Source organism: Nicotiana attenuata, unplaced genomic scaffold (genome assembly GCF_001879085.1).
Source record: "Nicotiana attenuata strain UT unplaced genomic scaffold, NIATTr2, whole genome shotgun sequence".
NCBI classification, from domain to species: Eukaryota; Viridiplantae; Streptophyta; class Magnoliopsida; order Solanales; family Solanaceae; genus Nicotiana; species Nicotiana attenuata.
This window is the reverse complement of record NW_017670704.1, coordinates 270,515-342,603: the sequence shown is the minus strand read 5'-3', so window position 1 is coordinate 342,603 and position 72,089 is coordinate 270,515. Positions and strand designations below refer to the sequence as shown.

Sequence of the window (72,089 nt, the reverse complement as noted above, 5' to 3'; positions counted from 1 at the left end):
CGGTTGTGCTCATGCTATACTTTTGCACTTCTTATGCAGATCCCGATGTTTGTCCTAGTGGCGCGTAGTGGAGAATGCTCGGATTTGACTGCTACAGGAGAGTTGAGGTAGAGGTGCTCGACATTTGTAGTCCCTGAAGTCCCCTTCTATCATGTTTTGCTATTTATCTAGTTTCAGACAGTTGTACTTTAATTCTGGCAATATTTATGGTGTTGTAGTTGCTCATGTGCTTGTGACTCCAGATTTCTTGTAATAGTTTAGTACTGCATTATTTATATAAATTTCATTCATTTATGAGTTTGGCAACTGTTAATTATCATTACTATGTTACAAAATATTAAAAACTAGTTAAGTAATTAGCTAACATTGGCTTGCCTAGCAAGCGGATGTTAGGCACCATCACGGTTCCACGGTTGGAATTTCGGGTCGTGACAAACTGTGTTGATATTGATTGTGGGGTGATATTTGCGTCGAGGCCCCATATTGGACGGTGTGGCATTAATTGTTGAGTGTTGATATTAATTGTGAGGGGATGCTGCGTCAGGCCCCCTATTGGGTTGAGTGATATTGATCATTGACTTTTGATTTGATCAGTACTTGGGCTAGGATCCGCCCCTTCAGAGTCAGGTATAATCCTGTGAGTGCAGGCACTTGATATGTTCTTAGTAAGGGGCTTATGCCAGGCACACCTACTATGACGACCCGATAGGTTGTTTTGATTACGAACACTTATTTTTGTATTTCGAGACCTCTCATAGATTCATTTGATGTTATATGACTTACGTGCATGGTCTGTGTCATTTTTCGTAAAGCTTTTATCTGAAACTTTTAAGAAAACGTGATTGTTGACTTAAAATGAGGCTAGAGTTGACCACAGTCAACGTTTTTCGTAAACGACCTCAGATTGGTATTATGACAATTCCAGTAGGTTTATACGACATTTTTGGACTTGTACACGTGTTTGATTGGGGTCCAGGGTGACTCTAGCGCGTTTCAGCACATTATGTGAAAAAGTTGGAAAAATGAGTTTAAAAGTTTAAATTTTGAGTTTTGATGTTCGGTTCTTGATACTTGGTGTTATTCTGATGATTTGAGTTAGTGAACGAGTTCGTGGAATATTATTGTACTTGTGTACATATTTCGATTGGAGCCCGAGGGGCTCGCGTGAGTTTCGGATGCGTTATGGGAAGTTTCTGACTACTGAAACAACAACTAGTATGTTCAGGTTGTAGGTCTCACATTTGCGAAGACCCGATCGCAATTGTGAGTCTCACATTTGCAATGTCAGGCTCGCAAATGTGGATTTAGGGCAAGGACCGAAGACTTAGCAAATGCGAAGAAATGGTCGCATTTGCGAACAGGCCGGTGGTGGCATTTGCGATCCAAGAGTCACATTTGCGAATACCTTATTCATGGATTAATCCCGCCATGCAATTATCTTGATCCCTATAGAGAGGGAGATGGTGCGGAGATTTATAGTGTCACGACCCAAAATCAACCGTCGTGATGGCACCTATCATGGAACTAGGTCAGCCTTAACTCAACAACCCAACACAAGAACAATAAGTTTGAAAACCTTAGCGGAAGCATTTAACATTTTAAGAAAAACTGTTTGAAACATAAAAAAATCCCAAAGTGATACAATGCAGCCCCAAAACCAGGGTGTCACTGAGTACATGAGTGTCTAAATCAGAAAATACAGTCTACTACAGTGTCTAAAGATATAAACTGAAGGTACGACAACGATAAAGAAGGAGAGTTAAGGCCCGCGAACGCCATGCAGCTACCTTGATAATCTCCAAACTCTGGAACCTCGATCGGCAACCACCGCTACGACCGATATCGCCTTGATCTGCACACGGGGTGTAGGGGGTAACGTGAGTACATCAACTCAGTAAGTAACAAGTCCAAACTTTGGACTAAAAGGTAGTGACGAACACAACCTCAACAAGTATAACAGAAATAATTGTGCAAAAACGTAGGCATGCTTTCAAGTCAAATATACAGCTCAAAACAGTAAAGGCAATACAGATCTGAACAGTGTAAGATATACAACTCAGCTATCTCTACATGCCAATGCACAAAATATATGAAATGCACCATGTATTCTCACTCTCAAGTGCTTAACCACTCGGTACTGTATATGGCCATCCGGCCTAGGGAAATCCATCCCGGAACATATACAACACTGACAATAACTCACCCAGTACCGAGGAAAAGGGGCAATCCAACCTTGTGGAGAAATCCATCTCCGCGTATCAAGTACTTCGGAAAAATCCATGTCCAGGGAAATCCATCCCTCAATACTATCATCCGCGCTCAGTGGGGGTGTGTTACAGACTCCGGAGGGGCTCCTGCAGCCCAAGCGCTATCATAATCATCAATATAACCGCTACGGCATGCAACCCGATCCCATAACTGTCACTCACAACCAGGCTCTCGGCCTCACTCAGTCATCAACCTCTCCAGTCTTACCACGAGCTCACAATGTCATGAAAACTACCCGGAACAATGATATGATGAATCAATAAATAGGTGAGACTGAGATATGATATAAAAAAGCATGATCATGACTGAGTATGTAATATTAAATGAAAACTAGTGAGATAACAGCGAGAAACGACCGCTGCAGTTCCAAACAATACCGGCACAAAGCCTAAACATGATATCTAGCATGAATTACAATTCAACTACTTTATCACATGATGAAAACATCGATATCAACAGGATAGAGTCACTAAACGATGCCATGGAATCACCCAGGTCACAAATCTCACGGTGCATGCCCACACGCCCGTCACTTGGCATGTGCTCCACCTCAATACCAATCACATAACACATAATTTAGGGTTTCGAACCCCCACAACCAAGTTTAGAAGAATTACTTTCCTCAAACCAAGAAAAATCCTACTCCGCGACGCCTTTGTCTCTCAAATCGGTCTTCAAACGTCCTGAATCTAGCCTCAAGCAATACAATACGATCAATATAGGCTAAAGAAATCAATTCCATAAGAAAAATACCAAATTATAGCTAAAATCCAAAATCGGCTAAAACCCGACCCCCGGGCCCACGTCTTAAAATCTGACAAAAATCACAAAACCCGAAAGCCCATTCACTCATGAGTCTAACCATATCTAATTTACTCAAATTCGAAAAGAAAATCCCATTTAAAACCTCAAAATTCCATCTCAAGAACACCTCCACTTTTTCCCCTTAATTTCACCAATCAGAATTTGGATGATAAAATCAAAGATATAATCATAGCATTTAACCAAAACCAAGTGAGAAACACTTTTTCCAATCAACTCCGCGAAAATCCTTTCAAGAATCGCCCAAATCCGTGATCTCTAGCTGAAAGTATGAAAAATGAGCTCAAACCCTCGATTTTGAATTTAACACTATCTGCCCAGATTTCCTTCTTCGCGAACGCGACCGTCCTCTCGCGTTCGCGTTGACCAACTTGACTGCCCCTTCACTTTACTCTTCATGAACACGACCCATGCCTCGCGAACGCGATGCTTTACTAACTCAAACCTTCGCGAACGCGACCACCACCTCGCGAACGCGTAGCACAAGGACCTGGGGTCCCCAACTACCTCACTCCTTTTTGCGAACGAGACCCTGATCCAGCGTTCGTGATGCGCACGCAGACCATACCTTCGCGTTCGTGTCATCTCCTTCACGAATGCGAAGAACAAAATCTCACCACTCAGAAAACACTATTCATGAACGCGAGCACCCTCTCGCGAACGAAAAAGAGGAAACCAAAAAAATGCAGCAGCAGATATCAGCAATCTCACCAAGGCCAAAAATTATCCATTAACTACCCGAAACTCAGCCGAGGCCCTCGGGACCTCAACCAAACATACCAACATGTCCCATTCTATCATAGAAACTTAGTCGAATCTTCGAATCTCTCAAAACAACATCAAAACACCAAATTACCCCAGATTCAAGCCAAAGAACTTAACTTCCGAATTCCACAACGATGCCGAAACCTACCAAACCACGTCCGAATAACCTCAAATTTTGCACACAAGTCAGAAATGACACCACTAATCCAATAAAACTTTTGGAAATCCAATCCTACCCCGATATCAAAATTTCCACTACCGGCCAAAATCGCCGAAATTCTAATTTTCGCCAATTCAAGCCTAATTCTACCACGAACCTCTAAGTCACATTTCGGACGCAATCCTAAGTCCAAAATCACCTGACTGATCTAACACCATCAAAATTCAAATCCGAGGTTGTTTACACATAAGTCAACATCAGGTCAAATTTTCCAACTTAAGCTTTTAAATAAGAGACTATGTGTCTCAATTCACTCTGAAACCACTCCGGACCCAAACCAACTAACCCGGTATATCATAATATAGTTGAAGAACACAAAAGTAGCAGGAAATGGGGAACGGGGCTATAAATCTCGAAACAACCAGCCAAGTCGTTACATATAGATAGCCTTACTTACGGTATTAGGCTATAGATGTCTAGAGAGACCAAGGATTATGTTTCTTTTACTTGGGTTGTGGAGATTGCTAGGTAGATCGAGATGATTTGTGGCCAGGGTAGAGAGGCGACATCTAAGAAGAGGCCTCTTCAGTTTGGTGGTTTCAACGGTGCCTCATCTGGAGGTAGGGTTCGCTTGGTAGAGGCCATCCTATCAGGCCGGTTCAGTCAGCGCTTCAGGTATTATGGGGCCTCAAGCAGCCACAGTGCCTATGGACTTCATCTTGAGCAACTAGCATACAGTGCACCTTCAGATCTGGCTAGTGCACCTCCGATTTAGAATCATGCAATGGTTTTTTGATAAACTGCCTCTTTGAACACTAAGACTAATGGTAGGCTATAATCTCGTATTTTAGTCGCTTATTTCACTCTAATGTACTGCACTTTAATTGAGTTTAAGTGTTAATTTCTATTATTTTGTACTAATTGTGTGTTTTATGCCTTGTAGGAGTGATTCCGGGTGATGTAGATGTTATGGAATGAATTCAAGTGATTTGGAGCTTTGAAGTCTGAGTAAAAGCCCAAAGGATCAAGCTGTGATCGTGTTCGGGGGGTGAGGACAAGTTCTGGATACCAAAAATCAAGTAAAAATCCATACTCTAAGAATTTTCCACACCAGCCTGGCGCATCTCCCCGTGCGGCGCTTGTGCATTTTTTACAAAGCCACGATCAAATTTTGCGCAGGAAAAGGTTTTTTCATCTAGGTCCGGCCCTACTTGGTATAAATACGCGTAAAAATATTATTTTTGGGACTTTGGACACATCTAAGACCTAAGGAAGCTAAGGAGGAGGTAGAGAAGCAAAAGTACGAGGATTTCATCATTCAATCCTCACTCAAGACAAGAGTTTGGATCATTTTATGTCTTCCTTTAACTCAAACATATTGGTGATGAATAGCACCATATCCATGGAGTAGTTCTCTTTAGGGTTTGATGGATTTGGTGTATTGATATTTGTTTGTGGCTTATAACTCTAGTTTTATGCATTGAATCGTTCTAGATGTTTTAACTGTTGCATCTATATTCACTTGTCCATGTAATCGAGAGAGGCGTAACTTGTGATATCTTTGCATTATTTTTTGTTGGTTGAATTCATTAATTCTTCTTAGTAATCAAAAGAGGCTAGTTAAATTGTTGATTAAACCTAGTTAGGAGGACAATCAAGAGAGGTTCTCCTAAAGAGCAATCCACTACGAATTCTTGCATATCTTCACCGAGCTTAACTTAGTTCATCTTGTGAGGTTGAGACTTAATCGAGAGAGGAGTTTCTTCTAAATAGTGAACTAATAATTGAGTGAATTCAAGAGACTCACTTGAACATTAGAAGTGAATTATCTAGAGTTAGATCCCAAATAATTATCTTGCACCTATCCATCAAAACCCTATTTTCTCCCATTGATAACCTTCTTTGCTTACTCATTGTTGCAATTGTCATTAGTCAATAGTTTATACTCTTAGATAATTTTAGTTTTAAATCACATAATTCTCAACTGTTAATCATCTTGGATAGCAATCAATCTATAAACTATGAAAATACTGACTCCAATCCCCGTGGATACGATATTATATTATACTATATTCGACTAGCGAGCATATTTAAGTGTGTGTTTTGCACTCGTCAAAGAGGTTCCTTTCAATGAAATAAAATTTTGTTCTTACTAAAGTATTACGCAAACTTATCTTTATTTTAATTTATGATCGCCTTTTCTTTCCAGTGATCAAATTAATAAAAAGCCTTGTTCTAAGATTATGACATGTAATGAAACCCTTGAACAAAGCATTAGCAACGAGCTGGATTACGAGGAATATGATGAAAGTGTGATGCCCGAGAAACTACCATAGGAAATCGAACAGTTAGAAAATCATAAAAAGCCCAATCTCGAGGAGACAGAGGTGATCAATCTGGGAAATGAAGAAGTGAAGGAAACTCGAATCATCATCCAATTTAATGTAGAACATAAGCCAGAATTGGTGGAATTACTTCAAAAATACATTGACGTGTTCGCTTGGTCATATGAAGACATGCTCGAATTGAGTACTGACATTGTCTCACATCGACTACCCACCGATCCTGCCAGACCACCAGTCAAGCAAAAATCATGAAAGTTCAAGCCTGATTTGAATATGAGAATCAAAGAAAAAGTCACCAAGAAAATATAGGCGAATTTGATGAGGGTCACAAATTACCCCACCCGGTTGGAAATATAGTACCAGTGCTAAGAAGGACAGGAAAATCAGGATATGTGTGGATTATCGAGAACTCAACAAAGCAAGTCCCAAAGTTGATTTTCCTCTGCAAAATACCAACATTCTCATTGATAACTGTGCAAAACACGATTTACAGTCGTTTGTGGATTGTTTCACCGGATATCTGTAATGCCCCGGAAAATTTTGCTAAGTAATTTAGGATTTCATGGTGCCAGGTAGGCTAATTATAATATTTTACGTGCTATTAATATGATGGACATCAATTGGATTTGATAAGTAAGTGTATAAGTCTTACAATAAGTAATTTGGGGTCCAAGGAAAGGCCTAAGTCTAAGTGAAATTGGAAAATTTCATAATAGGCTAAAATTTCAAATGAGTTCGCACAAGTCCACACTTTGGACGAGCATATATATATATATATATATATATATATATATATATATACCTATCAAATGAAAGGTCTTCGAGTCTAGTTTCTAACGCTTCAAACCGATCGTCATTTGGACATTCCTACACAAAGTTATGATCAAATTACCAAAAGCTGGAAAAATGTGATCCTGTGGGGAATTTTATGCGATCGCATATCAATTATGCTGTCCGCATACTTAATATGCGACCACAAAACAGGTCGCGGAATGGACCAGAACTGCCCAGTTTTGGGCACCGAGTTATGCGATGGGTTTGCGGCCCGCATACCCATTTTGCGACGCATTATGCGATCGAATACCCTGTTTCAGAGGCTTCATTTCCCTATTTTCATAACACGGCCCCATTTTAATAAATAGGATTTGGGGTTCATTTTGGGGTAATTTTATGAGCATTCTAGAGAGAGGTGAGAGCATTTTAGAGAGAGAAGGAGGAACCCAACATTCAAATCATCCAATCTTGCATCAATCTTCAAGAATCAAATAACCCAATCACAAGTTCTTCGTCAAAGAGGTAAGCTTCCATACCCCATAATTTCAATTTCGGGATTTTGATTAAAAATAGGTCATGAGAATTATGATTCTTGGGTGTAATAGTATTATGGATACATGCATGTACAAATTAGGTTTGTGGGAAGATTTTTGAACACAAATAAGTAAAGATTGGGTTGGGAAATGAAGGAAATCTTGTAGATGAGCTTTGAAATCAAGATGCACAACTAGTGTTTGATAAAATGATCAAATGAGCTGAAACCATGAATATCTCCCTAATTTGTGTTCATTTTGTTATGTCTCAAAGTAGATTGGGATTGCTAGAATTTCCGGAACACTATAGTAACTTAAGGAAAGCTTAAACAAGGTATGTTGGCTAAACTTTCTCTCTTAGAATCGAATTCCATAAATGTTTTCATAAGTTCAAGTATGGTTGGCTCAAAGTTCATAAATCTTATATTCCGGGTTATTACCCATAAACATGACTATTCCGAAATGAGCCTTATGAATAAAGATATATATATTCTAAGTATGAGTTGCGTATTAAAATGTTACAGCTTTGAGTCGTGTTTCAAATAAAGGCTAGTATGCCAAATTGTGTGAGAAAACTCGATATGGTTGATACTCCTAATTTCTCTTATGTGTACCAAATGTATTTGATTGATTGTGTCTAGTTGTTGGTAATCTATAAAGATGTTTGAAATGAATTGAATGAATTTGTGTTGCAAGAATATAGGTGCACGATGTGTCTCAATGCTTTCAATATGCTATTTTGTCAAATGAGAATGTGTAAGAATGTGAAACATGTGCTAAAATGCCTAGACTTCAAGTCGAGTTTGATTTGAGATGGTTATGCCGAAATGTGTGAAATCCTCTTTATGCTTACGACCTATAATTGCTCTCATATGTGCCTATTATCTTAAATTGAAATGTTTAATGTTGAAAGTGAAAATGATGTTGTGAGGCCCCATGAAAGATTCTTACTCTAAACCCGAAAGCTCGTAGTGTCAAATTAGGAATACGTGCTCGCCGCGGTTCGGACCCTTTGGACTAATCTATGCATTAAAAAGTCAAGGAATAATATTTTCCAGAAAAGTGCGATTCTGCGGTCGAGAATGCTGTTGCATAACAGCTATGCGGACCGCATAGTCGCCGCAGAGTGAAACAGTGTGTTGGTCAAATTTGAGGTCAACTATGCGATCGCATAATCGATATGCGGACCACATAGTCATCGCATAATCCCCTTGGAATTTTGTAAGGGGCAGTTCTGTGGTGCATTATGCGATCGCAGAACGGGTATGCGGACCGCATTTCTGTCGCATACCCAAACAGTGTCTTCAGGTTTAGGGGAGCATTTTGCGGTCCATTCTGCGGACCGCATGTCAGCTTTTGCGATCGCAGATTTGAGTCGGGCTCCTATTTTCTAATTTTTAAAACCCGAACCCACCCCATTAAAAACACCCCATTAGACCATTTTCCTGTTATTTCACGACATATAGAGTGAGAGGCGGAGTTCTAGAGTGAGAGAGAGTAATCTTCATCAAGTCCTCTCTCAATCATTCCCCCAAATCCTTGAAGATTGTCAATTGAAGCTCCTAGGTCTTCATCCTAAGAGGTAAGAACTGTACCATCATCAATAATTTCAAAATTTCTGTTAAAATAGGTAATTAGCAAGTGGGTACATGGGTATAAGGGCTAGTAATCTTGCATGCACAAGAGATATTGGGGTATGGGGAGGATGAGAACTAAAGAGACAACAATTGGGGTACAATATTGAAGAAATTTCTTTCAAAAAGGGCCTAAGATCATAATGCATCTTTTATGTTTGATAATATGCTCAAACGAGCTAGAATCTTAATCTCGTCTCTAATTCTTGGTTCAATTGTAATTCTTATACAGTAGATTGAAGTGCTAAGAGTCCCGGAATTTTATAAGAATTAGGGAAAAGATTTATTGAGGTATGTATGGCTACAAACCCCTCCTCTTAAAAATTGAGCTTCCATGGTGCCCATGTAAGTGTTGTAAGTTCGAAACATGATTGATGTAGTGCTTGTTATGTTAAGTGGATTGATGTTGTGAAAATGTATGTGGTAAGTAGTTCTTTGTGTGTTTAATGTGTTATTCTTGTAAACGGAAGATGTGTGGAGAACATGATTTATGTGATAAATGCCTAACTATCATGCCAAGGTTACTTTGGGACTAATATACCAAACTTGACGAATTCCCCTCTATGCTTATGACTTAAATTGCTTTTGTATATGTCTATGACTTTAAGTGGCAAGTTAAATGTTGAAAATGGGAACAATGTGATACGTGAGTTATGGAATGTGGAAATTGTGGCCCCAAGTGCCGGTAAACTAATACATGTGTAACCAAAGATTGGTGTGAGATGAATAATGGAAAATGGTAACGTCTCGGGGAGACGGCTTAGCAGATCGGGCCGTGATCGGACGCCATGATAAATATACACATGGTGGTAATGTATTGATGATTGAAACTGAAAAGTGTGAATAAAATAATGGTAACGTCTCGGGGAGACGGCTTAGCCGATCGGTCCGTGATCGGACTCCGCTCACGAAAGCGGTGGTAATATGGATAATGATGCATCAGTGCGGGATGCTCCAATCTAAAATTTCAAGAACTATGTGAAAATCATGTGAAACTCCTTATATTGTTGGCATGGTGCTTACTTGAAACTTTGTTGTCTTTACGATTTCCCCTTTACTCTTGTATGGTTGTTCTTTCTAACAGGATGGTGTTTAGTTATACATACTAGTAATATCCCATGGTACTAACGTCCCTTTTGCCGGGGGCGCTACATTTTTTAAATGAATGTAGGTGGCTCCATAGCGGATAGTGCCGATCGTGTGTAGCGGAGCATTCTCTTCTAGAAATCTTGGTGAGCCCCTTCCTCCTTCAAGGGGTTATGTTGTGCACCTTTTGTTATAGATATCCATTTTGAGGTATAGCCGGGGCCTTGTTGCCGACGTTGTTATCATTGTCTTTTGTATCCTTAGAGGCTTCGTAGACGTTTATGTAGGTTATGTACGGGTGTTGGATAGGTCAATGAACCATGTTGTAATCTTGTACTCTTGCTTTCTTCTAAACTATAAATATATGGAATCTTGGAAGCCTAATTACGGTTAAGGTTGTGTTATAAAATAAGCTATCCAAGTTAAATGTGCAACCCCTCTTATTGTCTAACTAAACGGAAATCGGATTCATTAATCGCAATGAGTTGGGTAGAAAGTGTTTGTTAAGGCTTGCTTAGTTGGGTTCACTCGATTGAGCGCCGGTCGCGCCTCCCGAGGTTGGGGCGTGACCGATGTGAAATGTGGGGGAAAGAGCTTGAGTTATGAAATGTGGCCTAGTGCCAAGTATGATGTGATAATTATGGCCCCAAGTGCCGATGAACTGGTATATGTGAAATAAATTTGAAATGAGATGATTGATGAAATATGAAAATGTCTTGGTGAGACAGCCTAGCCGATCGGGCCGTGATCGGACGCCATGCCGCACACATGGTGGTACTGTGCTGATATTGAAAACCGGAAAGTGAGAATGAAATTGTGATTGAGATACATGTCTCAAATGAGACAACCTAGCCGATCGGGTCGTGATCGGACTCCGTGACAGAAATTGTGATTGAAATTGGGAGTTGGTTATGATGTGCATATTGTGAACAATGGTATTGTGAATAGTAGTATTATGAATTGTGGTGAATCGGTACTAAAGATCTTCTATCCAATAATAACATTGCCTTCATATTGCGAGTGTCATTTTGACCATATGAACTTTCGTATATTGAAAAATTGATATGTTTTAGCTTGGCCTTTGGATATCATTGATTATTACTTGTTGTTTACATGGTTGTCTTTTCTTATATTGGCATTCTATTTTGAAAGAGGACTTTTAGCTATTCATACTAGTACTATTCGACAGTACTAATGTCCCTTTTTGCCGGGGGCGCTGCATCTTTAATGGATGCAGGTGGTTCCACAGTAGGCGCCAGTGATCAGTGATAGCGGTACGCTCCTTTTAGCTAACTTGGTGATCCCCACTTCATTTCGCGGTCCAGTGTCATTTGGCTATCGTGTACTTTGTATTTTGAGGTATAGCCGGAGCCTTGTTGGCGGCATTTCCATATTATTCTTCAGTTGAATTTAGAGGCTCCGTAGACAGGTTGTGGGTGGTGTTTGGTATTGAAAATTAAATTAAAAATATTGGTATTTGACAAATATGTTTTTCTTCATATCCATAAAAACTGTAACATTTTGGATATTATGGTTGAAACTGCTAATGGAAACAAAATGGAAGTTGTTAATGAAATAATTACAAAGTATGATTGATGGAGTTCATCTCCTCTTTTATGCATCAATTAGTTTGGGTAGAATGAAACCTGTCAGGCTTGCTCAGTCGGGTTCACTCGGTTGAGCGCCGGTCGCGCTCCTCGGTTTTGGGGCGTGACAATATCACAAGATATTGATGCACGAAAAAAATGTAGAGAAGACATCATATGGGGAGTTTATTGTTATAGGGTCACGCAATTTGGTCTTAAAAATGCCGGTGGCACCTACATGAGGGCTATGACTACTTTTCTCATGACATGATCCAAAAGGAAATTAAAGTATATGTGGATGATACCATTAGCAAGTCATGCAAGAGTGTGAATCATTTAAACGACTTGTTGAAGTTCTTTGAATGGTTGTGAAGGTACAATTTGAAGTTGAACCCTGCAAAGTGCGAATTTGGAGTTTTCACTAAGAAATTATTGGGTTTCATCCTCAGTAGGAAAAGGATAGAGTTGGATCCCTCAAAGATCAAGGTTATTCAAGACCCGCCACCTCCTAAAAGCAAGGATGTAATGAGCTTCCTTAGGAGACTGAACTACATCAGTCGATTCATAGTCCAATCAACAGTGATCTGCGAACAAATTTTCAAGTTACTAAAGAATGACGCCACCACGAAATGGACGGAGGAATGCCAAAAGGCTTTTGATAGAATTGAGGAGTAACCCTCTAGTCTGCTAGTGTTGGTTCCTCTCGAACTAGGAAAGCCTTCGTCGCTATATCTATCCATATTGGATAACACATTTGGATGTGTGTTGGGGCAGCATGATGAGACAAGAAAGAAGGAACATGCCATTTGCTATCTTAGCAAGAAACTCACGTCGTACGAAGCTAGATACACGTTGTTGGAATTAACGTGATGTGTTTTAACTTAGATCGCCCGGTATTGAGGCACTATCTGTCATCACACACCACATACCTAGTATCCAGACTCGACCCGCTCAGGTACATCTTCTAGAAGCCAATGCCAACTGGAAAGCTAGCAAAGTGGCATATCCTTCTCAATGAATTCGACATTGTGTACATGACACAGAAGGCCATTAAGGGACAAGCTCTGGCTGATCACCTTGCAAAAAACCTAGTAGACAAAAAATACAAGCCACTTACTACATATTTTCTAGACGAAAAGGTACTATTCGCATGAGAAGATATTTTGGAGCTTTATCTAGAATGGAGGAATTTCTCTGATGGAGCAACGAATTTCAAGGGAGTAGGGATCGAGGGCAGTCTTAGTCTCCGAATTCGGATAGCATTATCAAATTTCGACCAAGATAAGGTTCCCATGTACAAATAATATGGCGGAATACGAAGCATGAATCTTTGGGATTATGATGGCGGTCGATATGAACGTCAAAGAACTTTTGGTCATAGGAGATTTTGATTCTCTGATCCACCAAATCCAAGGTGAATGGAGTACAAAGAATGTCAAGATTCTACCATACTTGCATTGTGTTAGAGTTGTGTGTAAGAAGTTTACCAAGATCGAGCTTAGGCATGTTCCCAGAATCTAGAGTGAATTCACCGATGCTCTTGCAACATTGTAATCCATGACTTAACACGTAGACAAGAATTACATTGACCCTATTGAGGTACATATCTGGGACCAACATGCATATTGCTTTCACGTAGATGAAGAACCAGATGGTAAGCCTTAGTATCATGGCATCAAAAGGTTTCTTAGGATAAGAGAATTCCTAGAGGATTCTACTAACTGCTAGAAATGGGCACTAAGAAGGCTAACAACCCACTTTTTCCTTAACGGGGAAGTCCTATGTAGGAGGACCCCGGACTTGGGTCTGTTAAGTTATGTAGATGCTGTAGAAATGTCAAGATTGATGAAGGAATACATGCAGGGATGTGCGGGCCTTACATGAACGGTTTCACCTTAGCCAAGAAGATTCTGAGGGCAGGATACTTTTGGATGACCATAGAAGGGGATAGCATTCTTTATGTGCAGAAATGTCATCAGTGTCAGATTCACAGGAATTTCATTAGGGTTCCACCAAATGAGCTAAATTTGATGGGTTCTCCTTGGCCGTTCGCCGCTTGGGGTATGAATGTGATCAGACCCCTAGAATTGGCTGCATCGAACGGGCATCATTTCATCCTAGTGGCAATTGATTATTCAACCAAATGGGTCAAAGCTTCTACATATAAAGTTGTTACATAGAAGGTGGTGACAGATTGTGTCCGTAACAACATAGTCTGCCGATTCAGGATCCCAGAGTCAAATATAATAGACAATGCAACAAATCTCAACAGTAATCTTATGAGAGAAATTTACGCGAAGTTCAGACACAATTCCACAGCATACAGGTCGTAGATGAATGGAGCAGTTGAAGCGACCAACAAAAACATCAAGAGGATCTTGTGAAAGATAGTAGTCAACCACAGGAAATGGCATGAGAAAATATCATTTGCATGACTTGGCAATTGCACTACAATGAGGACATCTACCTGGGCAACACCGTACATGTTGGTATATGGTATTGAAGTCGTAATACCCGCATAGGTCGATATACTTTCTTAAATGATTATCCAGGAAGCCAAGCTAGACAATGCATAATGGATACGTATTAGGCAGGAGCAACTAATTATAATTGATGAGAAGAGGATTGACGCAGTTTGTCATGGTCAGCTTTACTAAAACAGGATGACCAAGGTGTTCAACAAGAAAGTGAAATCTTGGCAGTTCACACTAGGGCAGCTGGTCTTAAAGAAGATATTTCCCCATCAAGAGGAAGCTAAAGGAAAGTTCGTGCCAAATTGGCAGGATCCATATGTGATCCATCGGGTAATGTCAGGAGGAGTATTAATCTTAGCAGAAATAGATGGTAGAGTGAGCATAAAGCCCATCAATTCAGACGCAATCAAGGGATACTATGTTTGAAGACAATAGGTTAGGTTTTGTGTAGTAGAACTACGATTGACCCGACTTCCCACGGTGGGATACGCAAGCAACCCACGTAGGGTTCGGTCCCCCATTTGTAATAGAAAAATCCAAATATCATTTCCATGTATTTGGAACTACGCCATGACTTGATTTCCTCTGGAAGGAATACATAGGAAATCCACATCGGATTCAGTCAGTAATTGTAATCGAACTACATTTTGGCCTGATTCCATTTGGATACATAGGCAATCTGAGTCAGACTCGTCATATCATTTCAAAATTTCATTTCTTCACTTGCACCTATTGTAATCAAACTACGTTTTGACCCGATTCCGTTTGGATACGTAGGCAGCCTGAGTCAGGGTTTATCACTTTAATATTTCATTTATTCATATCCTCGGTCTATGTTTAGACCTGATTCCTTGTGGATACGTAGGGAACTTGAAAAGGTTTGGTCAACACCCTAGGAAAGCCTTTGTAATGTATTGTTTAGGTTAGGAAATGACTGCATCAGCAAAAGGACTTCAACATCAGGGGAACATTCAAAAAGGCATCGTCAACAAGTCATAGTTATCCAGGAAACACTCGAATGAAGGAGTTCAAGGGTTCCTAAACACGTCATAGTCCGAAACAATGACGTTTATCAATAATTATTCAAAAAAAACTATTTTTCTAAAAAGTGCTTGTCCTACTTTTTCACCCGCCAAGCCTCATGACATAATTCACCACAGTCAGAGGGAACATGAAGGAATGAAAGAGCAAGACGACTTTGTCCTACATTTTCCTTGATGAATGCATGCTTAAACTCGGACTGGGGCCTTCTGTTTTGCTTTATCGGTCGGAACTTTGGGTCCAAGTTCAATTGAAGGGTAGTAATCTCCAGTGGGATCCCTGTCATGTCAAGGCAAGCAGAACAATCCATATTTTTTATAAGGAATTTAATGAGATTTTCCTAGATCTCGGGGGTTAACCCCGTGCCCAGGTATATCATTCGATCGGGCAGATGTTCGATCAATATGATTTGTTCCAGCTATTCGACCGTTGACTTTATTACATCAGAATCATCGGGGATTATGAAAGTTCGAGGTATCATATAATCATCATCCTCGAAAATTTCCTGCTCCTCCGATCGGGCCGAGGCCGGCGACTGTGATTGCTATTTAACTTCTTGCTTTCCCTTTGACTCCTACCCCTTTGTTAACGAAAGCACTGATACCGGTACCACTTCGTCGATTGTAAACATTTCTTTGGCGGTGGGTTGTTCACTGTACACCGTTTTGATTCCTTCAGATGTTGGAAACTTCAGGACTTGATGAAGCGTCGAGGGTACTGCCCTCATATTATAGATCCAGGGCCTCACGAGCAACGCGTTGTACCTCATGTCGCCTTCGATCACATGGAACTTTGTTTCTTGGGTGGTCCCGGCCACATTTACTGGCAAAATTATTTCCCTTTTGGTTTTTTCACTTACCATGTTGAAGCCGTTAAGTACCCGAGCTACGGGCACGACTTGATCTTGGAGGCCGAGTTGCTCTACGACCCTTGATCGAATAATATTTGTCGAGCTACCTAGATCAATCAACACACATTTAACTTGAATTTTATTCATAAGTATAGATATAACCATTGTGTCGTTGTGAGTTTGTTCGATCCCTTTTTCATCCTCGTCGTTGAAAGACAAAGTTTCTTCTGGTAGGTAGTCTTGAGTTCGCTTCTCCCTCATGATTGTCATCTTGGTGAGTTTAAATACCGGTCCTTGAGGAATATCGACGCCACAAATGGTCATGTGAATCATATGCTGCGGCTCTTCCTGCTCGTTCTGTCTGTTTGAATCTCTGTTTTTGAAGTGGTTCTTGGCTCGATCACTTAGGAATTCTCGAAGGTGACCCTCGTTGAATAAACAAGCTACCTTCTCCCTCAGCTATCTGAAATATTCGATTTTGTGACCATGGGTACCATGGTATTTGCATATTTGATTAGGGTTCCTTTGAGTTGGGTCGGTTTGTAGGGGCCTGGGCCATCTAGTATCCTTGATCCGTCCAATAGCTGATACAATACCCGATGCACCGATGCTGAAGTTGTATTCTGATAGTCGCGGTGCTTTCGTGGGCTCTACATGTTTATCGTAGCCATTTTTACTCATGAGCCCTCGGGAGCTCTGTCCTCGATCATTTATTCAATTATTTCGAACGGGGTTACGTCCTGGACCACTGTTTCTACGATCTGTGTTGTATGGTTGGTACCAATTTCTGTTCGATCGGGGTTCTCTGTCGATGTCTCTGTGAATTATGTCGATGGGCCTATTTGGGTAAACGGAACCGGAAGGGGTTCCCAATTAATCATCCTCGACCCTGTCCTTTTGTCTCACTTTGAAGAGGTCCAACTTCCTTATCGCAACCTTTATTGCTCTGGCCTGTGCTTTTATGAACGAATCTGCAAGCATGGCGAAGGAATCTATGGAATTGGGCGGCAAATTGTGGTACCATATCATCGCCCCTTTCGATAAAGTCTCTCCAAACTTTTTCAATAGAACAGATTCAATCTCATAGTCTTTTATGTCATCCCCCTTTATTGCGCATGTATAAGAAGTAGCATGCTCATTAGGGTTAGTGGTCCCATTGTATTTGGGAATTTCTGGCATGCGGAAGTTTTTCGGGATGGGCTTCCGAGCCGTACTTGAAGGGAAAGGCTTCTGCACGAACTTCTTCGAATCCAAACCCTTTAGAATCGGTGGTGCCCCCGATATTTGGTCAACTCGGGAGTTGTATGTTTCTACCTTTTTATCATATGCCTCGATTTTCTTTTCTCCTGATTCTATCCGTCTAGTGAGCTCCTCGAGCATCTTCATAATGGCGGTGTCAGTTCCTGATTCATTGGCGTTCGGTTTCTCAGGTACTGCTTCGGCTCTGTGAACAACTTCTTGTGATGTTTCGAGCTCAATTCTGCTTGGTGCTCGATTCTGATTTTGGAGTTGTGCTATCGCAGCTTGTTGAGTTTGCAACATCTCGAATATCATTCAAAGGCTAATTCTGCCTTCTTTACCGCTATGTGCGTTCTGATCGGCTGCTCGAGCATCTCTGCGGACGCTATTTTCAGGGTCGACGCCCAAATTTCCATTAATGGCAATATGGGAGCTGACATCGACTGGAACTATGGCCGGTGGTCCATCGGGGGTTGACTGGAGGTACTCCATTTTACGGGATGGCTATGTTTTCGTTCTCGCCATGAAGACCAAGGCCGTTTTCTGTGTGAGTGGATGCTACTTGAGAGTTTGACATGCTGATTCCTGAAATCAAAGACACTTACGAGAACAAGCGTAAAGCAGTGTGTGTTATGAGAATTAATACCAGGCAATCACTATTATCCTTAGCGCCACGGTGGGCGCCAAACTGTTTACCCTAAAAATTGGATAACAATTAAATTTATAATGTGGTTTTAAGGATACGTGAATTTAACCTAATACCAATTGATGAATATGAAAATTAATAATCGAAATTGACGATAAGATAAAGCAAACCAGTGTTTGAATGGAATTCAGCCATCATGCTTGAATACCCTCGAACTAATTCGTACAAGAACAATTAAAAATATAACAAGCTGATGAACAAGAATATGAGCTAAAGAGAAAGTGTTATACTGCTTTGATATGTGTGAATCCAAGTGCCTTACAAATGATTGGAACTCCTCTTTATATTGTAGAGGAAATCCTAATTATGGTATAACTCTAATTACATAAGGAAATCCCATGATTAGCTAATTAACCGTCCTTGATTTGATCCGTTCCTAGATTTCCGCCATGGTCTTCGACCAGTCACGATAACTCGCCATTCTGTTATTACTCTACCCTCGATCTTGCTCGATGTCTATCTCATTTGGTCTCAATCACCACCGGTGTCGATCTTGACGGATACCTCGAATCTCGAACTCGGTACCTTGTCCTCGTGCCTCGATTCGATCTGTTACGGGATCGATCTTCGATCCTTCACACTGGTCTCGATAAATCAGTAAAATCGGGTGGGCCCGATTTTAACCGTGTAAATATATATCTCTGGGGAAAACATAAAGCATAAAGAAAGAAATACTATTAATTTGAAGGTGATTCTAGGGAAAAGGATAGGGAAAGAAAATTGAAAGGATTTATGGAATTGCCTGGAAAGGCAGGTGCAAGAAGAAAGAGGAGCAGAACATAGGTTTCTCCAGTTTGGGTATAAGAATCTTGATTCTATCTGTCACAGAGGAATTGATCGGGATTTGTTTATGTACGATCCTCCAACAACGTTGCCAGATTTTTTATACTGTAGTAAACAAAACCAACATCGTATCTTATTTCATTTAATGATCATCACATCAGATCAGAAAAAGTAAAATCCCTTTCACAGAAAATCACCAGATTAATTAAGAAGTTGAATTTCATAAATAAGCATATGCATGGGTGCTCCATGCAAAAGCTATACTAATTCTACTAGCTAGGGTATATATGCCATATACTCACATTTTTATATGCAAAACCAGTTAATTTTAAACACCGTTAGATGTTACAGTTTTTACTGTTAAATCTGACGGTTTGTTGTGGCGGATAGATGGTGGCGCGCCGGCGAACGGTAAGGAGATATACTGACTTATTAGTTATTATCCAGTTTCAATTTCTTTTTATTTGCCTTTTGGGCTGTTTGTCCCTTTAAATCCTACTTTAGCTATGTGACCTTATATGTTGAAAAACGAAGAAAAATCTATGTGACCTTATTACATGGAATGTGGAAGCGAATTGCCCGATATACACACCAATTTTAAGAATTAAAAGACAACTTAGTAAGCACTCACACCTCAATCTATCGCAATAACCGACGGTAAGAAAGCAGTACACAAATTTGATAAAATATACTATGGAGCATCAAAAAAATTTCACATTCGATGCTAACTAATACTAAATACATACTACTCTGTTTCAGTTCTTTTTTTTATATGAAGTTTTATCCCTTAATTTTGACTGATTAACATCGATGATAAGCTCCCTTTTCGATCACCTCAATTATGTAACTAAAACTCATTTTAAAGTTGAACTAACTATATTTAGCGTATGCACTTAATGTCGTTAATTTTTTTTTAAAAATATATTCTAATTAGAGGGAAAGAAAGACTTCTAAATTCGTGGTATTAAACATGCATGTTTCGTTATACTCCCTCCGATACAAAAAGAATAAACTTATTTCCTTTTTAGTTTGTTTAAACTACCTGAGTTTTTATTGAGATGATTTATGTCACATAAATATTTATGAATTATTTTAGATCAGAAATTTAAAAAGTAATTCATTCTTTCTTATATTTCGTGTCCAATAAAAAATATTTTTTTTTATGAAGGGAGTATCGTTTAATAATTATGAGTAAAATAAAAATTGAAATTGAATTATCTCGAACTACTACTAAAATATGCTATTTCCTTAAGAAGATTAGAGAAATATGTGGAATAGCATAAAATGCAATAGACGGAGGAGTGTACTGTTTTTTTTATTAAATGGTTGGATGGGCAGTGAAAAGACTAGTAGACAAGACCTGCAAGTGGTCTCAGACATTCCCTAAATATACGATACAAATAGTACTTCAAACAGTAAATATATGGCCGGCCAGAACATAAACAAACAAATAAAAACAAAAGCTGATCTGCCTGTAAACCTTCACTCCCTTAACGTACACCGCCACCCTCCGCCTCCACTACGTGATACCTTTACATTACTACGGAGAACTACTGCTAATATTACTTCTTCCTACACATGCTCTGACAGTATCTACTCTTGTCGTTTAAAATCTATGCGTTACATATACTCATAGTGTCCAAACTACGAATTTCTCTGACGGTATTCAAATTTAAAAGAAATAAAAAAAATTCATAATTAAGGGGGTTCAATACGTGTTATGCAACTCTAAAACGTAATATTTTATCTGTATACATAGTATAATTTTTTGATGAATAGTGGTCAATTGATCACCCTTATGACCATATGGCTTCGCCACTGTATACTCCCTCCTTCCTTTTCAATTTATATGAACATATTTGACTTGGCGCAAAATATAAAATAAATAAATAAATAAATAAATTTAAACTTGTGGTATAAAATATTTTGTTTGAATATAAATTATTGCATAAATATAAATTATATTTTAAATATGGAAATTAGATCATTATTTTTTACACAAACTAAAAAAGAAATGGATTCATACAGATTAAAACGGAGGGAGTATCTTATAAGAGAAGATATTTGGCTAATAACTCAATCCGTGTGAACTTTGGCTAATAACTCAATCCGTGTGAACATGCGCACATTGTTGTTCCTAATTAATTCAGAATATAATTATGAATTAATTATATTCTGCAGGTCTCAATAATTTTTGTCTAAATTTTATATTTATAAAATAATTCATTAAATATGTATTGAAATTAAATTTAAAATTTAATTGTTGATACCTAATATCGGTGTCTTAAAATGCAAAACCCATAAAATTTAAAACTTGATGCGTCTCTGATTATAATATGCAGATTGTCAAGAGCAAATAGAGCATACAGTGAATGAGTTAACTAAAACTAATATATTATTTAAACAATTTAGATATATATGTTAAAATTACTAAAATCTCAACTAACATAAAAGTATGAATTCACAATTTAAACCAAAAATTAACAAATTTCTGAAGGTGAAATTATCTAATATTCGAACTAAAGAAATATCTAACAGCATCTGATGTGAGATAAAAAAAAACATTTTCAAATAAATTGATGTTTATACTTTATACTAATATAAAAACATTCTAGAAAACAAATTGGCGTATCCAGCTTTGTGAACTTCGTCCTCCACCGTCATTTACTCTCTTCCGAGTAGAAATTATTTTTGATCATTTCTTGTAGCAAGAACTAGTTTTAATCACGTGCATGCAGCAAAAAGAGACCTAACTTAATAAATACTCGATGCACTTTTATTTATATCTGCTATATAATATTTAAATAGGTGACCTCATCCAAGACTATGTGTATCAAAAAGCCATGGGAAGATATCGTCATCTCTTTCTTTAATTTCTGCTACTACAAATTAGCTAGTTCGTCATCAAAGAATCCCCATCGTATCTATTCGATGTGTATAGTTGTCTTCTCTATTGTAGGCCATATTTATTGGTAATAAACTTTTATTTAATGCCCTCATTATTCTTTATACTTGACGGACAGAGAGGGTAGGAGCACGCCGGGGGGGGGGGGGGGNTATTACATAAATATGAAGGTTTATATAATATCAAGGGCATAATAGACTTTTCAAGTAAAAATGTGACTTTTATGATAACTAGAGCAAAGTAAAATGATTTTTGTGTAACAAAAGAAAGAAAAGTGACTTTTGTATAATGAACACAAAGTTGAATGGTTTTTACGTAACAAAAAAAAGAAATGCGACTTTTGGGTAACAAACGCAAAAGTGCAATGATCATAGATAAAATTAACTCAATTTAGATGCCTTGTGGATTACTATTCCCTTGTGTTATATAATTCATTTTTTGTTTTGAAATTTATGATTTAAAATAAGTTATAAGTATGTATTTGTGTGATTATAAATCATCTCATTGAACGTAAGATAAAAAACTTAAAAGTTAAATTATTATTTTAAATTTATAAAGATATTAGTATTATTTTTGGACATACTAAAAATATATATTAGGAAGTGTTATATTTATTATGGCATGCAAGAGAGTGAGCCCCACAATCATTTGGGGTTGTTTATGGAATTAAATATGATATATATTAGAGTTTTTTTATTTTAATACTTTCTTCACCACGTAGAGGATAGGAGAAAAGGTAGTGGAAAAGAAAAAGTGAGAACGAACCAACTTACCCGAAAAATTCTCACCGACAACTAAACTGTAACTTTCCAACAGTAATCCTCCTTAACTTATTATATTTTGATGGCTACTTCTAATTATCATTTAAGTGAAAAAATACATTTAAATTGTTAGTGTTTGGAAGTAAAACTCTTTAACAAAAAAGATAGATTAGGATTGCTCACATCATATTTACTACACCAGTTTATGCTCGAACTTTATATATGAATAACACGATTTATTTTAACCTAGTATCATTTTATCTCAGTATGGCCACAGTGAATTTTGGCGAAAATGAGAAGCGTAGTGAGGAGCAAGCTAGCCTAGTGAGGTTTCGTGGGGAGCTTTAAAATTTATAAAGCAATAATGCTCTTAATTGAAACCAATAATTCAATACATTGTTTTCATAAGCAACTTGCATCTGACGAGCAAGCTAGCATAGTGTTGTTTAGCGGGGATATTCTAAGAAAACTAGTACACGTACCCGCGCGATGCGCGGATTGTAAAAAAAAAATATTAGCATGATAATATTGCGCTTAATTATTTGCTCATTTGAATTGTATTGAAAGTATGGTATGACAGTAGTAGCTTTCTTGAAATGTGAGATAAATTATGAAATATTCCAAGAGTTAAAAGTGATAAAGACATTCATAGGTGTACTCAAATAAAAATATGTTAGTTAGTATGAAAATAAAAATATGCGTGATAAAATATGCACTACAAATGCAAGAATGAAAAATGAACAGAAAGTAAACAGTAATGTTAGTACTAATGTGTATGCTTCATTCTCATTATGGATTATTCAGCTAACTGAAAACTTAAATCTTTCCTGCATTATTACACAACTGTTGAACTATTCCAATTGTATCCAAAGATGGAGCTAACACTCTCAAGATTGTATATGACTGTTGTTTCTTACATATCTACTTCAATGGATGTAGAACTGAACGAAGTGACCTCAATGGATGACTATGAGCAAAGTACCTGGAGAATGTGTATCACTATAAATACCAGGAACCCCATATATGCATAAATATACTACTACTAAAGCCTATGCATCCAACAAATGCAATATGAAACTTTTAGGCAGCTATCGACCAAAAAAAACATTAGACTGGTAAAACAGTAAGGTTGCAACAATTCAAAAACTAACTTGTAGCCAAGAGTATCCTCCGAGCAGCCATTTATTTTTAGATGCAAGCAAGGAATTTATCTACGGTGCTCACACATTTGGCATGCAGAAGCATGCTTCTTATTGACAAATGTACATATTTCACATTCCCAACTGCCAGAAGCATCTTCACTGCACATTAGGCATGCCGTGGCAGAGCTAGCATTCAGAAATGTGCACGAATCGCATGCCCAACCTTCCAAATCATCAATCAAGTTTTGTGTTAATGATGCCCCTGCAGTAGAAGTTGTCTCTCCTAAATCGTCGTCATCCAAATTTATGATTAAGGCTGTCCCAGCATTTGATGTCCTGCATTTTTCCCGCCACCTATCCTACTGCTGCTCCCAGCCATATGTTGACTAATGGCTACATAGTGACTATGCAAATCCAGACAAATCTATTGTCATCAACCTCTTAGCTAAACCATACATCAGATGATTTAAGGTGGAAAGTGGAAATCAAATATTCTTAGTTCAGGGGAAGTTGGTTGAGAGTTGGAAATGTGATGTCCTGCACCAAGAGATTTCGAGCATGAGAACAGAGTATTGAAAAATGACTTTTGATTTATAACCATAAGCTGCGTTAGTTTCACTTTCTTTGGTCCTCGGTCATTCGCTAAGTCAGAAATTCTCGGTGTTCAAACTTGAAACAACAACAATAACAACCCAGTAACACCATTACTAAATAGGCAATGAAATAAGCCTTGTTGTATGAAAATACAACTTCATTTGGAACAAAAGAAAAATAACAAAACATCAGACTACCCTAACTAAAGACAGAGAAGAGGCCAAAGGGCTATTTCATAAATCAATCCTTTTCTAATCCCAAATTGTGCAAACAGTAATATTTACTCAAAAGCTAAAGCAATTACAGAAATCAGAAAAAGATATTATAAATACCTGATAATTCCATCATTTCTAGATTTATCTCAAACCAAATTACGGAAAACTTCTTTATACACCACATTTCTAGCTTCATTCGTTATTTGGCCATCATCATCATAAACTAAAATCTTTAACCCTTTTCTACTCGTCACGCGTGAAAGAGCAACATACAGTTGTCCATGAGTAAATACTGGCTTCTTCAAACCTATGAGTGGCAGAACTATCAAGGCGATCACATTTCTTGCAATGAAATTTACTTCCAATTTTGTCAACCTTCTTCGAGCATCTCTTGCACCCCAAATATGACCATTCTTTTTCAAGTAGAAGATTCACTACAGTTCGCAACAATCCAAATATGTCCTTCCTGAAAAGAAGTCAAGTTGTAGCAATGTATCTTGCAAATTTGATTGTTTGAATCTATATATAAATGCCAAGAGCATAAGCTGTGAAAATTCCATTTATGTCCAAAACCAAAAAGATAGATGCAATATGTGAAATGTATTTACCTTGAGTTAGAGATGTATCAAAAGTAACATCTGATGCAATATGATTCACATTGGACAATATTTGATCTTTTATCTCACAGTAGTACTTATGTGATAATTGCCCCAAATTTGAAGGAAATGTTCATTGGAGCAGTCTGTTACCTAATCCCTTCTTTGGAAGTTAAAGACTTCTTTCCATTGATGAAAAGATCTTCGTGATGAGAACTAAAGATGGTGCAACAGACGCAATATTCCTTTACATATACAAATGACATATTATAATATTGTATATCGGGACCGATTTCAAATAACTAGATTTTATAGCCTGTGCATACACAAGAGCTAACCCTGCTTTCCACTGCACCAAGAGCCGATGCTTGGGCTCTATGTCTTAAAGGGAAGATTTCAGATGTTAATACCCAACAAATAGGACCAATCCACACGAAAAATAATGCTACATTTCCACATACACATAAAATTGCTAATTTGATTCCAACTGAACCATTCAACAGTAAAGAAAGTGTCAGGCCAAGACATATGTCTATAACAAAGGTTTCCTACCAACTTTGTTAAAAAGAAATATGTCTATCAAAATGAATATTGTCTTTGTGAATCCAACAGCAACAATTGCAGCTAATAGTTGAGTGTTACCCTTAATTCCGGCGTCCTCAAAAATTGTTAGACTATAATACACAGTTGCATCTATACCTGTGTTCTCACAACCTGTAATTAGCATTCTTCTAACTGCAGGTATCTAAACTGTGTAATATCCAGACATTATTTTATCTATATTGTTATATATCTTTACTAACCACTAAGCTGCACCATGTAACATGAAATTCTGTCAAAGATCTATGTATTAATGAGTTATTTAGTTAACATGATAACTTTAATGCATATTGAATTTATAACAAAAGTAGTGATCCCGAGTCCCTGAATGATGACTGATTATTTTGGTTTTACAATGGCTTCTTTAAATGAAAGAAGTGTATTGGGAAACACAGAACCAATTTCACAAAAAATTAATAACACGAACACACACACAGAGCAAAGCGGAGTAAAGTTGTACCTGAATTTCTGCAAAACTGTTGACAATGATATACATTGCAGTATTTGGACATTTAGATCATTGAAATCGTGATCTTCTTTCAAATATCTAACCATTGTTAAGCTCAATGGAAACTATTTTTGATCGACTATATATTTCTGGAATTATGCATGCATTGCCCACGTGCATTTAAGATTTGAGGTAAACGGTGACTGTATTTAAAGGTTAATTAGTTAGATAAGTGAAAAATAACAACTAAAATAACATATAAGATTCTGCAATGAAACACCAAACTGTTCATTAAAAGTGTCTTCAAAATTACACCACATGAATAAGAATCTTCACTACCATGAGAAATGTTTTGGAAAAAGCTAATGTGTTGTGCCTGCAAATTCCTATATATTATGCTAATATGAAACTTACTTCATACACACTCTCATAATTTCTCAAAACTAATCTTATTTCCGTTCAAATAAATGTAGAGTTCATAGCTACTGTGCACCAGAGGGGTGCTGCCATTATGAAGGCTAGGAACCAGATAAAGATAATATCAATATAAAGTAAATATAATACTTCACAAACATATATGATCTGATACTAACATAGTTTTAGCTTATATTGGAGGTTTCTCCACCTAGGAGACTAATCCTATTTCACATTAGAGATCACATAAATAATCTATGTGACATTCAATACTGAGCCATAGGATAGCAGATCCAATATTACGACCCAAACATTAGCATTTAATAGCAAAAGTTCGTCGACTAATCTAAATATCGTTCTCCTCCGCTTCAACAAAGAAGCATATTAGTCACACACAACTACTTGAAAAGCAACTCTTCCCTATTAGTTTAGAACTATCGAATATATCTTGTACAAAGATTAAATAGATTAAATTCTTCAGAAATCTGAACTTCACCAACACATTCATTCAACAACCGATTACTTCACATAACTAACATGTCGCATAAAAAAATATTATCAGAGAGACTGAAGCCACTGCTGATTAAATTCATGATTCATAAAGATGAATTTAGATCAATATTTACACAATTTTACTCCTGAATGAACTTGCACAAATAACAATTTTACAAACATTGTAAATATTTTTTGGCTCCATCTACAAACATTGTTAATTTTTTTGGCAGAATATGCATATTTTAAGAATTTGTAGTAGTTGCACAGACTAAACGATTGTCAACAACCAGCGTAATATTTTTTGGCAGAATATGCATATTTTTAGAATTTGCAGCAATTTCAGATACATATAGGTGGAACATGATATTTTGTTTCTTAGATTCATTATTAGAATGTATTATATTGGTAATAAATTGTTTGTGCTGAAAATTAGTCTACAATTATAAATCAGACATTCGAAATAAAGTAGAAATAAAATTACAACACATAATCGCTACAAGTAGATAGTTTCATTTATTTGAGGATTGCTGAAAATTAATAAACAATTGATAAAGTAACATTAGAAACAGAAAAAGAAATAAGGGTACTGTGCAAATTGTTTCACGTGGATAGTTTTATCTATTTGAAAATTTTGGAGCAGAGAAGAGGAAGCATAAAAATAAAATCAATTATACATATGTTACCTTTGCATCTTGTAAAATCAACTCTATAGAATATGGTATTTCAGGCTTAAATGATCTGGGATTTTCCACATACTACTCTAACTTTCAAATTTCATTCATCGAGTTGCTTGAAATTTATCTAATATCATGAAGTTCTGTCGCTATATTTGCAAAGTTCTGTATTCTGAGCAAAGAAAAAAAGGAATAGAAAAGAAATTGAAAGGATGAGCCGCATAAAAAAGATTATTTGTAGTTATGGAGAAAGTGGAGAAGTTATGGAGGATGCCCACGTTTGAGGGTTAGTTTTATTTTTAATTGAATTTTCAGGTTTAACAAATTAAAAATAAACAAAAAAAACAGCCCAACAAGCACGGGACTCAATAAAACGTGTAGATATAAACCGAATTGGAAGTTTCAAAATTTTTAAACTTCTTTTAACAAATAAGAAAAAACAGCCCAACAAATGAGGGACTCAGATGTTGAAACTGAATTAGCATATTTGAAATTTTGTATTTTAAATTATTGTTTAACTTTCAAATTAGTTGGAGGCTTGTCCTAAAATTGGACACATATTTAATTATTGTTTAACACTTGGCATAATAATATCAATTTGCTTCTATTCTATGTAGATAGATTTCTAGTTTGTGGAGAAATAATTGTACTTTGAATTTATTTATAGGACTAGTAAATACTGTACTTTGTAATCAACTTGTTCATAGTTTTCCTTAATGGAAATATGGAATGGAATACAAAAAAAGAACCACACCCCCTCCCCCCCCCCCCCCTTTTCCAAAAAAAAAAAGCTTCTACTTAATAATCTGAAGAAAATACTCAAAATTTCGATACAAAAAACGTGTTTCATATAGTTACTGGTCTCTTTTAGACCATATTCATTTTCTTTTTTCCCACGAATGATATATGGCGCCTTTTCACCTTATTCTTGTGTGTATAGCAATAACAGTATTTTCTTTATAACGAAAATAAAATAGTTGGGGAAAAAGAAAAAAAAACTGATCCAAAATTCTGAAATGCATTAGCAAATTAGAGATTTAGTCAACATGGTTCTTTTTTTTTTCCAGTAAATATCTCAAGTAGAAGAGAAGTTTAGGTTAGTAGACAAGTTCCATATTTTTACCTAACTTATTAAACTTTAGTCTGCATCCACCAGCACAGCCTAGTTTCTAAAGACCCTATACATAAAACCCTTGTTTTTCAGACAATGCCATGTGAACATAAACTCTTTGGTTTGCAAACCCTAAAACAATTACCGCTAACTTAAAACCAAAAGCAGGGAACATAATCTGTATGAGAGGGAAATAATGAACAGAAAGGAAAATAAATTGTGCCTGATAAACCAGTAAAATTAATTAGAATGAGAATAAAAGAAGATAGGAGTAGTAGGAGGAACAATTTCTGAGCGCCGCCAGTGTAATCATTCAGAAGATTATAAAGTTAAAAGTAGTATCTGTCACACTTTGCGAGGAAGAAAAGAGGATATTGTTTGGGATGGTGAAAATGCTTTTCAAGTTCCCCAGAAAAATCTTCTTTATTTCTTTGAAGAAAAATTAGCATTTTGGGACTGTCATCTTCTATCTTCTTGCCCGCAAATCCCGACTATTTGCTTTTATGTTGGATTCAGACATTTTGATGCTGACCTCGTTTCTTCTTCTTTTTTCTTTTCATTTTTTTTTTGGTTTGGATTCATATCATATTAAACTCCTGTTTGATCATAAATTTTGATAATTTTTTTCAATATTATTTTGAAAATATTGTTTGTTCATAAAAATTAGTTTTGGCTAATTTTTTGGTGAAACTTTTTCTTTCACTCATAAAATTTTAATTTATTTTTTAAATAAAATGCATGTTCAAATACAATTTCTACTTTCAAAATTATTTTTTAACACGACGTAAAAAGGTATATTTTCAAATTGCAACTAAATCTATATCCAAACGCTAGCTAAGTACGAAAAATAAATAAAATTTTCACTGCCAAATGTTTTAACTATTTATAACAGATCAATTACATTTATCCTATAAGGACTTTAACTTGTTACATCGAGTGTGTAAAATTATTTTACCGTATTAGAGTACCTAAAATATATTTAAAAGTAATTTCCGTAAAAGTGAGATTTATAATATTAAAAATAAGATAAATCACTTGCTATTATACGCAAATGAGTTGCTAGTGTAAAAAATTCTTTATTGTATATATGTGAAGCTTTTTGTTTTCTTTCTAAATTAGCAAATTAGATTTATCATGGATAATTACCTGTTGTTACATATTAAGTTAACATGATAGTTTAGTTTTTTTTTGTTTTTTTTTACATTTTTTTTTGGTTATACCACATATTTAAAATTTTCAGAAGTTTCTTTTTCAAAATTTATGTTACTGTTTCATCAGCATATGGAGATTAATCTGTAAAGTTTCATAGATTAATTAGTACGCATCTTGTTTTTTTTTTTTTGTTTAAAAAGAATTCCATGTTATAGATCAGGGCTATTTTTGAGTCCGAAACCAAGATAATGATATTTTGGACTCAAAATATCTTTATACAGCTAAAAAAAAAATTACCTTTCTAACTAAAACGCAGTATTATACTGCGTCTTAGTTTAACGGAAAGTTAGCCGTTAAAGGAAAACGTAGTATAATACTGCCTTTTAATTAATAATTCGTTTTTAATGTAAAACGTAATATTATACAACGTTTTACTAAAACGCAGTATAATACTGCATTTTATTTCCTTTTTGGGAGTGTTCTGCGGATAACTGAAATAACAATAATTCAAATACATAAAGCGTGGTATTATACTGCGTTTTATATAAAAAAAATTCTGCACCCCAAGCTAGGACCTGCCTTATTTAAAGGCNGAGCCAAAATAAGGGTTTCATTATATTGGGGGGGGGGGGGAGGGGGGGTAAGGTTGTAATGGAGAATAACTCTGTGAGGTATAGTTCACCTCCATAGTGTCATGTTAAATTGCTGCTTACAATGGAGTACGATAAATTGGTATCGTTGTTATGTAAAAATATGAGTGTGAGGAAACGTTCGGTGAACCTTAAAGTAACCGATAGATTTCCGTATTCTGTGACTCCGCAGGGGTTTGCTTATTATTCTGAGTTTAACATCGAAGATGACGAAACTCTTAGAGATTTTTTGCGGATTCCGGATGAATACAGAGAATTTATTGTAATAAAATTGTTGGAAATGTATGTCAAAGTTGAAGACGTTCCCAATAATGAGAGTGTGCATAGTAGGGATAACCCCCAGTCATCGGGTGATTATTCTGGAGCAGTTTTTGCCGGACGGATTCCTGATGAAAGATCTTGCCTTGATTTAAACTTGTCACCACCGGCGAATTAGCAGCGAGAAAATAATTTTTCGACTTTATATAATCCACAAGACGACTGGTAAACTTCAATTTTTCTATGCTTTAGCGAACTTTATTTTATGTTTGAATTGGATTTGTATTAACACTCATATTTTTCATAGGGGGTACCATCCGGATATAAATTTTACAAGTTATGACCCCGCTCCTAGTTGGAATATGCGTAGTTTTGGCGTGTTGGACCATAGTGGTCCATCCGGGAGTCATCACCAACAAGAAAATGTCCATCATGGAACGTCAACACAGTACGACTTGTAAGTAAAGTGATATAGCTATATGTAAAGTATTTATCTAGTTTGGTAGCTTATCATTTTGTTCTTCTTGTGCAGTGAAAACGAGCAACTTGATGTTCCTGACTTCACACAGTTGCCCATAGACGACGTATTTACTCGTGATTTGGCAGATGCGCAAAGTCAGGAAGATGATAGTGATTATGACAAAAATGCCGATGAGTCTGGAGATGGCACACCCTTCCCTGATGAGGGTGATGGTGAGGAGGAAGTGAATGTCGAACCTGAGCTGACGAGGGAGCATGCTCCTCCACCTCCCGTTAGACCAAGAGTGTACGAGTCCCACGTGCCATTTCATGAGCGGAATATTCCCTACCTTGATAATTTGCCAAGTATGCCGGATGTAGATGCCCTCACAAGGGATGCTGACGAATTTCGGTCAGCAATGTGGGATGAGTCTAGACCAGCGGTGCTGGCAAAGGGCATGTATTTCCCCGATAAAGCTCGCCTAATCAGAGCTGTGAAAATCTACATCGTAAGAGAGTGTCGTGAGATGACGGTAAGGGAGTCAACTACGGAGGTATACAAGGATGTATGCCGTAGAGACTTTATGTGTTGTCACTGGATGTTACGTGCCAGCAAGAAGAAATCAGGATTGTGGAAAGTGGGTAAATATATTAGCACCCACATATGTGAAATGGACACATTCAATGAGAATCACTTCAACCTGGATGTAGACTTGATATCTCTTGTCTTGATTCCATACTTGGAAGTGTCCATTAGGTTCAAGATTAAAGAGTGTATTACAGCCGTCCACCAGGAGTATGGGTGTACTATAACCAAAAGAAAGGCATATCTCGGGCGCAAACGTGCCTCTAAAATTATTTATGGTAACTGGGATAAGTCATTTTTCTCTCTGCCCAGGTACTACATGGCCGCACTGCAACACTTTAACCCCGGGACTGTTGTTGAATGGAGGCGTGAGCAGAGTCCGGATAGACCCGAATATATTTTCAACTATGTGTTCTGGTCATTTAAACCATCAATTGATGGTTTTGCGCATTGTCGTCCTGTAATTTCCATAGACGATACTCATGTCTATGAAAAATATGATATTACGCTTTTGATTGCAGTTGTCGTAGATGCCAACAGACAAATATTTCCACTAGCTTTTGCAATTTGTGCCAATAAAAGTTAAGCGACGTGGACGTTTTTTTGAACCACATGAAGCAGCACGTTGTGAAACAACGTTCAGGTATTTGTCTAATATCTTATCGACATGGTGATATTTTAAGTTCCGTACGGCATTTTCTTGAATGGCAGGAACCCTATGCATACCACTGTTACTGTGTGAGACACCTGAAGGCCAAGTTTCAGAAGAAATATCACGACAAGGCCTTGCATGATTTAATGTGGATGGCTGCAACTGAGCACCAGCAGTGCAAATTCACGAGGCGCATGGAAGCGATCCGGCAGATTGATCCACGAGCATATACTTGGCTGATGGGACATGAGCTTCACATGTGGAAATTGCATGTTGATGGTGGCAGACGATGGGGAGCCCTGACTACAAATGTGTCGGAGTCATTCAACGGCTTATTGAAGTCTTCACGTGGATTGCCTGCCACTGCCATGGTCCGGATGACATTCAAACAGATTGCGGAGAGGTTTGTTGAAAGGCATAGAGCTGCATCGGAATTGATGGACAGGGGTGTTCAATTTATGCCAATACCGATGAGAAGATTTGAGAAGTACAGGAGGCGAGCACATTGGCATTCATTTTTACAGTACGATCACGACCGGGGTATTTTTGAAGTTCGCACCGCTATCTGCGGACATCGGGGGAATAATATACAGACGGTGAATGAAGCCAGCAGGTTGTGTTCATGTGGGAAATGGACCATCTACCACATGCCGTGCGCACATGCCTTGAAGTGCTTTCAACAAGTTGGTTTAGGGGCAACCAACTATATTGATAGGCAATACAGTGTTGCTGCATACGTAGACACATATAGTGGGCAGTTGCAGCCATTGAGTGCTGAGCATTATTAGCCGCCGGAACCTTTTAAAATGGTGTGCAATAAGGACTATTTGCGCAAGTTGCAAGTACAAAAGAGAACGCGTATACGGAACCAAATTGATGTTGGTGATACCATTTATGCACGTAAATATGGCATATGCTCGCAAACAGGTCACGACCGTTGTAAATGTCCTTCAGCTGGTGTGGGTGGCGGTGGTAATCCAGCTCCTGGTGTAAGTTCGTCGAATGTACCCAACTATCAAGGATACACCTAGTCTTTTGTTTTCGTAATGTCTTTTGTAATAAGTGTCTGTACTTGTGTATGTTGCAATATCTATCAAATAAAATTATGTTCCACAATCTTGTTACATCTTATTTTTTAACATGAACTTTTGAATTGGGATGATGATATGGTAGTCCAACATTCAACTTATTGGTGTTAGTAAAGAAGACCAATCTGAAGATTGAAATTTGATAACATAATATTCGAAGAGATAAAAGCACAACAACCATAACTAAAGCAACAATCATGAAAATAAAAGATAACAAAGAAAAAATCAAGACATAATTTTTTCGTTTTAGAAAAATTGAATATGTAAAGCGCGGTATTATACTGCATTTTGTGTGTTGTCTTGTCGTTCTGAAAAAGCTGAATCGACTGTGCAAAAGCTGTTTCGTTTCAGAAAAATTGAATATGTAAAACGCAGTATTATACTGCATTTTGTGTGTTATCTTGTCGGTCTGAAAAAGCTGAACCGACTGCGCAAAAGCTATTTCGTTTCAAAAAATTGAATATGTAAAACGTGGTATTATACTGCATTATGTGTGTTGTCTTGTCAGTCTAAAAAAGCTGAACCGACTGCGCAAAAGCTGTTTTGTTTCAGAAAAATTTAATATGTAAAGCGCGGTATTATACTGCATTTTGTGTGTTCTCTTGCCTATAAATAACGGGCGCATTCTACTTATTTTCTGCGCTTAACAATAATCAATAGCAAATATTTCCATAAAATCAAGGTTTTTCTTTACGCTTTAATAAATGTCTAAACCCCTTTATGTCCCAAGGTGCGAGTGCGGTGAAAAATGCATGAGTTTCGACTGTTGGGAAGAAGCTGGACGCCGCTACTGGGCTTGAATGAACAAGTTTTATAGGGTTCCCGACGAACCAATTTGCAATTTTGAGGTATGGATTGATGAACCCTGTCAGCAGGAATACTACAAAGAAAAGTTGCAGCATCTTCATAGTTTGTGTTTGAAGCAGTGCGAAAGAGAGCGACAATCCAAACGAGAAGTTGCGGAGTTGAAGGAGAAACTCAAGGAGGTGGAAGAAGAAAAAAATTAGCTGGAAGACAAATTTAAGTGGTTGGAGCAGAGAATACTAGGCGGTCGTGACTAAACAATGACATGTACGTGTTGAGCGTAGTAGTGTAACTTTATGTTTCCCGTGTCATGTGTTTTCATTAGTTGTACTGAATTTATGTTATGTTAGGTTTGCTATGTTTGTGTTTGTGTTGTACTGTTAAAGTAAAATTGTTGTTCAAATTGTGTTAAAATAAAATTGTTGTTAAAATACAATTCTTGCCATTATTTACATAATGTAGTATTTACACAAAATACAAACAAAAAGAAATCAATGAGTCCCACAGCCTGTGTGCTTCAATGCAGCCGCTGGCCTGAGGCGCATCCCCTGTCGCCCGGGTACACTATCAGGATCATCCTCATCAAGTTGCCTCTTTATGTGAGGATGCGCAGCAGCATGATCGTCAGCAACCTACAAAATAATTACTAAGCTTAGCATATGAAAATGTATATTAGTAATGTACGTGTTAAGTCAAAAATATTTTCTCACCATGGTCTCGTCGGGCTCCTGAGTATAAGCATCCATGGTGTCCTCATCGTCGCATACAGTGGGCTCCGTGATGGGCTAGGACGAAGCGTTAATAAGAAAATTAAAAATTAATTTATGACAAATCATTATGGAAAAGGAAACAAATTAAAATTTAACAGTAATACAAACATGCCTGCGCCTGTGATAGATCCGCATCAACCGCCGGGGATGATCCAAAACTCAAGCTGCGCCCGCCATCCACGCCTCGGGTCGGCCGATCCTCAGCTACGGTAGATGGGCCTGAAAAGAACTGGTCTACATCTCCGTCGAATGTACCCGTGATCAACAATGGATCTGACGAGGTGACCTGCGATGCTGGCAGATCCAGCTGAAGGCTGTACGACGGCATGCTGCTGGAAGGCTCGTCTAGCTGAGGGAAATAACCCGGCTGATCATCTCCAAGATCCTCATCAGGTGCCTCAACGCCCCCTTGCTGGGGACCACCTCCTCGCCGTCGCCCACCACCCCATGGGGCACCCCTGCCTCGTGGGATAGTCCTGCCTCGTGGGGCAGCCCTGGCTCGTGCCCGACCCCTGCCTCGTGGGACAGGCCTACCCCGATGGTGCTGCTCTGGCGCCACATACTCAGTCGCGTGATCTAACCTCTCGTCCTCTCTGGCTCGCTGCAGCGTCCGGAGAGCTAGCTCTACCACCCGCCGGCCATACTCAACGACTGCAGGATTGTCGGCATGCTGCTGCATCTCCTGTCCCAACCGGTAGACCATATTATGACCAATAGCCTGCACAACATTTAAAATATTAATTACATAACGCTATATCATAGTTATAAGTATGGGTTCCAACAAAAACATACCAGTGCCTTGTGCCTCCCGGCGTATGGTCTGAACCGACTGCCAGCCTGATGAACGGGGTTCCCGATCATCATTCGGGTATGGCGGCGGTACCATGACGTATACATCTCAATAGTTGCCGCCTGGATCTGTGAAGGTGGGGGCGGAATCAGTTCCTCTCGCTGGTCCCAAGTATGGACCTGCGCCTCTAGCCATGCTACAAATGCGTCGTCCACCCTCGGACGATCATCCCGCTGATAATGTGTAGCCTCCCATGTAGGCTCTCTCGGTATAGTCTGCGGACGGTCAAACTGGCGAAGTACCCGCTCTGTGGCATGATGCTCCACAACATCGAGGCACATCAGCGGGACAAAAACGCTCCAAATCAGTCGGTCGACAGAGCAATAATCGGGTAGGCCAGCTATCAACTCGTCGTTGTATGGCGTCCTGATGAACTATCAAATAATAACATAAAAGTGAGTATGCACACCAGGGATGTGAATTTATAACAAGTAAGTTTATGTACATATTTACCTGTGCGGCCTCCGGCATATCCAACACATCCCTAACAAGGGGGAGATTATGATGAGCATCAATGCCTCGGTAGTTACCACGCCGGAGAACCCATCTCGTAGCTAGAGGGAGGAACGGAGGTGCTACACCAGGAGGTAATGGTGGTAGAGGTGGCTGTAACGGCAGGAACCGCTCCCAGGCCCAAATCTAACATACAAGGTCGACGTAAAATTTTAGAGTCATTTTGACTATATAGAATTGGAAGTAATGAACAGAGTATTCGAATATGTTGTCACTTGTAGAAGCGGCAGAAAATCACATATGTCGCTCTGGGTGCCCATGCTAGCCCGGCACATACTCCTGTACAGGTAAGCGTGAAAAGCAGCACCCCAGCTGTACTGGGGTAACTTATCTAGCTGCTGAAGATGATGTAGAAATCGCATACTCACTAGATTTCCCGAAGTGTTCGGGAACAAGACACCCCCAAATAGAAGGAGCACCGCCAACCTCGTGTACCGGTGAATATGGAGATCATCTGTCTCGCCGGTGATGTCGGGGTGCAATACCTCCAAACGCTGTCTGATAGCTGTCACAGCAATGCGACTGCCCCCTCTAGCTGCATCCTCACCCTGTGGCCTGAAACCAGTAAATTGCTGCAGCAAGTCCAAATACTGGGCACGCGTCATAGATCTCATATACTGAGGCAGTGCAACGGCCAGTCCATCAGCACGTAGCCCATATAAAACCTGAACATCCTGCAGCGTGATGCTGGCCTCGCCAATGGGCAGGTGAAAAGTGTGCGTCTCCGGTCGCCACCGCTCTATCAACACCGTGATCAGAGACCAGTCAAGCTGCAGCCGCCCAATCTCAAAAATCCTATAAAAGCCCGTAGTAGTGAGGCGCTCGACTACGCGAGGATGGAAAGCTCTCTCCCTCAAAAAGTCCCACAAGTCATCCGGTCTCCTGGCGCGGAAAGTCTGATCCACTAGCTGTCCCTCCCATACGTAGTCGGACCTATGATCGCCCTGTAACACTAATATCAGATCCGAGGCTGGTCCAGGATGCACAGGCGGCATGTCCATGTCGTCTACTGTAAATTAAATAATATTAATTATGTGTTTGTGTTATAATAATTAATATTTAAATTTTTAATTGGACGGCATATATATCTATGGGTTCCAGGCCCGATATTTGAGGCCCAGTAGCACCAAGCTATCCTGAATTCTTATGTGTGTCAATTTCAATATTTTTAAAATTTTGTTAGTTTTATAAATTAAATATTTAATTGGCCAGAGTAAATATCTACCAGAGTAAATATCTATGGGTTCCAGGCTCGATATTTGAGGCCCAGTCACCAAGCTATCCTGAATTTTTATGTGTGTCAATTTCAATATTTTTAAAATTTTGTTAGTTTTATAAAATCAATATTTAATTATTTAATTGGACAGAGTAATATCTATGGGTTCCAGGCTCGATATTTGAGGCTCAGTAGCACCAAACTATCCTGAATTCTTCTGTGTGTCAATTTTAATATTTTTAAAATTTTGTTAGTTTTATAAATTAAATATTTAATTATATAATTGGACAGAGTAAATATCTATGGGTTCCACGCTCGATATTTAATTTGACAACATATATTAATATGTTAGTTCTGTGTGTTTGCTTTATAAATTAAATAATTAATTTTCGTAAAGTGTAATTGGATAGAGTTTGTAGTTAGTAGATACTTAAACTACAGAGACTCTACGCTAAAAGGCTCTATATTTTACTACGCTAAAAGACTCTATATTTTACTACACTATAAGGCTCTATATTTTACTACGCTAAAAGGCTCTATATTTTACCACGCTACAATGCTCTATATTTTACTATGCTAAAATGCCACTATTCTTTAAGCAAATAAATAATCTAAAGAAAATAAAAACAACAAACATATGAACATAACATTCACGAAATTACATATAAAACAGTAAAAGAAATTTATGAACATTTTTATTAACAATAAAATTATTTCTCAACTTTTAACTATTTTTTTTAAAACACTAATAATTTAATCCGGGAAAAAATAACATACAAATTTAATCGCACAACAAAACACAAATCAAGCTGGAAACACATTCAAGAAAACAAATATGCATAATTATACGAGTTTCGACATAAATTAAATCGGAATACCTCGATTTATGTTTTTAGAAATGTCGGAAATTTGAAATTTTGAGCTCGAAACAAGGAAACAACAACAATCGAAGGCTTGGGTTGTATGCAGGACCTACACTCTTCACTTTTTGTGAGACGGGTGGGGCCCAATCGAATATTTTTTTTAAATCGGGTGGGGGGACCGCTGGAAAGGGGGTGGATTTTTTTTTTTTAATTTGAAACCAGTGGGTTTCTGTCGTGGGGAAGACAGTGGGTTTATTTAATAGGAAAACGCAATATAATACTACGTTTTCCTAAAACGCAGTATCATACTACGTTTTCCTTTAACGGCTAACTTTCCGTTAAACTAAAACGCAGTATAATACTGCGTTTTAGTTAGAAAGGTAACTTTTTTTTTAAAACTGTATAAAGGTATTTTGAGTCCAAAATACCATTATTTAGGTTTCGGACTCCTATTTTCTTAGCTTCATAAAAAGGCCAACAATATCAATAAATTCTAGAGAATTTGTAATTCGTAAGAAATTAGTATCAATCAAATTGAAGCAATGTAAAAACGACACATCTCGAAAATCTTCTTTTTTGCCTCTTTACTTTTATCTTCGTCTTGGAAATAGCTCAAAGGCTTTTACTGCATTTTAGCTGTCACATTCTCCCAACTAATTTCTTCGAATGTCGTTGAACCATTATTACTAATTATGAGTTGTATCAATTTCTACACAAATTAATATCACTCGTGTCCATTTTTTTAATACAAAATACACACAATGTTGTTTCTTCTTATTTTTTTATTTTTGCTAAAGTAAAAATTGTGTGCCTGGAAATTAAATGGAGTAACGAACTTATTAAGATTTGTTAGGTACTTCTACGATGGACAATGTTGCATTGTTAACTAACATTGCATATAATATGCTGCATGCTTTTATAAAACTTTCGGATACCTTTGACCCTATCTGTGCAAAGCTATTATTTTCACTGGATTGTAACTTACATATTACCTTGATGCTAATATAGTCATTGAAAATGGTAGTTGAACATTTATTCTTTAATTAATAAGAAGCAAAAAGGAGCATTATAGGATTGGCATGATGGACATAGCATCGAATATCATGCAACGACTTCTGCTGTTCTATCCATGCACAGCTTACAGTATTATTTTCTTGAAATTGTGACATATATACACTAATTTTTGGCACTTGTAATCGTGCCAAGCCTAAAATATTGTCCACGCTTAACACTAATGAAATCATGTCAACTCTCTTTATACATATTAACGTAGATTATCCACAATCTTATGCTACGTAAAGTGAAAATCTAGTGATCTTATAATTTCTCCAGCAGATACCGCAACTCATTTTGGTTATTTTACTTTTTCAAGTTGGACCTGAGTTACGGAAGGAATAGAGTTAGGAGGCGTTTGACCGAGGGCTATCTGATATTCAAATTAATGTAGTTTAACCAATTGTAACAAATTAGCTTACACTATTTTTCCTACATCATCCATGCTTTGTCACGACAAAACTTAGTTGTAGTTAAGTTTTAAACAACTTAAGATCTAATTTTTTTTTAAACTTCACTAGTGTCTAATTGAACCCTCTTAATAATGCTGTGCCGTCCAGTTTGTAGTTTTGTACGACATACTTTAAATATTTGGACATACTAAAATGATACAATTTCATTTTTATATAATTATCAAAATAATTCCTAATTCAAAATTATTAAAGTATTTTTTCTAAAACTTTAATATGATGTTTTCTTCATCAAAATAAATTTCCAGATGGCACTTTAGCACTTTATGCCATTTAAGAAAATAATAAATACAAGGTACTCCCTCCGTTCCACAGTAAGTGACCAATTTCCTTTTTTGTTTTAGTCCAAAATAAGTGTCCATCTATATAATCAAGAAGGAATTCATTTTGTTTTTAGAAAATTAACCTTATGTACATATCCCTAAAAAGTTTTCTTACTCTTAACATTAAATATTTAATTAAGGGTAGTTTAGTCGGTATTTTTATATAGAATTTAGTATTTTCTTAATGGACGTGCCAAAAGTAAATTGGTCACTTATTGTGGACCGGATGAAGTATAGTTTATCAAATTATCTCTCTATTAAATGCTTTTTGAAAATTGAACAACATTAAAAAGAACTATTTCTTCTTTTGATATCAAAGGGTATTGTTGAAAATAGTTAACCAAGTTAATCATGAATTACGAAAGTGACCGTTATTTAGTGACAATCTTTTTTTGAGCTAAAAGTGACTGTTAATTTGGAGAGGAGTACATACTAGCATTTATTTGATAAAACTTGAATTAAATATTAATAAAAAGACTTTCTATAACACAGTAAATTCTTATTGATGAGACAAAAAATTTATTACACTAGTGTTTTGTTTAAGTTCATTTATACTAGCTGTAGAATTTATTTTCTATTAAATGCCCGTGGCAACGCATAAATTCTCATTTATAGATGCAACCGCAACAGCCATGGCATTATAAATACAAGCTCAAATTCAGAGTCCCTACATACATTCTCCTTTGCAACTCCTGAAAAACGTTTAGCTTCTTCCTACGTACAGTTGCAGTGAATTAATTTCAACTGCTGATCACAGGGCTCCTTTTTAGTTTTGTTTTTTGCATAGTTCTCATATCATAAAACAAAAAAATGGAAGATGCGATGAGGAGACTTAACCAAGAATCCGATATCCCTCTTCAAACCACCACTTATACCACGAAGAGATCATGTGGCGCAAACAAAAGATCACTCAAAGACGGTGGTGGTTCATCTGTCGGGGCGGTGAGGTACCGTGGCGTTCGCCGCCGTCCTTGGGGCCGGTATGCAGCGGAGATAAGAGACCCTCAGTCTAAAGAAAGGAGGTGGCTCGGCACTTTTGATACCGCAGAAGAAGCTGCTTGTGCTTACGATTGTGCTGCTAGAGCCATGCGCGGTGTTAAAGCACGAACAAATTTTGTTTACCCTCCTTCTCCTACTCAACCTACTTCAACTAATGATGGGTTAACGTTTCTTAATATTCCTAATTCGTTTAACTATACTTGTGCTAAGTCATTTCCCTATCAGGCTGCTCTAAAGGACTTGTCGAACAGACAATTTTTGCACTCATCTAATTATTTGCCTTCTTATGGTTCTAGCATTAGGGGTGTCAATGGTACTACAGTTGCTACTGCGACTCAGAAAAGCAATGATTCGTTGAACATGCTTCTATTTCGTGAACTTCTTAGTTCCAATTCTTCCAATACTACTACTACTTCCCTTTCTTCAGACACTGGCTTTAACAACAACATGCCTTTGTATGAACAGCTTCCTTTAATGTTTAGTCGCAATAATACTAGTATTGGTTTGAATTCTTCAACTTCTAATTTGATGAATCATACCTCTTCTTCTTCCACTTTTTTACCCACTACTAGCAACGCCAATATTCCCAGCTCCTCCGTTATGACTCTGCCAAAAATTGAAAACGTTCATTCACTCAACAACAACAGTACTTGTATTGATGATGATTCGGGAATGGACTTTTTTCCTTCAGAGCCATCTGATTCTGGATTACTGGAAGAGGCCTTAAATGGGTTTTTCCCAAAGCCCAAGCCCAGCAAGTCTGAGCCATTCCCTTCCTCTAGTAAAGGAGAATTATCTGGAGTTTGTAATATTCCACAGCAGATTAATGATGGTTTAAACAGTGGATTTGAATTCTCACAAACTTCATCATCTTTTCCAATGTATCATCAAGATTTTGCAGCAAATCTTCAGGTGTCATCAGGAGACAACATGATGGGAGACATATTTCAGTACCCAGACCTTCTCAATATTTTTGCAGCTAAGCTGCAGAATTCTTGAACTTTTTGCTGCACATCCCGAAGTACTCTATCTAAACTAGTGATCTAAAATATTGGTTTTTAGTATGGTATTATTGACAAGAAAGTTTTTACTAGTTGATCTTATTTTCCAGATTAAAGAACTAGGGTTTCAGAAAAAAAAAAAGAAAGAGCTAACTGTTGAATTGTACAACTCTGAAGTTGTATGTATTTCTAGTGTTAATGTAAGGATTGTTACGAATCATTCAGTGTTATTTTCTTGATTCCTTCCAGTTTTTTTTAATTTTAATTTCTGATATTCCTTTTGTTCTTTTACTTCCCTTGAACCTGTGATATATATGAAGCAATTTCTACATGTTGCGATCTATGAATCTATTCACACAAATATTTTTCTTTGTTCCACTTTCCACTGGCACATATGGTACATATTTTTTCTTTGAGTTAGAATTATTTCTTGCTTTAATATTTTATTATATGAGGATTTAACAGAATATTAGCTTCTCAAGTGTTAGATTCTTTGGTGGTACACAAGCACACGTGTCATTAAGGTATGCTTAGACCTTGGACGTATATGCGTTTTGGGAGTTCATGATCGATTGTGTTGACCTTCACTTTCAAAATGTACTGTACTTTTAGCCTTTCGGAAGGTGGGGCTGCCAACTTGCTCTTGTATACATTTTTTTTTTTTTTTGGTATAACTAATTTTCTATCTCCTATCTTTAGAATTATGGGCTTTTGGTGTGTATTAATCATTCCTTGCTGTATCGGCGGAAAATCATCTTCCTAAAAGAAACAAATAGATAGCACTCCCTTCGTTCATAAAATAAAAATAAAGGGTATGAAGTGGCGTAGCAACATTCTTCTTCCTAAGTTTTTTGCAACGCGGGTTTAAAATCGGAATCAAAATATGCCGTGGAGAAGAACTTAACTTACAAGTAAAAAGAGACAAAGAACTTGCAGAAGATTCAGTAGAAGAGATGGAGGTGGTAAAGATGATCAATATTAGAAAGCCTCAACAGAAGTTCGACTTTTGCACCAGATAACAAGTGATGCTAAGGAGGACGTGGTAAAGGTGATAATCGTCACGATTGACATTTGATTTCCTTTTCTGATTTTAATAATGTGATAAGTATTTCTAAATTGTGTTAATACTATTTTCATAAACAAGAAATTACAGCGAGTGAATTCATATCATCTCATTTATTCTTACGATTGAATGCGAATAATAGCTATGGACCATTAAAACTCGACTAATTAATTAGCTAAATCTGACACGAACCATGCACATAACCAAATTGCATCAGCAGCAAATTAGTCGCAAAACTAGACCTCAATTCATAATCATCTGTGTTGACATTTGTTACACCATAATAAATAGGCATAATACATTGACAACCCTTAAAGTTGTCAATACTTTTCATTTAGACATTTCATCTTAAGTTTGTCCTATTTGAACACTTTAAACTGCGCTGTTAGTCTGTTATTTAGATACAAAATTGATAGGCAGAAGGTGCGTGCAATTCACATTCCAGAGTGACAAATAAAATGAGGATACATGGACTTAACTTAAAGAAATTTAAAAAGCTTTAAAAAAAGGAACAAGAAAAAGCATGAAGGTGCCGTCCGCCGAATGCCGAAGCTGCAGAAAGTTGCCGAAGTTGTCGAGTCAATTCTCTTCTCTGCTTCAGTTCAGATTCAATTGGCTGGAGGAATCAAAAAATCCTGAAAGTTTTTGAATCTTTATACCAAACGCTCTTTCACGTCATTGATCACCATCGATCCATATCCGGTGAAAGAACAATCAATATAAAAGATAAATAATCTCTCCTTTTAATTTGTCTCCCTCTGTAATGACCGGTCGGTCGTTTTGAGTATTGTAAACCCGTTCCCTTATTTATTTCTTATTCTATATGCATTTGTTGTTATGTGACTTGCCGGGATGGTTGGTTTGGTTCCGGGGATATTTCGGAATAAATTGGGATACTTAGTCCCAAGGTTGGAAGCTTAAGTTGAAAGAGTTGACCGAATGTTGACTTATGTGTAAACGACTCTGGAATGGAGTTTTGATAGTTCCTATATCTTCGTATGGTAATTTTTGACTTAGGCGTATCTCCGGATATTGATTTGGAAGTTCGTAGATCGTTTTGGTTTGAATTGCCGAACGTTGAAAAGTTAAAGGTTTGGAAGGTTGAGAAGTTTGACCGAGCGTTTACTTTGTTGATACAGGATCAGATTATGGTTTCGGAAGTTGGAGTAAGTCCGTTGTGTCATTTATGACTTGTGTGCAGAATTGAGGTCAATCGGAGTTGGTTTGATAGGTTTCGGCATTGGTTTAGATATTGGAAATTCATTAGTTTCGTTAGGCTTGAATTAGGGTGCAATTCATATTTTTGATGTTGTTTGATGTGATTAGAGGCTTCGACTAAGTTCGTATCATGTTTTATGACATGTTGGTATGTTTGGATGGGGTCCCGGGTGCCTCTGGGGTAATTCAGATTGAGTTTTGGACTTAAGGAATTTCTGATGGCTTTAGTTCTGGTGTAACTGCACCTGCGAGGTTTTGGCCGTAGGTGCGGAGCCGTAGAAGTGGCCATGAAGGCGCAGATGCGGAGTTTGGCTGGGCTTGGAAGGGGTCGCATATGCGAGGTACTTTCTGCATCTGCGAGCCCGCAGGTGTGCAAGAAGTTCCATAGAAGCGGGTCTGAGGCAGGAGAGGCTGAGTCGCAGAAGCGGAGAGGTCCCGCAATGCGTTAATTGGACCGCAGAAGCGACCCGCTGAAGTGGGATTTGGCTGTAGAAATGGCAGGTTAGGAATTTTGATGATTTTTCACAGAAGCGAGTTTTCTTCCGCAAAAGAAGAATCGCTGGAGCGGTGGTTGAGCCCGCAGAAGCACAGGGCAGTGTTTAAATCCGAAGGGATATGTGATTCTCTCCATTTTTGGGATTTTGAAGTTCGGGCTAGGGCGATTTTTGGAGAGATTTCTACCTAGACTAAAGGGATTCGGGTCGTTCGGAGGCCGATTCGCGAGGCAAGTGTTTATTAGAGCATTGAGTTGTGCACTTGGAGGTAAGTAACACTTCTAAACTTGGAACTAAGGGTATGAATCCATGGAAAACGTGCTATATTGTTTGTGTTGGGGTGACGCACATGCTAGGTGACGGACGTGTGGGCGTGCACCATGGAAATCATGATCCGGTTGATTCTTTTGTATAGTGTTGTTAACAAGTCTTCTCCTATCTGTGAAATCCTTATTTGTTAGAGTAAGTGAACTATGATTCATGTTGGAAATCATGATTAGGTTATGTGCTTATTCTGTTGAGACCTAGTGAGGTTATTTGTGCTAGTTTGAGTTATTTGCTTTAACTGCAATTATGTGCTCAGTCATGATCCTTTATTTGCATATCTTATCTCAGTCTGCATTATCATTTACTGTTACATACATGTTCTTGTTGTTGGGCTAAGTAGTATGAGATTGTGAGCCCTTGAGACTTTAGATATTGATGACTGAGTTGGGCCTGAGAGCCGAGTTGTGAGTGTTATTGTGGTTCAGGCTGCATGCCGCAGCAGGCCTTATTGGCTTATTTATTATTGTGGATCGGGATGCACGCCGCAGCAGGCCTTATAGGATTTATATTAGCGCTTGGACAGGATCCGTCCCTCTGGAGTCTGACATACCAGCAGTGAGCGCAGACACAGTGAAATATATACACGTGCTTTGGTGAGAGGCATTGATGCCACGCACCTGTACAGTGCTTAGTGATTGTGTGTGTGATGAGTGGAAATTTGAGATAGACACATTGAGTACTCTGAGAGTGTGAGTACCTGAAAATATCACTGTGATACCTTACTTTTGACATGCATATTTGACATGTAGGCATAGGGATGTACCATTCCTCATGCTAGCTATACTTGACATGTTCTTATCAGTGTTGGTCATTAATTGTGAACTTGAAAGCGTGTCTAAATTTCTGTACGGTGAACGAGCTGAATATGGAATTTCTCTGAGCTATTACTGTCATTCTCATTGTTATATCTGTGTTGCCATTATATTGGTTCTGACTGTATCCTTCTAAGCTCGTCACTGCTTTCAGCCCAAGGTTAGTTCTGTTACATATTGAGTATATTGGGTCGGTTGTACTCATACTAAACTCTGCACATCATCGTGTGCATATCCAGGTACATCTGGACGTGGTGATTGCTAGATCATTGCCAATGCATGCTTGGAGACTTCAAGGTAGCTGTTATGACGTTCGCAGACCTTGACTCTCCTTCCATTCATGCTTTCCGTACTGTTCTATTATTCATATAGTTGTACTAGAGTTTTGGCTCTGTTGATACTTAGTAGTGATCACGTACTTGTTGACACCACGTTTTAGGATGGTTGTAGTAGAGTTTTAGTTATTTTTATCAGATATTTATGAGACTTTCCATTGTTGAGTTCATTAAAGCATGTATTATTCAAATGTTTAATGGTTATGGGATTGTCGGCTTTCCTAGCAAGTGTGTTAGGTGCCATTACGACGGGTTAGGATTTTGGGTTGTGATACCCTTGGCTTCTCCTATGCATTTGCAACTATAGAATTCTAGTTCTCTAGACCCATCCTATAGTGCTTTCACCTTTTCCTCACTCACCAGTTTCCCTTCTTCCTTTTCTTAATATTCTACCACTGTTTTTTTTGTTGCTACATTAAGTGTTTTCCATCATCATTTTTGGCAACAATTTCCACGCAGCTCTTGCAGGGACTTCACCTAGTTTTTACTTCGCCAACGACTTTCATCTTTCTTGCAATTAGCCATGTTTCTGGTTGAACTCCAGTAAGCCTGTCACAACCCCAATTTCTCGCCTTAGGATGTCGTGATGGCATCTAGTGTCTAAGACTAGGTAAGCATAAAAAACTAGAGAATGTGACAGAAATAGAGCCTGGTAACATGATATAAACTAATATACCTCAGAAAGATCCCAACATTGAACCACAATACAATATTTCCCGAAACCCGGTAAGACTGAGTCATAAGCTCTACAAAAAATACTAAAATTTCAACATACATCACTGTCTGAATAAAGGATAAACAATAATAAGAGATAGCAGAAGGTGACTCCGAGGCCTGCGGACGTCGATCAGGTATAACTTGAAGTCTCCAAAAGTAGCAATCAATCACTGGCGTCCGGCAAGGGCATATGTACCTGGATCTGCACAAAAATATGTAGAAGCGTAGTATGAGTACACCACAACGGTACCCAATAAGTATCAAGTCTAACCTCGGTAGATTAGTGAAGAGGCCAGGTCAAGACACCTACTAGGATAAAATAAACTAAACAGGGTATAACATGGTCTAATAATGAAGGCGATAAAGTAAATGACAAGTAAGCAGTTCAATAATGTAGACTAACCACGGAAATATAACTGAAAAAAATCAAGGAGTGAACACATAAGGAAAACAACAAGTAAACAAGTAAGCATAATTACAAGTACAACAATGAAGAAACAACAAGAACAACTCAACCAACAAGCTTTCTAACATGAGAGGTGCAACAAGAATCACAACCGAGGTACCGCCTCATTTCTACATTTTACAATTTCAATCACAATCTTTCCTTATAACATCGTGTGAGCCTTACATTAAGTTTTGAAAATTATTTTTTCGAAATAGCTACACGCGTTTTAGCCCATCTTATCGAACCGCGTGGCTTCAAGTAATTCACCTACTAGCAACACGCTTATCAAGCCCACCTTATTTCACCACATGCGTATCAACCCCTAGCCTTGTACCACCGCATGCGTATCAATATCACAACACAGTCACAACTCGCACCACAAGTGCCCATATGCCACAACTTCCCAAAAATCAACAATACCAATGTCTCCACAACAAATAGCCCATGGCTCAACCACAATGTGTACAAGAATCTCATCAATAACAAAATTAATATAAATTGCTCAACAAGAAAGATATCTCAACAATTAACAACTTCGCCTCAATGTGATAACGGCTTTTATAACTTCAACACCAATAGCTCAACAAGAGGAAAATCCACGAGATAACAACTTCAAGTAAAAGTAATTCAACGATTAAAGAGGTAACAAGACAATAAGGAAGGTAATAACTTCAATTAAAGCATATAAGAGCAAAATAACAAGTAAGAGGAAAAAGAAGTTTTAACAATGTCAAATGAAGCATGTAAGGGTAGATTAATACATGTAAGAGTAGATTAACAATGAGAGATATAACATGTTGTGACAATTCAATTAAAGGCATGGAAATTGTCTAAATTAGCCTAAACTGGTCAAATATCACATATAGCATGTGTACCCACTCGTCATCTTTCGTACTCGACTTTCACATAAGACAAATAGCACAATCAACCCAAATCCTAAGGGGTAGTTTCTCCCACACAAAGTTAGGCAAGATACTTACCTCAAACAAGCTAAATCAACCCACTAGTAAGCCTTTTCCGCGAAAATCCAACGGATCACATCTAGCCAAAATAACTTAATACCATAAATACAAACCATAGAAAACTATTCCGGATAATAAAGTTGTAATCTTTAAAGAAAATCAAAAAGCCAACTAAAAAAGTCAACCCGGCCCGCACCTCGGAACCCGATCAAACTGACAAAATCCGTACGACCATTCAAAAACGAGTTCAACCATACAAAAATTATCCAATTCCGGTCTCAAATCGACCTTCAAACCTCCATTTTTAATTTTTGAGAACTTTCTACAAAATACCCCATTTCTTAACTTTAATTTACTAATTAAATGCTAAAAATATAATGAAATATTAGCAAATCCGAGTCAAAAACACTTATCCTGATCCAAATCTTGAAAATCCATTCCAAAATCGCCCAAAATTGAGTTGTACAACTCAAACTATTAAAAATAACACTAACCCTCGATTTGGGTTTTAATATTCTGCCCAGGTGCTCAACCTTCGCGAACGTGGAAAAAGCCTCATGTTTACGAACACTACTTCACCTTCAGCCAAAATTACTTTTCGCGGCGACATCCCTGTCGCGAACGCGATTCCCAAGTAGGCCACGCCTACAGGAACGAGAGACCTCCCACTCAAACGCGAAGGCTTTAAATCCCCAGTGTCCCTCGGCCGACCTCCCTTCTAAGCGAACACGGCCATCCCCTCGCGTTTGCGAAGGGAAATGACCTCCAAAGCTTCACGAACGCGTTCCCTTCCTCGCGAACGCGAAGAAGCATGCACCAGACACTAGATGAGCTGTCCAAACATGAAGAGATTGGTCCAAAACTCGTCCGTAACACGCCCGAGGCTCCTGGGACCTCAACCAATCATGCCAACAATTCCTAAAACACAATACAAATTTGCTCGAAGCCTCAAATCACATTAAACAACACCTAAACAACGAACCACACATCTATTCAAACCTAATGAACTTCCAACTTCTAAAACTAATGCCGAATAATATCAAACCAACTCCGAATGACCTCAAATTTTGCCCGCAAGTCATAAATGACACAACAGACCTATTTCAACTTCTGCCAACCAAAATCCGACATTGATATCGACAAAGTCAACTCTCGGTCAAACCTCTCAACCTTCCAAACCTTTAACTTCCCAACTTTTTCCAATTCAAGCCAAAACGACCAACGGACCTCCAAATCAATATCCGACATATGCCTAAGTCCAAAATCACCATACGAAGCTATCAGAACCATCAAACTCCAGTTTGAAGTCCTCTACATAAAAGTCAAACTCCGCTCAACTCTCCCAACTTAAGCTTCCAACTTTAGAACTAAGTGTCCCAATTCACTCCTAAACTCTCCCGAAACCAAACCAAACCAACCACCCCGGAAAGTAACATAACCCCGATTGAACATAGAGGAGACAATAAATAGGGCAATGGGGCTAAAAATACTCAAAATTACCGGCCGAGTTGTTACATTCTCCCCCTCTTAAAACAAACATTAGTAACGAGTATAGAGACATACTTGAAGTGCTGAAAAGGTGAGGATAACGGTTATGTATATCATGCTCGGTCTCCCAAGTCGCCTCCTCGACTGGTTGACCCCTCCACCGAACCTTCACAGAAGCAATGTTGTTTGACCTAAACTTTCGGACCTGCTTGTCCAAGATGGTCATCGGCTCCTCAATATAAGTCCAATCCTTGTCCAATTGGACTGAGCTGAAATCTAACACATGGGACGGATCACCATAATACATCCGGAGCATAGAAACATGGAAGACCGCGTGAACTATCGATAAGCTGGGTGGCAATGCAAGCTTGTAAGACACCTCTCCCATTCTCTCAAGGATCTCAAAAGGACCAATATACCTAGGGCTCAACTTGCCCCTCTTCCCGAATCTCATCACACCCTTCATGGAAGAAACCCGGAGCAAAACCCTCTCTCCAACCATAAATGCTACATCACAAACCCTCCGATTAGCATAACTCTTCTGTCTAGACTGGGCTATACGAAGCCAATACTAAATCAATTTGACTTTTGTCAAGGCATCTCAAACGAAAGCTATGCCTAACAACCTAGCCTCTCCCGACTCAAACCAAGCAAATGGGGAACGACACAACCTCCCATATAGAGCCTCATAAGAAGCCATCTGAATACTCGATTGGTAGCTGTTATTGTAAGCAAACTCTGCAAGCGGCAAGAACTGATTCCAAGAACCCCCAAAATTCGTAACACATGCACGTAACATATCCTCTAAGATATAAATGGTGCGCACGAACTGCCCGTCTGTCTGGGGGTGAAATGTTGTACTCAACTCAACCCGTGTGCCTAACTCACGTTGTATGACCCTCCATAAATATGATATGAACCGCGTGCCCCGATCAGAAATAATGGACACCGGCACACCGTGAAGACGAACAATCTCACGGATATAGATATTAGCCAGCCGCTCTAATGAATAGGTAGTCACAACCGGAATAAAATGGGCGGACTTAGTCAACCGGTCCAGAATCACTCGAACTGTATCAAAGTTCTTCAAAGTCCGTGGGAGCCCAAAAATGAAGTCCATGGTAACACGTTCCCATTTCCACACGGGAATCTCAAGTCTCTAAAGCAAAGCGCCCCGCTCTGATGCCGTACTTTACCTACTAACAGTTCAAGTACCAAGCCACATACTATACTATATCTTTCTTCATTCTTCTCCACCAATAGTTTTGCCTCAAATCTTGATACATCTTAGCGGCACCCGGATAAATAGAGTACCGCACACTGTGGGTCCCCTTAAGATTATCTTACGCAACCCATCCACATTGGGCATGCATATTCGGCCCTGCATCCGCAATACCCCGTCATCTCTAATAAAAACCTCCTTGGCATCGTTGTGCTGTACCGTGTCCTTAAGGACAAGCAAATGGGAGTCGTCATACTGACGCTCTCTAATGCGCTCATATAAGGAAGACGGAGAAACCACGTGAGCAAGAACCTGGCTGGGCTACGAAACATCCAATCTAACAAACTGGTTGGCCAAGGCCTGAACATCCATGGCTAGTGGCCTCTCCGCTACCGGCAGATATGCCAAACTGCCCAAACTCTCCACCTTTCGTCTCAAGGCATCGTCTACTACATTGGCCTTCCCGGGGTGATACCATATAGTGAAATAATAATTTTTCAAAAGCTCTAACCACCTCCGCTACCTCAAGTTCAGGTCGCATTGCTTGAACAAGTGCTGTAGACTCCGATGATCTCTGAATACCTTGCAAGACATACTATAGAGATAATGCTTCCAAATATTCAGTGCATGAACTATGGCTGCCACTCTAGATCATGAACGAGGTAGTTCTTCTCATATGGATTCAATTGGCGTGAAGCATAAGCAATCACCCTACCCTTCTGCATCAAGAGACACCCAATACCAATCTGCGAAACATCACAATAAACAATATACAAACTCGATGATGAAGGTAAAACCAAGACTGGAGCTGTGGTCAAGGCAATCTTGAGCTTCTGAAAGTTCTCCTCACACTCGTGAGACCACCTGAATGGATCACCCTTCTGGCTCAATCTGGTCAAAGGTGCAACAATAGACAAGAAACCCTCTACGAAACAGTGATAATATCCGGCCAAACCAAGGAAACTCCGAATCACAGTAGCTAAAGACAGCCTGGGATAACTCTGAACTACCTCAATCTTCTTCAAATCTACCTTGATCCCCTCTCGAGACACCACATGACCCAAAAATGCCACCGAATCAAGGTAGAATTCACACTTTGAGAATTTGGCATACAACTTCTTCTATCTCAAGGTCTGGAGTACGATACTCAGATGCTGATCATAATCCTCCTGACTGCAGGAATACATCAAGATGTCATCAATAAACACAATGACGAATAAATCAATATACGACCGGAATACACTGTTCATCAGGTGCATAAATGCTGCTGGGCGTTGGTCATCCCAAATAACATCACAAGAAACTCGTCGTGACCATACCGAGTCTTGAAAATAGTCTTCGGAATGTTCGGATCCAGAATCTTCAGCTGATGATATCCTGACATCAAATCAATCATTGAGAACACTCTAGCACCTTATAGCTGGTCAAATAAGCCATCACTACGCGGTAATGGGTACTTGTTCTTCACTGTAACCTTATTAATATGTATATTCTCAATACACATCCGTATAGAACCATCATTCTTCTTTACAAACAGAACTTGGGCACCCCAAGATGACACACTGGTCCGAATGAACCCCTTATCAAGCAACTCTTCCAGCTGCCCCTTTAACTCCTTCGACTCCGCTAGTGCCATATGGTGGAATAGAAATGGGCTGAGTGCCCGCCGACAAATCAACACCAAAATTGATATATCTATCGGGCGGCATGCTCGGAAGGTCTGCTGGAAATATATCTGGGAAGTCTCTCACTGCCGGAACTGACTCAATGGTAAGAGCATCGACACTGACATCTCTCACAAAGGCTAGATATGTATCACACCCCTTCTCAACCATCCGCTAAGCCTTTAGAAAGGACACAACCCTGCTAGGAATATAATCCAATGTATCCCTCCACTCTAACCGTGGCAAACCTGGCATAATCAGTGTCACAGTCTTGGCGTGATAATACAGAATAACATGATAGGGCGACAACCAATCCATGCCCAATATCACATCAAATTCTATCATATTGAGTAGCAATAGATCAATTCTGGTCTCAAAACCACCAATAACAACTAAACATGACTGATAAACGCGATCCACAATAATAGAATCTCCCACGGGCATGTACACATAAATAGGAGAACTCAAAGAGTCACTAGATATATCCAAATACAAAGCAAAGTGATGTTATAAACGTCAATACCACACAAGAGGGGGGGGGTGATTTGTGTGGTACTCAATTTTTCGCTTAAACTGCTTCTGGAAGGACCTGGTTCTTCTAGGTGTACTTATTACTACTGTTTGCGGAATTAAACGTACATAAAATAAAGAACACAGAGATTTTACGTGGAAAACACCTGGCTCAAAAGGTGAAAAAACCACGACCTACTACTCAATAGGATTTTCCCAAACTTCCACTAAAATCACTGAGCCAACACTGCATTTGCAAAACTCTTTGTAAACCTAAGGATTAACTCTAATCCCGTTGTGGCAACCAGCCTTTAACTGCTGCGACAACTTCAAGTTAACTCTAACTTGAATACTCAAAGTACCTAATACAATTGCTTCTATGAAAGCTGGAAAGGTACAACTTTAAAACACCTACTACAGTTGAACTAGAATAAAAGAAAGACACATAAAACTCTTTATGGAGCTGGTTCTTCAATCTGGTTCTTGTAGCTTCTGGTTTGCACACTTGAATCACACACGAACTGCTTGCAAAAAGCCTTGCTATTTTGCTCTCAATTCACGTTTAACTTCTGCGTTTTTGTGCAACACTTTAATGTGAGAACATCCTGCAATTTATAGAGTTAGTAGATGAAGAAATAACTAGAGTTCTGATGCAACTCTTCCTTGGTGGAAGAGTTCTAGTTGATTTCAACTTCTAACTCCTTCCCTATCTTGACTTGTGTTCTCTTTGATTAAGGACTCCTTCTCCTAATCAATTATGTAACCTTTTCGATCAGGAGATATTAAATACACCAAGTTAAGCTTATCTCCTTCACGTGCATCCCACATGCTTGAATCTGCCCGTTTTTGTGAACCTGAAGGATGGACCACTGGATGGACCTGGTTCATGTCTGAGTTCCTTTGTCAGTCTTCAAAACTAACCTTTACTTGGGCCAACACAAAGTAAGATGACACATATGAATAAGTGCATCCCGGATTAAATAAGACTAATCATCCCTATGACAAACCAGAACCATACCTGTGATGATAGCATCGATGCAACCGCCTTTGTCCTACCTAGAAAAGCATAGAATCTTTCCTGGTCTCCCTCTCTAGGGAGACCTTTACCCGCCTGACCCCCACCCCTAGCTGGCTGTGCAGGTGGAGCGACAACTGGAGCAGTAACGATGGCCTGTAAAGTTTATGGACCAGACAGAATCTGTGGAGCCGGAGTAGTTTGTGAAGGCGCACCCCTTCTGAGTCTGGGGCAGTCCCTCACCATATATCTAGTATCACCACACTCACAGAAAGCTCTCGGTGGGCGTGGTTGCTGAAACTGACCCTGACCTGGTCAGCTAGACTGATCGCTAAAGGCACCCTGTGAAGGAGGTCCACTAGATAGTGGCTGTGCAAAATGGGCAACCTGAGACCTCGAAACAACCAGAGCACCACTAGAAGCTAGAAGTGCTGAATGAGCTAGGTGGCTCACATAGCCCCTGCTATGACGGGCTGTAGTTGGGGCAGGGGAACCACTATACCCTCCAGAATCTCGAGGCCTTTTGGCCAATCTAATACCATAGTTGATCCCCTCGATGAATAGGCTGACTCGCTCTCTGACTGTGGAAACCAATGCAGGTGCAAGTCTGGACAACTCACTGAATCTGATGGCATACTTTGATACTGTCATAGTACCCTGACGCAACAGCTCAAACTCCATGCACCATGCATCCCGAAGGGTCTGGGGAACAAACTCTCTCTAGAACATCTTTGAAAACTGAGTCCATATAAGTGAAGCTGCATCGACTGGGCTACCTTCCTCGTGAGCCTGCCACCACTGATACGCTGCTCCTGACAGATGGAATATAGTTAAAGCAACTCTTCTCGTCTCCACAATACCCATGGTGCGGAGAATACAGAGGCACTTCTCTAGAAAACCCTACGCATCCCATGTAGCCAGGCCATTATAAGTAGGAGGATGATACTTCTTGAACCTCTCAAGTCTCAGCTACTCCTTCTTAGATACTCTTTCCCTAGCCTCCGGCTTAACTAGAATAATAGGCTGCACTGGCATAAATCCCGAGACCTGATCAATATGGACCTGCTGCTCTGGAGTACGGGCTGTGGGAGTCTGGGCTCCTCCCCCTACCTGAGATGTAGCTGGTGCGAGGGTAGTCAATCTCTCCTGAGCTAGAGCACTGAACATGCTTATAAACTCTGATAGGGTCTCCTGAAGTGCAGGGGTGACAACAGGCGCCTCGGGTGCCCGTCCCCCAATCGAAGCTATTGGTGGCTCCTCAGTCGCTACTCGAGCAGGTGCTCTAGCTTGCACCATGTACCCCTCCCCGACCTCTTACCCCGGCCCTGGCCTCTCACGGATCTAGCAAGAGGCGCGGGTGTATGATCGTCGGATCTAGTAGTGCGTGGTCTCACCATCTGTGATAGAGTAGAAAGACAAAAGATTCAGATTTTGAAATCAACCAATTCGCACAATAAGGAATCAAAGAAGTGGAAAGTCCTAACAGTTCTGTGGCCTCTCGAAGATATATACAGACGTCTCTGTACTGATCCGCAAGACTCTACTAAACTTGCTTATGACTCGTAACACCTATGAACCTACAACTCTGATACCAACTTGTCACGACCCCAATTTTTCGCCTTAGGATGTCGTGATGACTCCTAGTCTCTAAGACTAGGTAAGTCTAACAAACAAGAGAATATGACAGAAATAGAGACTAATAACATGATATAAACTAATAAGCCTCAGAAAGATCTCAATACTGAACGACAATATAAGATTTCCCAAAACCCGGAGAGACTGAGTCATAAGCTCTATAAAAAAAATACTAAAATCTCAACTTATACATCACTGTCTGAATAAAGGATAAATAGTAATAAGAGATAGTAGATGGTGACTCCAAGGACTGCGGACGTCAAGCAGGTATACCTTGAAATCTCCAAAAGTAGAAATCAATCACTGGCGTCCGGCATGGGTAGATGTACCTGGATCTGCACAAAAAGTGCAGAAGTGTAGTATGAATACACCACAATAGTACCCGGTAAGTATGAAGCCTAACCTCGGTAGAGTAGTGACGTGGCCAGGTCAAGACACCTACTAGGATAAAATAAACTAAATAGGATATAACATGGTCTAATAATGAAGGCGAGTAAGTAAATTACAAGTAAACCGTTCAATAATGTAGACTAACCACGAAAATATAACGGTAAAAGCATCAAGGAGTGAACACATGAGGAAAACAACACGTAAACAAGTAAGGGTAATTACAAGTACAACAATGAAGAAACAACAAGAACAACTCAACCAACAAGCTTTCTAACATGAGAGGTGCAACAAGAATCACAACCATGGTACTGCCTCGTTTCCACATTTCACAATTTCAATCACAATCTTTCCTTATATCATCGCGTGAGCCTTACATTAAGTATTGAAAATCATTTTTTTCGAAATAGCTACACGCATTTTAGCCCACCTTATCGAACCGCGTGGCTTCAAGTAGTTCCCCTACTAGCAACACGCTTATCAAGCCCACCTTATCTCACCGCATGCGTATCAACCCCTAGCCTTGTACCACCGCATGTGTATCAATATCACAACACAATCACAACTCGCACCAAAAGTGCCCATCTGCCACAACTTCCCAAAAAGTCAACAATACCAATGTCTCCACAACAAATAGCCCATGGCTCAACCACAATGTGTACAAGAATCTCATCAATAACAAAATTAATATAAATTGCTCAACAAGAAAGATATCTCATCAATTAACAACTTCGCCTCAATGTGATTACGACTTTTATAACTTCAACACCAATAGCTAAACAAGAGGATAATCCACGAGATAAAAACTTCAAGTAAAAGTAATTCAACGATTAAAGAGGTAATAAGACAATACGGAAGGCAATAATTTTAACTAAAGCATATAAGAGCAAAATAAAAAGTAAGAGGAAAAACAAGTGTTAACAATGTCAAATGAAGCCTGTAAGGGTAGATTAATACATGTAAGAGTAGATTAACAATGAGAGATATAACATGTTATGATAATTCAATTAAAGGCATGGAAAGAGTCTAAATAGCCTAAATTGGTCAAATACCTCATATAGCCCGTGTACCCACTCATCACCTTGCTTACACGGCTTTCACATAACACAAATAGCATAATTAACCCAAATCCTAAGGGGTAGTTTATCCCACACAAAGTTAGGCAAGATAATTATCTCAAACAAGCTAAATCAACCCACTAGCAAGCCTTTTCCGCGAAAATCCAACTCCGGACGGCTCAAATCTAGCTAAATTATCTTAATACTATAAAAACAAACTATAGAAAACTATTCTGGATAATAAAGTTGCAATCTTTAAAGAAAATCAAAAAGTCAACTAAAAAAGTTAACCCCGGGGCCGCACCTTGGAACCCGACAAAACTTACAAAATCCGAACACCCATTTAATAACTAGTTCAACCATACAAAAATTATCCAATTCGGACCTCAAATCGAGCTTCAAACCTCAATTTTTTATTTTTGAAAAGTTTCTACAAAATCCCCCATATTTGCACTTTAATTCACTAATTAAATGGTAAAAACAAAGATAGGTGTCACGACCCAAAATCCCTCCTTAGGAGTTGTGATGGCACCTAGTCTCTAAGAATAGGTAAGCTTAACACATACTGAATTAATAATAGATTTTAACCAATCAACTATTAAACATGAACCAAAATTTCTATATAAAGCCAACAATCCCGAGTAGATATACAATATCCCAAAACCTGTAGTACAAGTCATAAGCTCTACTGATTTCACTAGAAAATCTCTAAGTACAACAGTTTCAGAGTAGAAATAAGCAGTACAAAGTAAACTTCAGAAGGTGACTTCGAGGCCTGCAAACGCGACGACAGGTATACCTTGAAGTCTCTTCCGCAACTCACAATAATGACCAATACGCTCCGAGGTACCTAGATCTACACAAAAATATCCAGCATGTGTAGCATGAGTACACCACAGTGGTACCTAGTAAGTATCAAGACTAACTTCAGTAAAGTAGTGACGAGGAACAGTCAAGACACCTACTAGACATAATAACCTGTACAAGTATGAATAAAAACTAACAGGGAACAATATAAAGCTTAACATGGTAAAATAATGTTACAATACTTGCAATAAGAACTAGAAACAACAATTAACAACAAGGAGCAAACAGGTAATAACGCCGTAATGTAAGCAGAATATAGTTAAAGTCCGGTGAACCAAGTAAGGGAAAACAAGTAACAACCCAATAAAACAACTGCTTTCACACGAAGTTTATACAAGAATCACCCCGAGGCACCATACCTCATAGTCACAGATCACGGGTCCTAAATTACGAACCTAATCACTTGGCATTTTGTGCCCACATTACAAATCACAATCGCACAGACAACTCACGTGCTGCACGGACAACTCACGTCCCATTAATACCTCATATCTGCACGGACAGCTCACGTGCTAACAGTAATAATATCTCATATCCGCACGGACAACTCACATGCTAACAGTACAAATCACATATAGAAGGCAGGTATACAAGAATACTTGTAAAGGATCAACAAACATCAAGGTTCATCTTCTTGGACTAATATCAGTGACTAATTACGGTGAATGCTTGTGTAGGTGTTCTATCACAACTCGAGTCAACAAGTAAGATCAGAGACAACGAATGACACATAGGAAAAAACACAACAAAACCGTAATATGCATGACTCACACAAGGTAGGCACACCACTACACAAATATCATCGATAACAATGCCCCTAGGACATCACAATTCATCACAAATCATCCCAGACATTGCCCCCTTTGTCTCGTTGCGTGCAGCAATAAAGTGAATGCCCGCCTTCTCTCGCCGCACACACATAATAATATGCCACTATCACGCCCCGAACTCGAGGAGCGCGACCGACGCTCAACCTAGTGAAGCCGACCGAGCAAGCCTATTAGAATTCCTTCTACCCAAATTCATCCATGAATAAAAAGAAAATATATCTCATTAATTAAACACTGAGGGATTTATTAACAACCCCAATTTCCATTTCCATTATTTACTCCATTTTTAAGTCTCAAAATACATACACTTTCATAGCGGACGTGGAACAAGTGATTTAAATACATCATGACAATTTGACTTTCGCAACACCAATACACAACCCACACTATGTCCATAGAGCCTCTAACGGATACAACAAAGAACTATGATAGTGCCGGCAACAAGGCCCAGCTATACTCAAACACAATACATGAGGAACAAAAGACATGACCCCGAAATGAAGTGGGGCTCACCAAGTCAGCTAGGAAGAGAGAGTACCGCTATCACTGATCAATATCGCCAGCTGTGGAATTACCTGCATTCATTAAAGATGCAGTGCCCCCGGCAACAGGGGCGTTACCGTTGAATAGCACTAGTATGTATGACTAAATGTCCTCTTTCGAAATAGAATGCCAATATAAGAAAAGGACAACCATGTAAATAACAAGCAACAATCAATGATATCCAAAGGTCACGTTAAAACATAACAATTTTTAAAATACGAAAATAAGGAGATGAAGATGATAATCGAAATATGAAGATAATATTATTTTTTGTTAGAAGATCATTAGTACCGAATCACCACAATTCACAATACCACTATTCACAAAACCACTGTTCACAATAACATTGTTCACAATATACACATCATAACCAACCTCACAATACCACCGTGAATTTAGCACGGAGTCCGATCACGACCCGATCAACTAGGCCGTCTTATTTGAAGACATCAACCACAATCACCATCTCAAGCAGAATCACAATCTCTATGCAAATATACCACAATGAATCTAGAATGGAGTCTGATCGCGACCCAATCGGCTAGGCCGTCTTATTTGAAGACATCAACCACAATAACAATTTCAAGTATAATTTCCAGCAGAATTACCACCATGTGTGCGCCATAGCGTCCGATCACGACCCAATCGGCTAGGCCGTCTCATGTGAAACATCATCCTTTTCTATCATTAATCTCATCCCAAATATGGGGAATAACTTTATCACATCAATCTCATCCCAAATAAGGGGAAAAACATTTTTTATTTGCATACCAAGGGAAACATAAATACATATTTCATTTACCGTTTAACCTTTCATATCGTATATAGCTTCATTGGTACTTTTAACCATTTATATCATCATTATTTTATTGCGTCTCTGGGCCATACATATGATTCTTCTTTCATGGCACAATGGCCGTATTTCATATTCCACACTTTCATTTCTTTCCTTTCATGGGTCATCATCATAAATATCAATATTCTCTATATTCTGGAAATCATAACTTTAAGTTCATTAAGAATGAAGACTTTAAACACAATAGATTTCTTTCCAATAAATGGAGTACAATGATTGGCAATCGAAGCGCAAGTTAAAATCATAAACAAGTAACACACCATTTATTCTTGAAATACTTTTCCCCAAGACATATCACGTTGGGAATACTTACAAGACATATCATTAGTTAAAACAACCACATTTGGGAATGACTTGAGTACATAAGCTTTTAGGAAAATCTATTTTCGAAGTCATTTAAAACACTTGAATCAAGGCTCATTTCATAACCTTTCTCACATCGATCATTTCATTTCATCGGCACCGTTGGCCACAAATATAACTTTCTTTCTTGGCACGTTGGCCATAATTTATATCCCCAACTCACTTATTTCACTTCCAAACATCTTTATATTTTATCAACAATAAGACATTTCCAATCAAGACTTTAGGTACACATATGAGCAATTAAGAGTCTTAAGCATATTGAGTTTTTCTCACACAATTTGGCATCATAACCTTCATTTGAAACACGACTCAAAGACATAGCATTTTAATACACATATCATTCTTGAACATATTCCCAAATGATAGCATAACGCGATAGGAACATTCGGAACACGTTTTGAATACATAATTATCGACAGTTTGCTTATTCGGAATACATATTGAACATATATCTTTCAACACTAGCTTATTCGGAACAACCAATTATATAATGAACAACTCGGGACTTGCATAAATTTCATGAACACCGAAGGATTGAATTCTAAGAGAGAAGTTTAGCCAACATACCTTTCTTGAGCTTTCCTTACATTACTACGATGTTCCGGAAATTCTAGCAACTTCAATCTATGTAGAAACATAACAAAAGTAAGCCATCATTTGGAAGATATTCATGGGTTCACGTCACTTAAGCTTTTCATCAAACACCAGGTCAGTACAAGGCTCTCCTACACAATTTCCTTCACCCACAACCAATTCAATAGCAAGAGTTTACTCATATTAGCTCAATTACCTTCCCACCATCACTATAGCTACATGCACGCATAAATAACAACTTTCATACCCAATTATCATACTTCTCATGACCTACTTTTGATCCAAATCTCGAAATTTAGGGCTAGGGAGTAGAATCTTACCTATTAGATGAAGATCTTGTAAATCTTTCAAGCCTTGAGCAATAATTGATGAAAAAATAGCTAGGTCTTCTCTTTCTCTCACTAATATAGCTCTCTCCTCTCTCTAAAAAAAAAAATCAGATTTTACCTTCTAAAATAACCCCCTAAGGCCTTATATCAAAATTGGATCGGATATGAAAATTTTCAAAAATGACCCCGAAGTCAATTATGTGGTGCAATTGTGCTATAGCAGAATTGTTCTGTGGGCAGCAGAATTTATTTTGCTATAGCAGAATCATTCTGCGACCAATTGTGCGATAGCATAATCACTTTTGCGACAGCAAAATCATTCTGCGGCCGCAGAATGGTGTTTCAAAATTGTCAATTCTCTGCTTCATTCCGCGTCGAATATGCGGTCTGCGGAGTGATTTTGCGGTCGCAAAATGTACCGCAGAAAGGCCATTTTCAGCAACAAGTTACTTCTAACTCTCCAAGGTATTGTAAAACCCAAAAATTTCGCACCATGGCTCGTTTTCTATAATTTTCAAACACATGAGCCTACCTTGGCACCACAAAACCTTAAATTCCTTAGGGAAATTTTCTGGGGCCATTCTCCCTCGCTTAGGATCATTCGTCCTTGAATGAGAAGTAGAGTCCGCCCCAAACACTTAGCATAATTTATCTCTTTTCCCACATACCTCAAGCCCCCAAATTGTGACTAACTCCTAAATTTTTCAGAAATTTTGGCAGAGTCTCCTCTGAATTGGGCCTATCCACCTGCAAGAGAATCACCAAAACCACGCTAACAACACATCCACAACTCGACAAAGTATCACAATAAATATTAACAACACTAATCTCAGCATTACAGGCACTGCATTATCAAAATAATATCTGGACATGAATTGCACATTTTTAAATCATAACACATAGAAAATACCTTTCAAATCACAATCATTTGCTATACAAGCAAGTGAAAATATTTTCTTTCCACAACACTTTCGGCCTTCAAGGTGACCTTCTCAACTCACAGACTTCGACATAACACTTGGCGGAGGAAATCTCTTTATTCCTCAACTTTCAGACTTGTTTAATCAAGGATTACAATTAGTTACCTCCCATTAGCAAATTACCCATTAATTTTACCTTCAGTAGTTTCCACCGGAATGATACACAAAGGATTTCCAGCTACCTTCTTAGACATAGACACATGAAACACCGGGTACATGGAGAACAATGATGGGGAAACATCATACTCATAGTTCGGCCTATTTCGGTCAAGATTTCCATAAGGCCTAATGTGAACTACACTTATTTAACCTTAATTAGCAATTCACATAACATCTTCAGGGAGAAAATATTGAGAATAACCCGTTCACCCTTTTCAACTCTAGATCTCTACGCGAACACCCAAACTAAACCTTTGGCGACCTTCAACAATTAGTCTAAGATGTGCTACCATGAATATGACAATAAAATTTCCTATCCAATATATTTGATCATGGGATGATGCTTCTTCTTTGACATGTTTGAACCTTTAACCCCCATAGATTTAATAAAAGGAGGAACAACGGGGTTCATTTGGCTGGAATTATTTAAGAATCCATCAATGTGCTAAGCAGAGTATTTCATGAGGTTATATATCCTAAGAGACATGAAGCTTACTACTGACAACGCTGACATGATTAACCATTGTGATGACATAATTGATTTGACAAATGAGGCATATAGTTAAAGTATATCGGCAATAGAAATCCTTAAGGAGTAGTAGTCAAGCACGTGACACCATTTGTCCCCTGGAGTGTAGAGAAAATCAGTTTAGCTCAAAATGAGAATATTCTTGGCACCCTTAATGTGATATGGGTTTCAAAATACATGAAGTTGGATTACGCTCTTAATAGTAACTGGCACAAGGAATGTATGTCACAAACCCATGAGGATGAAAAAAAGGAAGCTGAACACTTATGAGATTATTATCATTCAAACAACTTAACCCTTTCCGATAGTTGATCCTATCTGAGAGAACTAGAGATGCGACAAACTTGTCTTTCAAATCAATATGCTCATGATATGTGTCAAAATCTGAAAGCATCTAATTTCAACTTTTCACGAGTGAAACCACATAGCTAGGACATCTTAATATTTGGATGAAATCATGTGCTGGTTAGAGAGAATGAACATTTTGCTATGCGTTAGACATGTTTCTGCCATAATAACTCTAAAGCTGTAATACCATGCCACTTCATGAGAAACTACAATACTAGGAACAAAGTGAGCTACTTACTATGAGATGATTTAGGTGGACATGAAAGCCATATTGAGATGGGCAAACAACAAGATCTTCCTGTGTCGAATTTGTGAAATTTCCCAAAAACTTTATGAGGATAAGTGACCCCTTTCAATTGACATGTACATATATGATAGGTGTTTAGATATGCTCTCATGTTACTAGATAGTGAAAATACTTCATGATAATAATCACAAAGGAGTAAAGTGACTGTTCAAACCATATGAGTCACATACACCGGAGAGAGAAAGAGTGGTTTAAGAAGGATCTCAACACTAGGCTTCCTTACATTGCATTTGATACCACATAGGTAAACTTTACGATTGTGCATGAATAGGCACAAATGAGCAGATGTTATTCTTTCAAATCAAAATTCATCACGTATAGTCCCTTGTTTAGAATTTAGGAAAGCAAGTGGGAAGTACTAATCCTAGAGTTATAGCTCAATTCAAGGACATAATTATAGAACTCAATTCCACAGAGGAGGTAAATAAGAGAATTGTGATCAAGAGGCTTCACGAATACTGCGTCTCGTTCAAAGAGTAGGTACATTAAATGTTTTGTGATTCACCGTTTTGGTTAAGACCATGTTCATGAAGGCTCTTCAATATGGATGTACATATACAACAAGGAAAATTTTGCGTTGTTCATAATGATGTACGAAGGAGTGACTTACTTGGTGACTTTAGGTTGACAGAGCAATAACTTAATCGATGCCCCTCGACTCCACATCCATAACGTACATTGGTACCATACTGACATACCCCCGATAGATATCTCCTACACTTTAAGCAACGAGGATGAGGTCCGTTATACTGACTCGCCTCACTGACCTGATATTTACCCTTTTTTCATACATCATAAACATTCACCTTATTCTTCCTCCAAGCCTTCATGGCGGGAGTAACAATCTCTATATCGGGTTTCTGTGTAGGCCTTTGGAATTTCCCAAGCCTTCAACCCCTAACTCGCTACTGAGCATACTCACAACATGATGAAAAAATGTGCCTTCCCGCATATCGGGAAGACCGGGATGGGTGTACCCAACCTAGGGCATTTGTTCTTCTTGTTGCCCCCCTCCTTTCCACAACCATAACATATTTCAAGCGTGACCCAACATAAACCCAAGTGGTGCTTCTTGCAAATCAAACATCCGGCTTATTGGTACCAACAACCTTCTTCCGTTTTTAAGGTTCTCTAACCACATGATCTGGTGGAGCAGTGACATTAATAGGAACAAGGGTACTCCCTTTAGCAACAAGTTCTTACAATCCATCCATGGCTCGATACATTCTCCTAACAAACTCTTGTGCAATCTCCGTCAGATTCAATGGTGGGGTCATTCCCTCCTTACTGGTTCAAATTCATGGATTACTCATCTTGAAAATAAGACATAACGAGGAAATTAGCTCCCTATCTTGAGCTCTATCGCACGATCTGGAGTATCAAAGAAGGGTGACATTCCTAAATGTCCGAGTAGCCTCCTCATTATAGATGTGGTCGACAACGCACCGATAAGAAGGACTCTACTAGATACGGCTCCGAGACATCCTAGGACACTTTAAACCACAGGCTTTGATACCAAGTTTGTCACGCCCCGCACTCGGGGAGCGCCACCGCGCTCAACCGAGTGAACCTGGCCGAGCAAGCCTATTGGATTTCCTTCAACCCAAATTCATCCATGAATAAAGAGAAAATATATCTCATTAATTAAACGCTGAGGGGATTTCATTAATAACCCCAATTTCCATTTCCATTATTTACTCCATTTTAAGTCTCAAAATACATACACTTTCATAGCGGACGTGGAACAAGTGATTCAAATACATCATGACAATTTGCCTTTCCCAACACCAATACACAACCCACATGTTTACCGTGAAAATGGTAATTACAATTAAATTTGATTTTGTGGTTCTAAAAATACGTGATCTATTTTTATGCAGGTTGTTAAACAATGGATTCTTAGTGAAAGATTAGAAATTAAGATTGTAGCTTAGAGACAATATGATAATCGAACCAAACAGTTGGAGATCGGGACCTCGAGCTCGCTTATCCGGGGCCTCGGGGCCGAGTCCTATACTCTGCCATGGACAGTCGATGGAGGGACTAACAATTATGATAGATTCAGTGACGGCTCTTTATGGCCAATAATAAGCAATAAATGAAGAACAATAAATAGAACACAATGAATGTAAGCAATAAATAGAAGTAAAGAGCTTAAGAGAATATGTTAGAGAGCAGAGAGAATGTTCTTGTGTATTTAGTATTGAGCAACAGAAATTTACAAAATGGCAAGGATCCCCTTTATATATGAGGGGGAACATAGTACAAATGTATTTATTACAAAGATATGAGGCTGACACAGCCATTTAATGCCCTGATGATCTAGCTTACTACACTTTGTTAGCTCTAGTCGTGCGCCTAGGGAACTTCACCTTGATCCGCCTATACCATCAAGTTGCATTGCCTCGAGGTTGGCCATAATATACACTACCTCGAAGTAGACCACCGAGAACCCTTGAGATGTCTTGATGACCGCGAAATTGAACCATCGATTTCTACCGTATACAGATAGTCCCCGCGTTCCCTAGAACGAAGTGAGAAGGAATGACTTTGAACTCCTACTCCTTAAGTATTGTCATCATGACGTCAGCCCATCAGAGCATTAAATGCCATAACTTAAAAGTCACACAAGGGTCGCCGTCAACACGACTATTGAGAAGCCCACGAACCACTATTGGTTTGTCCTTTCCGCTACCCATACGGCTTCTATAAATACATCAATCGCTTGATAATTCAACTTTTTACAACATCTTCAAGCTTTCAAAGCCAAGGCCATCCCCTTTCACATTCCACCTTCTTCTGTTCTTGAATCCTTACTTACCTTCTCAGAAAAGCCTTTTCCCCACCATGGCTAGAACCTCTGAAACGGTGCCTCGAAAAGAGGATGCTGCCTCTTCTTTTCGTACGTCCAAAGGAAAACCCAAAGTGATACCCACCATTGAACAGTGCACGCCTACAAAGTTTAACACGGTGAAGGATTTTTCCGTAGACAAGCCCTCGTCCACACCGTGCCGATACGCACACGTGTCTCGGTACATCAGCGTCGTGACCGATATAGGGAAAGTGAAAGAAGACTGTCGATGGAGGGAGGCAGCGATGGTTGAGATTCCCCGTCCTAATGAGAGCATAACAGACCACAAGGCTGGCTTCCTTTATCTATACACATATCCATGCACTTCGGGTGCCGTTGATTCATCGAACTCTTCTTCCCCGGCGATAGACCCGGTTATTCTCGACTTCTGTGACAAGTATCGAGTGACGCTCGGTCAAATCTATCCATCTTTCTAGAGGATAGTCTACATGCTCCGTTACTTCTCCAACAGGGTCGCGGGTACCATTTTTACCCTCGACCATTTGATTAGATAGTACAACCCTTGATTTTATCGAGGTTTAATCAAGCTTCACCCTCAGTCCAAGAAGCCGTTTTTCTCGAGCATTGATGAGGACAAGGATCGAGGGTGGATGAGTAGGTTTGTCTGAGTGAGGACCTCGGACATCATCCTGCCCAAAAGGATGCCATTCCCGGAGGATTGGAACACACAACGTAAGTATCTCTCCTTCGAACATGCATTATTGTCTTCTCGCCTTTCTTCCGAAAAATAATCTCCCCTTTGTTTATGCAGCTACCGTTTGGTATCCTGAAGTGGTCCAAGATCTGCCGGGATGGATTAGACAATTGGATGTTTCGTTCCCGTTTCTCAGGGTGGTCTTGGCCCGACCTGGCTAAAACGCGGTGGGTGGCCAAGAATCACGGTAAAAATCCTTCTTGCCACCTATATCATATTTCTTTATTTCTTCCTCATATTCTCCATGTTAATAAATTTTGATCGCTATGTTTTGTGCAGGCCTTAGCGATGAACTGCTGATGAGACCACCTCCCGACGGCGAGGTGGAGGCTCCGGTGCCTGATAAAGGCAAGAAAAGGAAGAAAGAGGCGGCTGCTGATTCTCCTGCGGCAAAGAAACCTAAATCACGCAGGCCTCGAGCTGCTGCTAGGGCCTGGGCTTCAGCTTCCGGAGCAAGTTCCAGTATTGGGGACGAAGACAATGGTGAGGATGAATGTCGTTTGGTTTGAAGGACGAGGTCGGGAGCGGATATCCCGTAGGTGTCCCGATCGAATGCCACTGAATTGAGAACGGTTGATTCAAATCGATCCCGTGTGGTGGAGACCCTCGAGGAGGGAGCGAAAGCGGTCCCTGATCCTTTGGTCAAATGTGATGCAGTTTATGCGGAAGAGACCGTTGCTGCTGGCTCCAAAGGATCTGGGCCCGGAGCCTTTCAACGACGAGATTTTCCCCTTGGTAATATCGAAGCCCCGGGTGGTCTTAACTTGGGCGCTCGGTTCTCGCTCGGGGAATACAGGGACGCTCAGGACCCAAATGTTACCAACGTGGAGGGTCCCCTCGGAGGGGGAGGCGAGCTTGACAACTTCTTCGATGGCATTGACGATGTCAGCGAGGACATTGATCTCGATTCTCCCAACGCTATCGAGGAAGTGGGGAAGCTCCAGCAGAAGGTGATAGCTTTTCATGTACACTTTTCAGGTCTCAAATACCTTTCTTCGTTTTTCCTGACTCTTCTATTTTGTTGTAGGCTAAGAAGATGTATGATCACGCCTTCGCTAGGATCCAAGACGAGCTTTCAGGCCGTGGGAAGGAGCTTGAGAAGCTCACCTCGGGATTGCAGAAGTCGGAGGCCTGCTCTGCCCGCAAGGAGGAGGAATTAAATGAACTTTGGGCGAATTTGGAGAGAGCTCTACGAGAAAAGGCTGGTCTTGCTGAGCAGGTAACTCTTATTCATGAATTCGTTCACCATTCTCATAATTCTAAGTTTACTGACTTATCTTTTCCTTTGCAGATCGGATAGAAGGATGTCCTCGTAGGGCGGCTTCGGGAAGAAGTTGCTGCTATGAACACGGAGATCCTCGAGCTGACGAGGCAAAACGAGATTGTGACCTCAGAGTTGGAATCAACCCAGGGTCTTCTCCGAAATGCTCGGGAGGAGGTCGCTGCATTATCTGAGGCCAAGTCCAAGGTCGAAGAGAATGCTGCTACATACTTGAGGGACGCCGCTACTGCAAATCAGCTTGCCCGAGAGATGTCAGAGAAGGCCGAGCAGAAGCTGACTCAGGCCGTCGCTTACACTCGCGCAAAGGCGAGGAGGCAAGCTTAGAGGAAGCCAATGTTGGAGGTGCCGATCTCTTAGCCAAGATCGAGGAGGCCTGAAATTCGCAGGAAGAGTTGGCACTCTTGGTCACTTTGGATGAAGATCCTGGAGATGGCTCAGAAGGCAGTGGTGATGAAGAGTAGGCCTGTGTAAACATATTTTTACTTTTGTGCATGTATTCCCGGGAGACGGGTCTCGTAAAGGTGCCCCTTACGAACATATTTTTGGTAATGTAAAAAGGGATTTTTTTGTTTCCAACCTTGCGTTCTTTATTTTTCAGCGACCGTGCGGAATTCAGTCTTCGAATTTTGACGTTGACTCTTAGTAGTTTAGATCATGGGGCAATCGGGACTCACGAGATCAGGCACCATCTTGAGGTTAGGTCGATGGCTTCTTTGGAGTTGATGCTTATAATAGTAGAGATCCTTACGGTCTCGATATTTCTCGAGCTCCGCGTGACAGCGTTATTCATGCGACATGGCAGTAGGGCCCCCCGGGTGGTCCCACCTGTACGTTTCCCAAAAAAGAGGTGCTGTCATGGCCAGATTTGATAGGTGTCCTGGATAGGCAACCAGTCGCCGTCTGCCTCTATATATACGTTCTCTCATTTCTCAACTGGGGATTCTGCTACTCTGGGCAACTATCCCTTCCACAGAACCCTTGCTCTTTGTGCTAGTTTTCTCGTCATTTCAACTTAGAGCCTTCGCCCAAATCTTCGTCCCCCTCTCCCTATTTTACTGTAGCCATGGCCGCTACATCGAAATCTATTCATCAAGGAGAGGGGAGTTCTGCCTCTGTTCTGCATCCGTCCGATGGTACGCTGCCGGTATTTGGTGAGCGGACCTCGAGGTGCTTCGTCTCGAGGAGAGACTTTACGTCGGAGATACCTCCCGATACTCACGGGCATCGGGAGCATGCATCGAGGTTCATTTCCTCAATAGGGGAAGAACATCTCAAGATTATTAGGAAAGACTGCGGATGGGGAGAAGAAGTGGTACTGTAGGTACCTTCCCTGGAGGAGAGCATCGTGACCCATGTCGAGGGGTTTTTGAATGTGTACACGTATCCCTTTACGTTGGGCTCCCCTGACAGGGTTGTGCTTGATTTCTGTAGGAAGTATCAGGTTACCCTGGCGCAGGCTCACCCATCCTTTTGGAAGATAGTGCTGATGATAAGGTATTTTGCGGATAAGGCCGAGCTTGAATTCACCCTCAGCCATCTCGTTAGGCTATACCGGCCTCTGCATTACCAGGGCTTGATTACTCTGCGACGTCGATCCACCCGGCCCCCTGCCATTAACGACGAGGAGAACGAGGAACGAGGGTGGATGAGTCGGTTTGTTCGAGCACGGACAGTCGACATTATCCCTAGAGAGTTTTTGCCATTTCCTAAGAAATGGAATTTCACGCGTAAGTGGTATACTCGTAAATTCATCGCTTTGTCCATAGTGGAGGCAGGCTTCGTAATGACATGTATATATATATATATATATATATATATATATATATTAATTTTTTCTTATTTCATTCTCTTTAGCGGTTCCTTGGCTGCCGAAAGAGGTTCCTGACCTGGCCAAATGGTCTCGGAAGTTGGCATCTTGCTCGACTTATGATAGGCGCAAATGACGAGACCTGTCCAAGGGGAGATGGGAGGCAAAGCATCATGGTAGGTGCTTAGTGGCTTGTTTCCACAGAAAGGTACTTTCATTTTAGCTCACTAATTCTGCCGCCGCAGGTGTTGGAGGTTTTTCCGAGATGAGACCGTGTCCCCTAGGGGAGGAGGAGAGACTATCGACCTCGAGATCGAGGGAAGATAATAAACGGAAAGAGTCTTCGAGGTGCGAGGATGCTCTCGGTGGGGCGAGTCCTTCTCTGAGGTTCAAAAGAGACAAGTCGGCCGACCTTCCGGCTTCGGAGGCCTCTGCTTTCGAGAGAACATTTTCCGTTCCTGTTGAAGGTACTTCGAGGGACAAGGATCATCCGGCGCCTCCCTCTTCTCCTACCGAAGGCATTTCTAGGGGAACTAAACCATCAGAAGTATACTTGACCTTTGGTAAGGCCCAGCGGCTTAGCTCCATGGTGAGTTTTGGTAGCTGGTATACGCTGCTTTCAGTTTCGCGTCTTTCTTACTAA

At 39.2% G+C, this 72,089-nt stretch overlaps 1 protein-coding gene across 1 annotated transcript; it reads left to right on the top strand.

Moving 5' to 3' along the window:
* Positions 1-41,463: 41,463 nt before the first annotated feature.
* On the top strand, positions 41,464-42,831 carry LOC109242486 (ethylene-responsive transcription factor ABI4-like). Its single transcript, XM_019409334.1, has one exon. It carries the CDS (start codon positions 41,539-41,541, stop codon positions 42,724-42,726), a length of 1,188 nt encoding a protein of 395 aa, XP_019264879.1. The 5' UTR covers positions 41,464-41,538; the 3' UTR covers positions 42,727-42,831.
* Positions 42,832-72,089: the final 29,258 nt, after the last annotated feature.

Bases quoted from the DNA above. Each gene is read 5' to 3' on its own strand.
- LOC109242486 (XM_019409334.1), top strand. From the start codon at position 41,539: ATGGAAGATGCGATGAGGAGACTTAACCAAGAATCCGATATCCCTCTT.